Raw genomic sequence first — 65,322 nt, 5'->3', positions numbered from 1 at the left:
TTACATTTCTGAGGTGCCTTATCTTTTTATAAAGAGGAACGAAGTGAATTTTTGTTCATAACTAGAAGGTCGAAACACTTCAGGTTCAACGAAATGACGTAGGTGGATGACCACAGGAACTTCCCGTCTTTAAGCGGTTTGCGAATAATAACAACGCTCCGTAGCGAAGGAAACGAATTATAACAAACGCAATTGCTCACACCATTAGCCTGAAGAGTCATCTAAATATAGATGACAACACCAAGATTGTTTTTCACTCGACTTCCTCCGCGAGATAATTACGAGAAAAGGATATCATAGTGTTCCTCTCCTTCCTTCGCTCTCGGCCATCGGACATGTTTGCTATAAAACTGTCCTATGCTGTTCTGGAAACATGCATATGCTAAAGCCTCATAAGCACCAATAATCTATTGAAGAATGGCAGAGGATTTAATGACAGCTGTCATCTATATGTCATTTTTTTTCAAGGAAGATTTCTGTCCATGTCAAGAATGTCACCGGAAACTCAGTGGGGAAGCGGCTGATTTCGTTGCGTTCTTTTAACGGTGAAAAACAATTTAGCGAGCAGTGATTCGGAGTCACGGGTTTGGCAGATGATTTCTATTCTTCAGCCATCTACCCCTGATAAATCTGAAAAAATAACATGTTGAAAAGATGAAAAAAAAAATCAAGGGGAACAGAGAGAAAAAAGTAACTGCCGTATGGCTTCATGTTAGACAGCAGTACCCATTCAGCTATCACAAAGAAAAAAAAAGGGGATATCAATGCCCAGTATTATTCAGTATTGTGGCAAGTGCAATTAATGCTTTATTTCCTTTTGTCAATTTTAATCCATTTCTTACAGGAACCTGGTGGCTTGTGCATTAAGCCTATAAGGATTTAAGAATTCAGTATGGAATGGGTCAAGCTAGGTGGTAACCTTAAGGGGAAATTAAGGGCAATCAATTCTCCCCCATTCCCTTTGAGATTTCTAAGTAAGCAAATTCTTTATGTAACAAATGCTTTGCGCTTTTAGATAGTGAAATGTGAAGAAAAAAATTATTCATGAATGTTAATTTTTACTCCTCTTCGACTGTAGATGCATTATCACATGCTTTTAGATTACATTTCAAACTATTTTCTCTGTGTTCATACCAATCAAGAGCATCAGAAAGGATGGAAAGCTTTTTGACGAAAAATCCCTGAGAAAAGGGTACCCAGATATTATTTGTGAGGTCACATACTTCTCTTTAGGTAAAACACACAACAAGTAACTGAAATCACGTCAAACTGCATTTAAGTGTATGAAGGTTTCAGAGGTTGACATAGCAAGGAATACATTTTGGTACGCAACAACTCTTTTGCACTACAAAACAGTGGATAACACAACTCTTAATCTGTCCGCAAATCAACAAATATCAAGAGTAGCTTTATTTCTAATCTAGAAACGTCTCTCCTTCGTCCATTTAAACATTTCCTTTCATTCACCAAGTATACCAAGGGAAAACATAATCATGAAAAAAGGAAGAAAGGTTGATATAAAGAACTCAGAACAAAAATGGTTAGAATGATTGGATGCTGTTTTCTTGTTTATGCCTTTTCCATTTCAATCATAACATCCATAATGAAGATTGCTGAAACTGTTTGTCTGTTCGCGTGCTTGTTGTTGTTGTTGTTGTTTTTCATTTTCCATCTGTGAAGATGGCTGGATAGCCCATATTCAGCTACACTAAGCTGGTCTTCCATGGGGTCCAGTTGGATGTGGGGTGGGACCACTTCACCGGGTTAGACACCCTGCTCTTTGCGATGAATGAATGAAGCGGGATCTTTTACGTGCATGAGCTGTGACTCTCTCATACACGGGACCTCCATTTTGTGTCCTATCCGAGGGACAGAGTGTTTTGCCTCTTGCTAGAGGGGACGGTATGTTTACAAACAACATTGCTCAGTCCAGACTCGGGTTCGAACCCGGGCCGCGTGATCGTGAGGCAGACGCGCTACCGACTGAGCCAACTCACCGCCCTTGTCGCTGCCTCTATCTTTCTGTCTCTATGATTATTTACTTTCATTCATTTCATTCATTTTTTTCCCTTTCCAGCAGACACATACAACTATTTTACAGAAATTGAATACATGAATTTCGTCATCTCTGCCTGTTTCTTGATCTCTGCCTGTTTACATGCATCACTGGGTCTGTCTTTTGAGCGCCACTTTTCTCCTTTTTCTTTTGTGTTCATCTCTAAATAGGTCCGGCTGGTACATTATTATTATCATGTTCTTGTAACTCTCTCATTTTGCCGTCTTGTTGTCTGGCGGTCTCTATAACCGCACTATCCCTTAGTCACTCGTTCCCGCGTTATCTCCCCCTCCCTCCCTCTCTTTCCCCACACATGCACTGTCTCTCCCTCTATCTCTCTTTATTTCTATCCATCTATCCATCATCTATCTACATATCTACTCATCTATCTATCTATCTATCTATCTATCTGTCTATCTATCTAGCTATCTATCTATCTATCTGTCCATCTATCTATCTATCTATTTATCTATCTATCTACCTACCTACCTACCGACCTATAATAGCTACCTACAATGTACCTATCTATCTATCTATTTATCTATCTACCTCTCTGAAATAAATGGGGGGGGGGATAGAAACCTTTAACTCCACATTTATCCCGGATTATATGACAGCTGGATCATCCTAGTCATTGTGCACCTGTTGGATGCACCATGTCGATGTTAATCATCCATTTACTTCCAACTTTTGGTAGACAGATGTGCTAGCGATTGAATAGACAGAGAGCAGTTGACATGCAGTAAACTCTCTATTCTCCGAAATGCTAACACTTATATATCAATAGCACTCGACTTTCCAAGCTTACCAGAAGTAAATATCACTTTGAGTTTTGAGCATTGATACGTTGAGTTTCTCTTCAAGCAAGTATATAACTTCGCTGTATCCATTATTTTGCACACAGCCGCAATGAAAGATTGACCATCACATGCATCAAAACACAAGTTTAGAGAGTTGAATTTCAGGAATTGAACCAAACATTCGATTCCCCGTTCCTACCGGATGTAAAATAATGTTACATTATCCATAGCATTATCTACTCTGTTTCTGTTCTAGAAAGTTGGTATCGCAGGGATTCACGTGGTAATGACTTCGGACGTTAAGGTTCCCCAAAAGAAGCACGTTTAGAGAGTGAAACTCTTACATCAGAATCGCAGTTGCCCCTATATGAATTCGTCAGTCCCATAACAATTAAGACTCCATCCCTGGTGGATCTAGAGCTCACTCCACCGGAACAAAACACATCCTGAACATTTTTTTTTCTTCATACGTGGGTCTAATGCCTCTTCTTGTCGTTATTCTTAGAACGTATGCATATCGATCATTATTGTAGATTGTTAATAATTATTGGGGGGGGGGGGGTAGAATCAGCTGATACTGAATTCATATTATGATAACAGGCGCCCCTGCAAATTCAACCCAAATTCAGGTGAACGAACTTCGTTAACGAGGACTTACACAACAGATATTGCTCTTGATAGGCCTCTGATATTCAATAGTTTCGCAACGTGTGAGTTTGCCGGATACTTCAATAAACGGAGCTCAAGGACATTGAATGAAGTAGAGAGACAGTTTTCTTGAAGGGAGAAATATATTCGGCACACTTTTACAGGGAAAATCCTAAACGAGAGATTGCCATGTTTATTCATCGGCAGCAGCATCTGGCAGAGACAGTATGTGATTTATTATATCTTGTTTCCCTTCCATATTCCCCATCCATTACTTTGCCACTTCTTTTCCATCTACATTTTCCCCCTTCTTCTTCTTCTTCTTCTTCTTCTTCTTCTTCTTCTTCTTCTTCTTCTTCTCCTTCTAGTCATCCTTCTTCTCCTTCTTCCTTTTCTCTGGCCTCGTTCTCATTCTTTTCTTTTCCTTTTTTATTATTCTTCTTCTTTCGTTTTTTGCACTCTGTTTGTTAATCATAATTGAGTTTACTTAAAGCTATTTGAAACTTTCGTTACAAGAATTAGAAGATATACAAAAAAACAAATTGACTGATAGGAATATAAATAGATAGATAGATAGACAGACAGATAGACAGACAGATAGATAGATAGATAGACAGATATATAGATAGACAGACAGATAGACAGATAGATAGATAGATAGATAGATAGATAGATAGATAAATAAATAATTAAATAGATGTTGATGAATAGATAGAGAAAAAAACAGATGGATGAATTGAAGGATCACATTGATTGGCTGTTTTTCAAACACAGCTTTGACAAGGAAGGAAAAAGGTGAAGGTATAAGAACGCACAAGAAGAACGAACAGAAGTACAGACAAAACTCAAGAAAGATGAGGAGGTGTGACATGCATTGTTCCTTGTTAAAAGTTTTGCTTCGTCATCAAGCAGTATGGTAATCACCTCCCTGGTATAATACAAGGTTAGCCTCAGTCTTATTACGCTGGTTAATATCTCACGGGAGCGGTGTTCGCCACTTGTGACCTCAGTTGTGACGAAACAAACAGGTACTTCCCCTCTCATCCTCCCTAACGAGAAACAAAAGAAAAACAAGGACAAGAACAAGAACAAAAAACAAGAAAAAAAACAACAACAACAAAGCGAATCAACGTTTTCAAAAGGATGCACCTTTTTAATTACAAAGGACCAAGACAAACAATAGTACTTTAAGGTTTTATAATACCAGCCACTAGTGATTGTCACACTGTATTTTATAACAAACCTAAAAAGAGAAGAAAAATAAATAAGATTCGAGACAATAAGTCTACATTTTCAGTTTCTTAAAAGGTTGAATCATACAAGTATTGTAGACGTTTGTGTGCGTATAGGGTTCATTAAAGATCTACATGACAACGCACATTTACCGTCAAGTTTCTAACCTTCGGCAAACGATGATCTCCGAACTCATAGTCAAACAGAAAGAAAGGAGCTCTTTAACAGCAAAGTGTCATCAAAGTACAACGTGTTTCTTTTCCGCAATCAACGCAATGACGCAGTAGCGAAACCGAAGGACGCAATGATCGAAGCGCACCACACGTGTGCGCGTTCGTGTATCATCGAGCGGTGCGTGCAATTTTCCGAAGTCATCATCATACACATCACATATCAGATTACGACATTGAAGTTTTCACTTGTCTCCACTGCGGTCACTTCAAGATTTTGACGTTGAGAGTATGTCAGAAAACAAACAAACAAAACAAACCAATATGAAATGAATAACAAAATGAACAAATAAATTAAAATAAATCAAGATAAAGATAACACGCTATTTAAATGATGTCATGATTTGTGCGCGAGCGCATTCTTTCTAATTTACATTATTTTGATAAAAGTGCAATCATTTTCATTATATAATCATTAGTACTTCTACCCCCCCCTAAAAAAACCCCCACCAAAAACAAACATTTATTTCACTTTCAACAAAAGTTTGATCACAGTATAATATTTGCATGTATATACATGCACGAAATCAGTGCAGCTCATGAAAATATACTTGCATGGCGACTTTACTGAGTGAAAGGAAGATTGTTGTAAATGGAGGGGACTGCTAATTATGATAAAGCAAAAAGGTGTATGTCCAGTCAGAAACATCTGGGGAAAAGAGCTGTTCCTCAACCAAAGTTGCCAGAAGCAAAAAACACAAAGAAGAAATTCATTGTTTCCTTCAATAGTTCATCTTAAATTCAAAAGATGGGACTTCTTTTTGTTTCCTCTAATGAAATACTCGGACTATGGTGAAAGTGATCCTACTTTGTCGTAATTATAGACTAAGAAAAGATAAAAAATACTTTCATGACCACCCTTTATTTCTGCCTATTCGATATTGTTTCATATTTTATACGACCCATGCACGTGTTTTTGATGAATAGATTATGGGAAATGTTGATAATTGTACCGGGAGAAAGCTTCAGGGAAAATCCAAAATAATCACTATAAATGATGAACGAGAAGTTAAATTTTACAATTTGTTGTAACAACAACAACAACAACAACAACAACAACAACAACAACAACAACAGCAACAACAACAACAACAATGAAACACAGGAGCAACAAAAACACGACTCTGAATTGAAAAACAATAACTTAAATTCTTAGAGTTTGAAAGGAGAGCGCTAAAAAGATTCCTTGACCCACCTATTTTTATTTTTCTTCTCATTGTCCTCTTAGATTCAGAGGTCGTTTGGAAAGACACAACAAAAGAAGAAGAAGAAAGGTTAGGAGGCTCTAAGCGACGGATCATGATATCTCTCAGCTGTTAATGGTAGCAGACATTGAGATGACTTTTATAGTTCTGTATCTAAATTACACTCTGTGGTTCTTCTCTCTGCTGAGTAAACAGAACTGAAGACGCACCTGATTCTGTACATCCACTCTACTAGTGGTATCCTCCACACCAAATGGAAAAACCAACACAGACGTAAAAGACTACTGTGATTTTGATATATTACACGGCAGCCTAAGAGTTCCATGAGTGACAGACAAACAAACTGCCAAGAGAATGTTCCTTCCCCGATCTACTTTCAATTTAAAAAACAAACAAAAACACAAACAAACTCTGAAGACGTATACATCTGTTTGGACGTAAATCTACTATACGTGAGGTTTGACTGTCCGCCACATTTCCTGTATTTTATCAACAGGTTATCTAGAAGCATCTACGATTGAAACTTTCATAGAAACAAAAGCTGCCTCCGATAGAAACAAAAACAACCAAACACCACGTAACACCAGGGTCCCATTTCATAAAAAAGTTGATATGATAGCAACTCTTGCTGGAATGGCAATTGTCATGGTGACGACAAGAATCCAGCCTCCTGATTGGATGTTGCCATTGGTAGTTGCCATTTCAGCAAGAGTTGCTATCCTATAACTTATTTTATGAAATGGGGCCCATGATGTATCTATACTGCGATCCACTCTGCTGGCATTGAAAAAAACAACTACAAGGTTGCAAAACCATTATGTTGGCCTAAATAATTCTATCCACATGTACAGGGGATGGCGGATGCACGGAATATTGAGAAGAGTCAGGAAACGTCGGGATCGTGAGTCGAGAGGGAATTTCCCTCAGTAACAGTCCCATCCTGCGGGTGTATGAGCAATTTAGTTGTGCATGTGATATGGGAGGGCACGGCTGAATGGTTCGACTTTTTAGTAATTGGCTATTCGACAGTAAAATCGTTTCTCTTTAGAGGCACGGTGGAGTCAATGTTATCTACAAGGCTATAGAAATGACTAAAATCAGACACTGTTTATTCTCGTATTTCCCGTCTTTAATTTTTTTAACATATATGGCTTGAATCAGATGTTGAAATAATACGGAAAAAAGGGAAAAATTAAAATGACTCTCAATCCCATTGCCACTGAAAACTGTTTGTATGCACATAGTGCCAATGACACTCTGACCCTACAGCGCTGAAAGGGTTAAGTCATGCAGCTGGATTCTACCTGTCGCTATTATTAGAAGCAAGAAAGAGAAGAGATGCAGGACCGGAGATAGAGGTGGGGAGAGAAAGGGTCAGAGCCGTATGAGGCCGGAATTTTTGAATAACTGAGCAACACTTAAACTTTTGCTCTATACTCTGCACTCAATGATGTTTACTTATCTTAACCCACATTCCCGAAGCCACTTGTCTATTAAAGTTGCAAAATAAGTTCATTGCCAAGAAACCAATGTCGATCTGATTTGAAGTAGCTCACTTCTTATGAGCTTGGAAAAACATGCAGACATAATCAACTTAACTTTATTCCTCTATCCCATAAATGAACAAACTTTAGCAGTTATAACATTATGCTGATTGACTTTAATACCCTTTTCATCTTTCCAAGTGACGACCATTAATACTTTGTTCGAGTCAACTGCATTATGTTATATTCCAGCTTCATCACAGGCCTTCAATGTTTCATAAAGCAGTTTGCAGCGTAATGTATACAGTAGCTGTGTGGTACCAGATTGGCAACAACTAAGTTTGTAAAGGGAAATTCACTTGTGACTTTTGCAAATGTCCATGTTAGTCAGAAATGAGTGCAAATTTCACTATACTCATGAGGCCTAAACGACCACATCTAAACTTCATTTTTTAGCCAAGTTTACAAAAATGGCCGTTTGACCTTGTTTCTACCGTAGGTTAAATCATGAACACTGAATTACATGATTTTATTACATTATCGACATGTATGTGCTCTCGCTTTAGTTCCGTGGTATTTTGTCATCAAAACATTGCATACTAAACTCTGAAATCATAGATATGAGTCTTCATTCTGCATGCCTCTGATTTTAGTATAAGCTCCTTATAATTTTACACGTTATTCATATTTACTTTAAAATATTTGACTATTCCATATCAAATTGAATATTTTGTGTTGTGCCTCTCTCTCGAAATCAAATGGAATGTAATATTGTTAGAATTCTGGAACATGGAACAGTAGATTTAAAAAAAAATAGAAAAAAGAAAAGAAAATGTATCTGAATGATTTCACAGAAGGGAGCATTAATAACTTAAAAATAGGTTTCATGATATCGACGACATTTTCTACAGCGCATAAGATTCAATTTGTAATGAACAGTAATGCAGTACCAGCCCTCTGAAGCACATTCTCAATCACCCCCTGTTCCATTTCCCTAGTTCAGCGTGTAGGCATTCTCTCATTCTCTTATTCTCTTTCTCTTTTTTTTTTCTTTTCCTTTCTCTCTCCCCATTCTTTCCGTCTTTTTTGTCAAGTGTTGTCATGTCTTTTGTATTTCTCCTCTCTTGTTCCGTTCTGTCGTAAATTATAACTGTGATAAGTATTTGTAAATAAGTAATTCATAAGTTTGTTAATTTTTTGAGTGGTTCACAACATACAAGCTTGCTTTTTAGTGGACCTCTCAGTTCTTTCTTTTTCCTCAATTGAAGCATAACTTTGTACTTTTTTGCCAGTATGCATTCTTTTGTTTATTTGTATCATTTGTCTTTTACAAAGTCGAATGTTTATGTTTATGATGTAATTCCAAATATATTATGCGTTATGTTTTGTTGAAAAAAGAAGAATGAAAAATAAATGAATTGAATTGAATTGAAAAAAAAAAAAACAGTGCAACAAGTCTATTAATACATATGCCAAACATTATGTGCTAGGCATCGCTGGTGGTCCGGATAATAAGATAAACTATTTGCAACCTTCGAAAGCAACTTGCATGGTGGAATCTATACCATGAATTCAATTGTAACAGTATTGTTTGGTGCTCCCGAACTCAAACGATCAATGGGGGGGGGGGGGGGGGAGGCGGGGTGTAACTCCAAGTAATGACCAAATCGTTTTTCAAATAGACAAGTCACAATAATAACGCTGGTGATGAACAGAAAGATAATAATGGATAGCTAGATAAATGGATGGATAGATAGATATGGTAGATAGATAGATAGATAGATAGATAGATAGATAGATAGATAAATAGATAGATAGATAGATAGATGGGCAGATCGGTAGGTACGTAGATAGATGGATGGGTGAGAAGACTGCCCTCAAGAGGTTGAATTAGCCCTAGTTACTTTAATGAAATGTATCAAGAATACAATACATACTTGTAAGTTTATGCAAAGGTGAACTACAGGCCAGCGTCCGATTCTTGACATTGCATGCGTACATTAAGGTACGTTAACTGGTAAGGCGAAATGAAGAGAACCCAACTATTAATAGAAGTATAGAAAGAATCTAAACTGAGGGACATTATCATCCAAAATTTGAGCCTTTAGTCGTCATCGTCATTTGACATCCTGTAAGAAATCCTTGGGGGAAATGGAATGAGTGATATTTTATTCCCTCTCTCTCTCTTTCACAGGGCATAAAGTTCACATTTCCGCCAGATATATTCTTCTACATCAAGGCTTAGATATTTCTCCCCATTCCCCCTCCCCCGCGCCATCCAGCCCCCTCAATATTTGCACGAAAGGCATCGAATGAGAGAAAAGAAGATTCCTTTTTAGATCAAGCAGAATGGTGGAAGTCTACGGGAATGAGAGAGAGAGGGAGAGAGAGGAGGGGGGGGGGAGGAACAACGTTAAAAGGATGGTGTAGTATTGGTAGAGAAGAGAATTGGACTTTTTACTTTTTTTTGCCAAGTACCAAGAAACCACTTGTAGAATTGTGCAGACCATATCATTCTATGAGGAATTCAAACTTTATTTGATGAAAATAGGTTTTGGAGTGGCTGAGAAATCCAAAAACAAAGTAAAACAAAGCGATCGTAATAAAAGGTGGGTCCCATCTTTTATTAGGATATTTTCTGGATATCTCGGCCATTTCAAAACCAATTTTCATCAAATAAACAATGAATTCCTCTTGGAATTACATGTTCTTTCATATTTTATAAAAGCTTTCTCATTATTCCCCAAAATTATTAGCAACCTGAAGTTATGTCTCAACCAAAACTATAATGATCCCTTTAAGTTAAAGTCTCTAGAAACGCAAAATATGAAATGACGTCAACTGAGAACTTGATATGTAATCGGGGGTGGGGACGTCACGGACAAAGATATTACATTACCTATAATACCGGACCGGTGACGAACAAGTTTGGTGATAACAGAAATTCGTCCAATTGATTAACGTCTACTGTTGCTATTATCTTCAAATTGATATTGCATGCACTTATGAATACCTTTGAGCTAATTTGGAGTCGACTAACATGACGATTGTAACATAAAAAAGGTTTCCCTGAGAAGAAGCAAAATCTGAGCATGAGGTCTATACACTTGAATGTACGATAGTGAAACATTATTTCTAATTATGTTTGCCCTCCTTCTGTGTGTGCATGTATGTGTGTATTTGTTTGTTTGTTTGTTTGGTTGTTTGTTCGTCTTCGCTGCTGTGAACATTATGGCAAATGTATTTCTCCAGATCAAATTCGCGGGGGAAAACGCCTAGTTCGCACATGATAATGTGATTATCTTTGAAATCAGCAAGTCACTAAGATCTCGGAATACCATTTCCTGCAAATGCACTCCCTATGAGGCCCCGATACAGAGAGAGAATGGGAGTCAGGGGGAAACACGCAAATCCACAAAACCCCATTAGTATATGACGGGGGATATGGTTCCCCTGAAATTGGTTTAATTGGCATTCATATCAGTTTCTAACCCTTGGATTCTAACCTGGGCGTTTACCTCTAAATGTCAAGTAGAGTTTTTGTTGCTGTGTTTTCTTCTACATATTAACTCTTTTTGAACACTTAACTCTTCCCAATACTGAAACCTGCTGTGTAACAGTAAACGTAAGGTGGCAGTAAAAAAAAAAAAGAGATGCAATTTAATCAATTCGCATGATTATATACGAAACACATAATATACATTCATACGCGTGTATGTGTGGGTTTCTGTGAGTGTATGTGTGTTGTGTACCTGTATAACGTAAACACGCGCCCCACATGCATTATCAAGAGATATATGTAACTAAATGATATATATAATTATCTATTCAATTGACTGAAAATTGGGTACTTCTTTTCCGGTGATGTAGAGACAATTGGAGCAAATCGTGTGTTTTTTTTTTAACTATGGCTATATGATCGTAAAATGATAACAATAATGATGATAACAACATCACCAGTAATGATAATTAATAATCATGATTATTTATCATTATCATCAGTATCAATACCATTACTACTGATGATAATATTATTATCAATGTTATCATTTGGTCGGCAAGCATAATAATTGCATTCCATAGTTTGTACTATTTATGCAGTCTATGATAAATTCCCACCTTTAGACAAATCCAGATCTTTGGCGAAATTCCAAAATGGGGGATGAAAAATAGATAGATTCGGCCAAAACCGTTTTGGCAAGTGCGTATTGTATATTCTTCAAAATGGAAAACCAAACGAGCAATCAAAACTTTGCTCTTGAGAACGGAAACTTCTTCCAGCCGGTATGTATTCGTAGGTAATTTTTTTTAAAATCTTACTGCGTTAATTAAAATGGAAACCGTCCTGTGTTTGTCTACTTGTTTGTTTGTTTATTTGTAGTTTGCTTATTTGTTTGTTTGTTTGTTCTTTTTCTCCTTTCTATACTGTAATTCTTAAGAATACTTCTTAACTATCTGTATCCTTGTTATCAAGTCTTAGATTCTACGAAGACACAGAAGTTCAGCCTAGAACTTATACCATGAAAATATATACCCCCCCAAAAAAAAAGAAAAAAAAGAATCATTAAGTGGAATATTCTGTCAGAGTCAATAGCGTACATCTAATTCAATTACTAGACATTTTCAGTTGTACGGTGCCGATTGCAGCTTCATCTAGATTCCCCAATGACCTGGTGAGTGTAGAAAACCTCGGGTTTTTTCTTTCCTGTTTGTTGTTGTATTTTTTTTTTGTATTGAAAGCGCGACTGATATCATTTCCATCTTCTCGACCTTTTAAGAATAGAGTTTGTTTTTGTAGTTATTCTAAGGACGTCCAAATTCCGATGCAGATTTCATCAATAACATTCACGCTCATGTGAGGGAAGGAGAAGAGAAGAGATCTCTAAAATGGATCCCCTGGACTATTTCTGGCGCCAAGATAAGTGTGTGTGTGTCTGTGTGTGTGTCTGTCTGAGTCTGTGTGGTGCTGTTATGTGTGCGTGCTTGTGTGTGTGTGTGTATGCATGTGCATGTGTACGTGCGTGATCTTATCGGATGGCGTGACAAGGAACGTGCGAGTGGAAATCGTTGGATACGCTGCAATGCAATCAATCGTCATGGTTTGGTTCTGGAGAATGCGGGGGAAAGGCGTTATGTGTGTTTGAGTGTGTGTGTGTGGAGGGGGGGGGGGGGATAAAGGTGTGTAGGATAGCCAGCAGTCTCTCTTTATCTCTGTCCCCCTTTCTTTCACTGTAGAAAGTTTTAAAAAAAACCCAAGACGACTTTGTGAGATAGTGAATGAATTCCACAAATCGGCAAAAGTCATTTTCTCTTTAGTTATAAAGATAAACAGAATTTTTGATACGAGCATTCAGACACTTGTCAATGACCAGTCCAAGCAACTACCCTGTGAAGGATAACGCCGAAATACCCTATAGAGGGTAACGGGAGAACCGAGCGAGCTCGCCGAACTTGGCTCAGTGCCAAGAGAATCGCCTTCACGTGTAAAGTCTATGGGAACCGACAAAACCGCTTCGACATGAGTGTGTTTAAACACACACCGTGTATTTTGCTCCCCGCGGATTGCGCTCGTTTTCCCTTAGAGAGAAGATTATTAGTCTTTCCTTTCATAGACCCTTTTTAAGGATAATCCGCGGGGAGCAAAATTCACACGCTCTCTGTCATAGCACAACATGTTCGAAAATTTTGTCCCCTTAGCCTCATTCAATCCGGCCTGAATTTTTCAGGCTATCGCTACTGAAACAGAAAAACGCGCGCACACCGCGTGCCTCCGTGCAGTTAGCCCACGTGGAATGGTGATCGTATTGCTCTCTGGCTCGCCTTGCTTGCTTGGTTGCCACTTTCGTGGGCTAACGTTGGCTGCTGTACGAAGGAAGCTCGCTCATCTCACATTCGATATACTGTACATGTAATCACAACTGTAAATTTTGGAAACACATTATGTAGGATGAAATCAATGCTTACATCTTTATAGTATGATCTTCAAGGGACATTAAAAGATGGTATCAACGCAGTTTATCAGAAAAATCAAATGTGCATTGATTACGTCCCTGCGTCGATCTTGAGAAAGTGCTGTGACATTGCACTCTCGCTCGGCAGAGTGTCTGCTGTGGAAAATCACTGTGAAACACATACACATACCATCCAGGCCCTAATCAACCGGTGGGGGTGGGGGAGTAATGTTGTTTTTGTGTTTTTATCTTAATTCCTTAGTCGGGTTTCCTCGATACCAGTCAGCTAGCTGCCACTGAGACCATACACGGTTCAGTTTATCCCTGTGCACTAACTAGGCAGAATTATTCAAATCTCTTTCCACCTCCCTGATGGTATGGAATATACGCTGTCATGACTGCATCGATAACATTTTTTTGAAGACTAAGATGGCGTTTTGTGTTATATCTACTTGGGACTGTGATAGTGTCATAACTGAAAATACAGCTGTAGTTCCAGTTGAGGAGATGTGTGATACCATCGCGTCTTTACAGTTCGGCGAGTGTACCGGCCACGGGCAGGTAGGAGAACGAAATCCATTCAGTTGCCAAAACTGGGTTTTGAAATTGCGTTTGATCGTCTATAGAAGATGTTCTTACTCTTATATTATAGATGCGTATATATTAATATGTCCACACTGCAGATGGCTGCTTTCTCAGTCACAGAGCGGTACGTTTTGATACTGGATGTGACTATTAAATACAGATTTAATAATTGATACATCATGAACATGATTTGAAAAGAAAAAAAATGGTTATACGTTATTCTCAAGATACAAGTCACAAATGTATCTTGAAACTCGAAATCAACACGTTCTGAATGATGCCAGTTTTCGTTTTGTTTTTGCTTTTGATGTTGTTGACACCCTTGTTGTTTTTTCCGTGAGTGCTTGTGCTTGTATGCGTACGTGAGTGTGTGTGTGTGTGGGGGGGGGGGGGGGACTGTGTATTTTGCTTATTTTTCGTGGTATCATCATGCAACGACTATGTGCACTTAGTGTGGTTTTCGTTTTGTGCAAATTGTTGAAACCATCTTAGCGCGGGTTATTACAATACTTGGTGGATGTGAAGACTGTGTGTGGTATCTCCCCGGCTGGTATGTGACGCTGCGACTTGTCCGGCCTGCATGTGGGTGTACAAGGCCACCCAGCTCACTGCAAGCGTGCAGCGCTCGCACGAGCCAGCAAAATCCGCAGAATTTCCAGTCATAAATCGGAACGACCGGCAATGAGAATAGAGATAACGATCGCAACGCTTCGTTGAGCCGCTGAATAGCCCTGAGAGGGTATTTCAGGTTTATCCCTCACAGGGTACTTGCTTGGACTGATGACTGACTCAAATAAGACTATAACCATGAAAACCCGAAAGTTTTGAAATAAAAAATGTTATACAGACGCAGATATTGGTTGAAAGTATTTTGTGTATTCATCTATTTATGCACATTATCACCTAAGTCTGTACGAGGAATATTCCTGAAGAGAAGAGCATTTCGAATGAGCATGGAGAGCTATGTACCTCCATAGTCCAAGTATATAAGAACAGTGCATGAAACCACAGAATTATGTTCGTTGCAGTGTACTTCATTAGCACAAACATCACAAATAGTTCGCGTGGTTAAACCTCTCTACAACCATCTGACATTGCGTCTCCAGGCTATCTTAAAATAGGCATCTTGGTCACGTGACAATGACGTCATAATTATTGCGAAGATTTTTGTATAAAACGTCAGTCTTATCACATTTTGTTTAAACCGGCAATCAACAATCAAACCTTCAATAAAGTTGCAGAACATTATTTTTCGATTTGATGTCCTCGTATTCTCTACACGCTGAACTTTTTCAATGACTTTAATTTGTCCAACTGTATTTTTGAAAGCCTAGAAACACTAAAAAAAAAATGGTAACGTATACGATCTGAAGAAAAGTCTTCTTGGAAGATTACGTAATCAAGGTAAGAGAAGACTTGGCATGATATACACAGAGATTATATAGGTCCAATCAAAGCATATTACTAAATATTTATCGTCAAACATAGACTCTTGCAGATCTTCAAATTGTTTCCTGGTTGTAGACTTTGGAATACGGACGGCAGTTTAAGTATCAAACTTTGAATTTTGTAGCAGACATTGTATGTATTGTTGCCTAATAACCTTATAAAGTTTAAGATTATGACGGATCACATTTTGACGAATGAAAACTGTCTTCGTGCCACGACGCAGGTAAATATACATCAAGTTGATATCGTCGTGCCCTCCATGGAAAATCGCGAGTTTCATTGTGTTATTTGTTCTTGTTCTTACTTGCAAAGTAATAAATAAAACTTGTACCGCATGTAATGTCAGAGTCACACAATAAACATTGGTAAAAAGGAGCTAGAATTTTAAGCATCTCATAATAAGAAATGGTGGAAGGTTTGTCTAATAATTAAGCACAATATCGCCGCTGGAAAGAACACAGTGTCCCACAGTGTGAGAAACAAAGTGTGAAACACAGTGTGAAATCTCCTCACACTGTTAAATTCGAGCATTTTAACGGTGTGAACACAATGTGAGTCATCAATTCACAGTGTGAAACAAAGCATTACTACGTGAACTCTCTATGAAAACCACATCACAGTGTGATATCATGTTCACACTGTTAAATTCGAGCGTTTTTCAAAAAGTCGACTATGTGAACACACTGTGGGACACTGTGTTCTTTCTTTCCAGTAGGAATGTCACATCTTACACTGACTTGTCACATCTTGGTCAAATAATTACAGCTCTGTTGTTTTTCTACTGTCATTTTCATGTACGCTTCTCATTTTATTCAGGTAAATTATCCTTTCAGGTACGTCTAAAGTGTATTCTGTGGTTATCCCCTGCTTGCCCGTCTGTCGTCGCAGACAGGAGACACTTGCCCCCGTAAACTTCCTGCCAATAACAGGCTCACGGTCTGCTCGCTTTTTTTTTTTTTTTTTTGCTTGTTATAACGCGTGGTCGGTCAACAGTGTGTTGTACGAGGGCTTGCAGTGATAAGAGTCTCTCTGATGTGAGTCCGTTACAGATTTTGTTGCGACTGTTCAGCAACGGAGAGACGATTAAGCTCTCACCCCCCCCCCCCATAAAATCAAGAATGCATGAGAAAAATATGAATTGTAAAGAATTGTTGAATTGTTGTACAGAGGGATATAAACTAACGAAAACTCATACCTTAGTCTTCAACCCTCTGCTTAATAATCTCTTGCTTTCATCAAATTAAATATGCCTGATTATAAAAACGACCTAAATAGAAACTTGGCTATCGTATTTGGAGACCCATTACGAAGTCATGCAAAGAGAGACAATCAGTCAAATGACTGTTTTACACTTTAATTTGTATATATATATATATATATATATATATATATATATATATATGTATATACTGTATATAATATATGTGTGTGTGTGTGTGTGTCATGAAATGTAGTTCTGTATTCGCCACAAAGACTAACCTCTCTTTAATAGTTAATAAATGCCTGCTGTCACTTCATTTGATGAGATTTTTAGGAATGAACTTTGGGTTTAAAGTAATGAATGAGTTTAATAAGGAAATCCCTAAAGTTTCTTGTTCTGAAGTAGCCTAATGAATAATCGAGAGATATTTAGAAGGCGTAAACTTTGATCATATTATTATGTTTCTGCATGATTATACCAATTAAGTGTGAGGAACCGTTAATTTCGGCATTTTCATATCTTTAGTGCATGATTTTGTTTTGCTTTGTGAGTATGTTTGTGTGTGTGTGTATGTGTGTGTGTGTATGTGTGTTTGTGAAATGTCTGTCTGTCTCTCTGTCTGTATGTATCGATGAGCCGTTTGCGTTTCTCGCTTGCATATGATATCCCAAGCCCCCCTTCCGTTTCCCGAATAAATGGGCCACAATAATTGGAGTCGGAAGTTCCACTCATTTCTGATAAATGGGCATTGGAGTGGATCAGTGATGATCGAACAATATGACAAGTCTACGTTTCACTTGTCAATGCATGTGCAGAGATAACACGTGCGGTTACTCAGGCTATGAAATATCAAATCGCTCTCACCCCATTAACACCTCACCCTCTCCCCCCCCCCCACCAAAAAACAAAAAACAAAAAACAAAACAAAATCCAAAATGATATATATGTAGTTTCCTGTTCATCATCGCATATTCTATTCATGGCTCCATTACCGCACCACCTAAGTATGATACTGATTATGATAATAATAATGATGATGATGATTATGATAATAATAATAATGATAATAATAATAATGATGATAATGATAATTATTATTATTTTTATTTTTATTATTATTATCATTATTATTATTATTATTATTGTTATTATCGTTGCTATTATTTTATTATTATTATTATTATTATTATTATTATTATCATTATTATTATTATTATTATTATTATCATAGCAAAAGTTATGATTATAATCAGTAAGATGTTGGCAATATAGAGCAAAGAATCTATTCAGGATGACGAGTCCAATTTCCAATTATCCCTTATTTAGTTCTCTCCCAGCTCGCTTAGATTTTAGGATTTTCATCCAAAGTGCAAAATATCCTTCCTCTGTGGTTATGATACACGGCACACCCGATTCCCTCAATCTTTATAGGCTAAAATAGACAATTGGTTTCCTATTGGTATTGGTAGCAGAGACTCAAACCCCCTGTAACGCAAACTGGAAACTCTGATTGCGCAAACAAACGCACAATGAGCGAGTAGCGCACAGTCACGAGCTTGAAAAGCAATTCGATATAACCTGCGGCCGGGGTCCAGCTTTAAAGGCATTATTTACCATTTGCAGATGAAACAAAAACCCAGCTTTAGTGCTTCGAAACGGTTGTAAAATGTGAGTTAGGGATAGAAACAACCAGGGTAAAAAAAAAGTTAATCAGTATAATCAATAGCATTGTTAACGAGTCGTTAACCATCGCCCCGACACTGTACAGGCATGTTAACCTGGAAACGTTGAACTGCACATTACTTGAATATGAGACCATTCTGAAGTAAATAATTTTCACACAACAATAGATATATAATGTATTCTTAAATGAATCCCACAAAAAATTGGAACAATCATCCCGCAGCATTCTCAATGATTCCCACTGATCAGTTACTAGCCATCTCCTTTAAGCGGGAGACACACAGCTATAGAGTGGGAGAAATTAAAACTCAAGAGATAGAGGGGCAGATTTTGAGAAATTTAATGGTCTCGAAGCGGGAGATCTCCCGCCGAAGGTCGTTTAATGAAGACACTTCCTGGGCTCCCATATCTCCCCCTTCCTCCCACCCTCGACCCGGCGTGAATTCACCTTAAGAGTTAAAAAAGGGGTGTCCTGATGAGCATCCATCAAGGAAACTCTTCGACAACTTGATATCAAAATTAGGAATCTCCCCGTAAAAATGTGTCACAGGGTCCTGCATCTTTTCGGGACAGAAACTAGGACATCTTGTAACAGTCAAATGGTAGTCCCTGTTCAAGTTGATCTTGATTTGAGAAAAAAAAACCACAGAAAGCAAAATCAAATCATATTAAATGTTTTTTTTTTCGACTCGAACAGAAGTAAGAAATTTAGGTTACGGGGTTCAGAGCTTACTTCTGTCTTTGCAAAATAGTGATAGCATGTCACATCCACATCCATGCAAATTAGATTACAGTTAACGTTATAAACCACGGTATCATCATGGCACTATTGACCATAGGAAATATACATATCATATATCATATTGTTAAATTATTTCTGATTCTAATAACTTAATGCGGGGGATTTAATGTCGTCTTAGAATCATCTGAGGATGGAAATTTAGCGAAACTTTCCGAGCAAGCCAATGGGGGAGATTTGTGAGGTCATTAAATCATCACCTGACTTAAAATACTTTAAAAATCATCACCTGACTTAAAATACTTAAAGCATTATATACAATTATGGAACCTTTATCATTCTTAAGAATTTTAATATCTAATCTTTCTTTTGTTTCATTAAAACAACAACATAATATCTTATTCTTTAATATATTCATCACAGTCACACCGACAATACAATAAACACATAGCAGGAAACAAACAAAAAAAGAAAGCACACTTGACATTTTCATTTCCATTTGTTTAATTTATCAAGATGAATATATACAAGGGTTCAACATATACAAGTAGGTTTATTTATACAAAATAGAATATCATTTAAGCTAGACATATCAAAGCAAGTAGAAAACTCTTCATTGGAAATGAATATAAAAATATGAATACATCATCGCATCGCCAGTATGTTTTTAAATTTAGTGTGATCTCTTTTTGAAGCATAGAAAATAGATTAAATGCTGTACATGTCGTCTTATAAAATGTAACTTTTGTTTAAACAAGAAACCATGATATAACCCGAATAAACAAAAACGTATAGAGAGTCATATAACAGAGACAAATGAAAAAAAAAATCAATCATTATACGCACGATACAGATACACACGACTTAAAAACTTGTCACTTGCCGTCATGGAATACGATCTACGTAAATTTAGATAATTAAACAATGTATTTTTGTTTAATGAAACAGCATCTTGGGAATGGCCATGCTTTTGAAATAAGCGGGAAAGACAAATCTAATTCTCATTCTACATTTACATTGTCCACTTTTTCAGCATCATGGGTACTGTTTTCAAATAATGAAATAGATTGCTGTAAATCGTAAGCAAGACTCAACAAAACAAAAAAAAAAAAAAAGAGGACACACTCACTTGTAACAAAACATTTTAGCTATGAAGAACAACCAACACCAATCAACAACCAAAACAACAACATGCACATATCATGATAAGTTCAAGTATTTGATGCTGTTTTCATATTTCTTATGCACTTATCTTAGGAAGGATGAATGTATTTTCGTTCTCAGTTGATCCTGGAAATTCAGAGATGCTCAAACACATCACCCCTTAAAGGTTGACCTTAAAATTGCATTATGAGCTGAGTGATACCCAGGGTCACATTTTACACGCACAAAATGGCTCCATACTCATGATATAATAATACTGTATCTAAAAAGTTATCTGCCTTCCCGGAAATAAAAATTGACATGTCTGCGGTGGAAGGAGAGAGAGATACAAAATGTATTTTATATCATTTTTTTTTTCATGGCAACGATACGACTCTGTTGAGTCTCCATGATTAAATGATAATGAATGCCCAATAGAGAAACGACAGGGTGAATTCTCTTCGTTGTCATGGTAACCAGTGGTTATGATTGAGCCTCTAAAGATGTTTGAAGCAAAAAACAAACAAACAAACGAAAACAGCAGTAACAAAAAATATACGAATACGTAAGAAACGATTAATAGAATGACATCCTCTGTTATAATATACATGTACTCCTCTCTCTCTCTCTTTCTTTTTGGTGGGGGGGGGGGGGTGGGGTTCTTTCATGACTTTTTAATCGACATGGTGTCATGAATATCATCATCATTCTCTTATTTTCATTCCTTTTCCTTTTGGTTGTCGTCGTCGTCGTCCTCCTCCTCCTCCTCCTTCTAGTCTACATTGTGGATCAAAAAGAAAATAAAGTATTCCTGGCCGGTGACTAGCCATAACTTGAATCCCTGAATACCTGTCAGGTATGACTAAAAAGCAGGAGCCAACGTGCTTAATCCTACCCAGTATTATACCGCAGAGTTAATCCTCTCAGTGCGTGCGTTGGAAAGATTTCTAACGAAACTTCGGACCAAATTTCCCTCCATCTTGAGTATTTTGAGGAATGCTCCGCATCAGTTCTTAATCATCCCGCCCAACAATGACAAAAAGAGATTCCACAAATATTAATACTCTTCGAGTTCAGGCACCCCAGCACACGTTATCAAGGTGCCACATTTAGATCCCTGACCACGTAGTGACGAAGAAGACGTACAAGGCTTTTACGAATTAAACCTACCCCACACTTCTCTGTCGTTACTCCAGGGGCGTGCGATGAAAACAGCGTTACAAAGACAAAGGTATGGTGTGCTCTATCATAGCATATCCACGAGTCTATCACATAACATTCATGTGAGACGTGCATGTCAATCTGAGACGGGTATAGAAACTGATATCATTACTTAGGTATCAACTCACGTAATGTCACTCTTGACCTTAGAGGGAGATACAAACAGGAAGACAACTTATTCATTTAATTGTGAGCCATATCTTGGCTTCTTTCTGCATCTATTAGAGGCCTATTACAAAAGAAACAACATATTCCCCTGTGAGAACGTGTTCTTGCGGCTTTGTCATCACACCTATCCATTCATTATGCAGTGTGGACAGGGGTTATCACAGCCTACGTTATTTCAATTGCGTCATTGGTAGGTGAGTAATTTCCTCGTCGATGTGGCATTATAAATTGTCATTGATACATCTATCATCCTCATGATCGTGTTTCCGAATTTGGAACAAACGTTTAAACTGCTTGACCCTGTGACCGGCATGACCAGTGCCAAACCGCCATCCACACTTCACGGAAGATCGGGTTATTAAAACAAATCAAGGTCTTTTCCTTGCCCAAAGGGATTAAAAAAATTATCTCCGCTCTTGAAAAGAAACTTTTTACTCAACTAATTATGCACAAAATAGATCTTTGCCCTTACGAAACACAGACAGAATTAATCAGGATGTCTACACTTGTTGGAGTTTACCGGGGTCATAATTGAATCGGACAGGCTATGGAAGACGATCATTACCCTTGACAGTTATTTTTGTAAACATTGCGGCCAATGGCCCACCATAACACAGGAAATTTAAAACAAATGTTGGACGATAACGCAACCTCTTTGGTATAAGTATCTCTGACCATGATTTATCTATACTGATGTGTGCGTCCTTTGTGTTATTTTAGTTTTTCACTGGCCTTCCTGATACTGCAATAGGAGTTCAGAGCTTCTATCATAGAGATGAGTTTAAAGAATAAATTTGGAGTGTGTCATGGACATTATGTGCAATGGATGTTCGATAAGCACAATCAATGAGATGTTGCATTTGTATTAATAACAGGCTTATGGCTTTCACTATTGGGTATCATCCTTGTAAGGCAATAACGTCACCATCTCATCTAAATTGAGTATAGAGATTGTGATCGATATCCCCGTCCGTGAAGGCATGTGGAATTCTAAGTTACCTTAATTCTATATTTATTTCACCCGCTTAATTTAGTGAAACTTTCACAGCTCTGTTTGTTAGCCATGCCTCACTTATTCCACTCGACTTAACATGGGGTGGATAAAGGATTTCCGCACATTGGCGATATTCGAGTTTTCTGTGCTACCGTGCCCAATTTGGCTTAATTTTTTTCTCGCAGACGGTGACACTAAAGAGTACCTCCTTTGTGAGACATGCTGACTGTATAGACTTCTCAGTACTCCATGCGTTGTTACATGGAAAGATTGGTCAGACAATTTTCGACCTGTTTATTATTAGCTTTGTGCTTTGAGGAAGCCTTTCCACACCTGTCACTCTCCACACCCTGCTTGTTTTTTCGTGCGGAGAGCGGCGGGGTGATGGTGCGGTGACTCCGTGGTGCTCAGCTGCTTTGTCATCGTGAGTCGCAATAGCGTTATTGGTCGAAAATTGGGTGATGAAATCCTCTCGTTCCATTAACAGAGACCGTAATCAGCACCTACCCCCCCCCCCCCCCCCCGCGATCAGACATAGTTAGAAATGTACATGATAATACATCGCGGTAATATCGTAAAATTTGTTACAAGCATCAAATTCGATGAAGTTGAATTTGTTAGTAAAGTAGTCTATTTATCCAATACTATATTCAACCGTAAGGAAGACTGAAGGTAAGTAGCAGCAGAACGACATTGGAGCCAAAGTAGTCATGATATAACGTGATCTTTTACTGTATCTGAATTAGCAAGGGGGGGGGGGGTCGTTGAAATGTGACGAGAAAAGTCCATCACAGTATCAGTACCTTAGGTAGGTGAAAGGATTCACGCTTCTCACATCCGACAATGACACAGAGGCTTCCTAATGTTATATAAGCCACTGTACATCACCGCTGGCCGAGCTGTCAGTCTCGATTTCCTTCAAATGAGGGTTTCCAAAAGCGGAACATGTCAGGGTAGAAAAATCCTTGCCACTTTTATCAGTGCAGCGGTGATTGTGCCCCATTTCTATGTCGATCACGTCATAATTCCATCCGGGAGAATAAATTCGCGTTAATGGAGCGGTTTACTTCGCGCCCTAGCTGCCCCGCGACGAAATACCGTCTGCGCTGCCTCGTTCGTATTTAGGTACAACTGAGTTCTATTAACCTACAATTTGCGTGTTCGTTGATAACGACTCTTATCTCACGTAAAAATGAGAGACATACGCTCAGCTTTCCTTGTGCCATCAAAAATGAGCAGGCTCAGACATAAATCGCGCACAGGCGGGATTAAAACCTTTTACTCTTCTGATGAAAAGATTATCAGGCAAAATATAACTTTAATGTGCGATAAATGTGTACGACGGGTTAATTTAACTTCACGTCTTTTTACTATTATTCAGTGACGAACAAAAATTCTAAATTAGCGAAGTCTGATATAGGCTATCGCGGCGGCAACAATCTCGAGCCATTTCCTAACTGCTATGTAATGATAAGAACACTTTAATACTTTTTTATTAGGTGTAATGTTTACCAAGTAGAAACAGAAAATAAATGAGATAATAAACAAATCTGTCTGTCTCTCTAACACCCTATATAACTATACCATTTCACATTGCATTTTATGAGCATACTTGAGAAAGCAATACTTTGATATACACTTGACAAAATAGTTATAAAAAAATCGTATTCCTTTTACCGCGTACAACAATGTGACAGGAGACAAGAGATAGCGTGTAGCCTGAAAAAGTTTTCGTTTTTATCTTTTTAATAAAACATTTCTGTGACCAAAAAAAAAAAAAAAAAATGCTTGGATTATATTTTCGTCATCACAGATCCAGCCATGTAAATGTTGGCAAAAATCTAAGTGCATGCCCCCACAACCAAAAAGTGGGATCAGGCTGTAAATAAAAACATCTCTATTGTCCCCTTTCCTTGTATTTGCAGCAATCGCATTAACCTCAATAGGACATTTCCAGAACTGGCCTCTTACTGTTCACACACCACTAAAGAGAAGTTTGTCTCCTGGATAGAGCCTTAAAGACAGCCAATCCCTTTTACATGCAAATTTTTGAAAAATTGGTGAGAACACTTAGGTATTGAAGAAAACATTATTTGGAAACCTCCTGTAAATTTTGAACTCAAGAGGGTCTTTATTTGTTTAGTAAATTGACCGTTAAGATTTGAATATTTTTTTCGTACTACGAAAAAATTTCAAATCTAAACTACTAGTCTAGCTTTACAGACCTGTGTGATGCAGTTAGTTGCACGTGTAGTTCATGTATGTGGTGTATTGTTATTTGCTATCGACAACAAAGTAAGAGAAGCTAGTGAATTCTTCATTTCTAGCTGACAGCTTTCATATGCATATCTTTTGTTCGAAGTATAAGTATAATTATTACAACCACAGGAGGATTAATGTATGCAGCTGTGCCTAGTACACAGAATACGTTACGGTGAGCGTTTGGTGCATTATTTGAATTTTAACGGATAACAACCTTCTAATATCACACAAATGTTATAGATTTACAATAGTCTTGTCATTCTGGTAGAATACATCATGTTCTGCGATATTTGGGAAGGAATGCAAAAGGGAAGGGCTATCTTTAAAGTTCATGTCTGACGAGATATATTAGAGTTGGAACAGGCTAGCTGCCCTTCGCACGTCGGTGTTATTTTGCATTCTGTGGTCCCGTCATCGTCAACCTGTACTGTTCTCCAAATACAATATTCAGATCAAACTCTAACCACTTCTTCTCGAAACAAATCGTCGTTTCCACAACTAAAACTGGGTTGCAACTGATTGACAAATCTGTTGCAACATCGACGTAAATAAGCACAGAATTTATCAGTATTTTATAGTAGCCATGATAAAAGAAATCATGGGCGTACGTACTCGAGCAGGATTCGAACCTACGACCTCCTGATCTCAAGACAGGCGTCATTCCCACTAGACCACCGAGCTTTCTAATCCTAATAACATGCAGCGGGTACTGCGTACTACTATTATTTACGTCGATGTAGGGCAATTTGTCAATCAGTTGCAATGAAAATATCTCGACGGAAGAATTTCATGAATTTGAATAAAATGAGGTTCTCATTTTTCATCACATGCGTAGTACAAGTAATTTGATATCTAAATTAGATCTTCTAGTAAAAAATGATTATATTCATGTTCCTATAGAGGTAATACCTAGTAATGTTGATGTCGCACTAAAAAAGAAAAAAAGAATAGGACAGTGTCGTTTCATTGGTAAGTAAGCTCGACACTCTTGTTACCACCTTAAAAAGTGATTCACTCATTAAGGCGGCAAGCTTTTGTAGCTTGGATATCGAGGGGCCAACCAACCTGCTGCTAATCTTTGAGTGATATCTTTGTTTTTATTTTCCAACGAAATAATTCGGATGTAAGGGTGAGACCGAGATGACCGACTCATTGTCATCGGGCATAACGTCCTACCAGCGTGACGATGAGCGAACTTACACGGGGTAACACCTGTCTGTCTGCGTAACTATCGCGAGCGGCGCTGTTTGCTTGGGTGCAATTAATTCTACCGGATAGTGCACTCGTAGACGGTTGTGCTACCGACTCCCTTCTAAGGTCAAGCAGAGTTTGCACGACTGTTCCCGCAAATCTCATCAACAACAACGGCAATATGATATGATCATGATATTTCTAAAATCTTTGTAAAATTGCCATACACCGGTAGGTCTGTCTTTGGATAATGGAAAGAAGTAATGACATGATAGATCTTGAACAGATTGTTCTCTTAACTTCCTTCAAGTTTTTAGGTCTTTATGACCACCTGGGTGAGGAAGGAACAAATTACGGATTGACGTTATGTTTTTGCTTCCTCGCTGACTTGACACTTTCAACTCTAGTCGATTGTTATTTTCCTTGATTCCCATATCAAAATACTTTATCCAGCCTATCATTCTCCCTTGTCAATTCAACAGAGAATTAAAAGCTGTATCTATCTAATACGAAAATTGATATGTATATCGACGCCAGACCTTTCTACATGAGTTGTCATGGGCCAAATTCTAGGGAATACATTGCTTTTATATTGTACAGCAGAAATTATTTTCACTACGTCTTCAAACGGAATGTTGATAACGTGACAAGGCGGAAGTTCAAGAAAACGAATAACAACATCTCATCCTTAATAAGTTTAGGCTATTTCCCCCTACTTTACCGTTTTTGTTTTTGTTTTATATTTTCTTCGGGGAGGGAGGGGGCGAAGTTGCCGTGGTTAGTGAACCTACGGAACTTAACCTTGACTTGTTATTCAAATTTATGAAGTTCTTCCGTCGTGATGTTTTCATTGCAACTGATTGACAAATTGCCCTACATCGACGTAAATCATGGCTACTACTAAAACACTGATTAATTCAGTGCTTATTTACGTCGATGTAGGGCAATTTGTCAATCAGTTGCAATTAACCTTGACTTGTTTTTGAATTGTTATGATTTACATCCTTTCTGAGATGAAACTAATCATATCAATTAATCGAGTATTTCCTGTTTTGTCCTCCCAGGGGATCGGTTCTTTGTTCTACCCAAATTGGATGTGTTTAAACACGAAATCTAATTATCTTGATACTCGTGGCCACATGGAACAAGAACTAATAACAAGATGACATCAATGATCGTTCATAATTGCCCTATATTGGTTATATTCTTGTCTCAAAATCATTGCCTATGAAGAAGATACGACGGTTAAAGTGGGTCCAAATATAGCTCAAGCAATGTTTCCCATTACGTCTGTATATTTTGATGTTTAGGCCTATGCTGTTAACAATACGCATGATTTAATTATACAGTCATGCCTGACTTGGTTGGGTTGCTGGACTCGGTCCCCGCACAGTCATACTTAATGGCGAATTCAGAAGAGTTTAATTTTGCAGCAAGTTATTGCTTTTAACGCATTGGAAAAAAATTGAATCATTCTTGGAGAACTACAAATCAAAATCACACCGATGTGCGATCAAAATGGATATGACCTCGATTACCCTATTGCCGAGTTGAAGTGTGAATGAGGTGGAAAGCGCTTCTTAAGAGTAATTTTACTTCAAAGGAGGAGTTAAGTCTTCCTTGTTTAAGGGGCCCCTTTCTCAAGACCACAATGAAGACATTTTGTAATACATGCTGTATCACGAAATGCAAAACACAGAACATGACAAAGTCTCCAAACTCTTGAATAATAAAGAGATATACGAAATTGTTTGCAACGGTTGGCAAAATACGAAGCCTTTGCCATTCTGTACCAGGGACTTTAGACAATGTGTACAGCGCTATGGGATTTTCTGTGAAAACTGACCCTCAAGGCACACAAAGCCCTATCACGATACAAAGCCGTTATGTACGAGTTCTGTACATACTGTCTTCCCAAATCTATTAAAGAGGAAAACAGTGAGAAGGGGGGGGGGGTGGCAGAAAAGAAAGGCAAAGTATTTCTATTAGTTTTGTTGTTACTTTTCGTTTTACATGGTTTTTACACAGTTCCTTGGATTTCTACATTCTTGGTCATTATTGGTAATAAATTTGATGTCAATGATCGTTGAGTAACAAAGAAGAAAAAACAAAATAAACGCAACAAATCAAAACAAAATGAACAAATGAGTGATGACTGACGAACTGAAGACTTTCATTCCAACACAATCAACTCAATGTCACACCACTAGCAAGATCACGTTCAAATGTTATCCTTCTGAAGGGCAGGGGTAAATGCAAGGAAAACCGGGAAGGATACCTCTAACATCGCCTTAATTACAGCAATCTTTCATGCGACTTTCACTTTCTGGCGTGTAATGGTTTTCATCTAATTGTCAGGAATCACGACGTTGCACATTAGGCTTCCGAAGAGTTTTCACTCCTCGGATATCCGAACGTCGTGAACTCGTCCGTACTGGTATCGCTTTCTTGCTCGTCCTTTACTGATTCCGAGACAGTGGGTACACTTCTTTTCTCCATACGATCTTCCCTCCGCTGCCCTTTCATCTCGAACGACAACGTAATATCCACGGTTGGTACCTCCTTCTTCGTCAACCTCGGTGCACTGTTACCCTTATCGCTCGTCATCATATCAGCGTCCTTTGGCACGATCGCGACTTCGCTTCCGTGGGAGGCGTTCGAAGCCTCCTTCTTAGGTGCGATAACCAATGGCATAGGCGGGGCAGCTTTTTCGACATCCGTATCATTGGTGTCATCCTGATCCTTGTTTCGTTTCGAGGCGAAGCAAACCGGACCGGTGACGAGGAGCAAGACGACGAGGAGCACTGTGAGAATGACCTCGGCGATCATAACGAAGATGAATATGAAATCCGATGAAGAAAGATCACTCGGGGCAATGGCGGTTCGGTTGATGTTTTGTCCGATGAGGTCAATGTCGTAGTGGTAATCGTGGTAACTTGGACTATCTACGAAAGGATCTCCGCCCTCCATCACGACATCCGTGTCACCAGCAGTGCCGTCGGTATCACCAGTACCGCCTTCAAAATGTGATCTCGAATATACGGAGGACGACGAAGATGACGAAGATGAAACTGACGATGAGGAGGAGATTGGAGACAAAATATTACTCGGTTCTGTGACGAGTGATGACGGAATCAGCTGGAAGTTGATGGTGAGGTTTCCAACCCTGGCAACAGGTTCATTGGTTTCGTTAGTCTGGGTTTGGTTGGTGTCCGGAGTCAAGAGGAATTCCGTGTTTCCGGCGCTGTACATTGGATACGCTCTCGGCACCCCTGAATTCACCGTGAGACTATCATTTAACCCTTGGATGGGAGTTTCAGTCGCTGGAGAATTTGTGGTAGATTGATTGGATGACGCTCTGGAATTATTCGCCGTCGACGACGTTGAAGAACCAACCAGAGAAACAGGGCCAAAGGGTACAACTTCGGGGATTTTCGGCTCCCACAAGAGGTCTGAATCAGGGTGTCGCACTCGGAGGTAAAGTTCTCGTTTGGAAGTTCCTGCAGTCATCGGCGGGATGAAACAGGAGACCTTCAGACCGTGGTCCTCCGGCAGAATTCGATGTATGATAAGCTCATCTCCATGGTGCGACAGGCGAAACCGCGAAGGTGAAATGGTAGGGACGATATTCCAGGTGAAGGCCCGAAGTCCTGGATCAGCTGCCTTTGGCGTCCTTGTTGGGCAGACAAATCGGACTTCCTGGCCTACATCAACAGCCGCTATTGCACGTCTCGATAGGATTAGGTTAGAGTATGGCTTCACATGCAATGGCTTGAGATGACATTGGTCCTGGACGGTGATCCATCTCGTACCATTGTGATGGTCATACTCCACTGAACAGGTGTACACATCGCCTTGATCTCGAGTTGTCACTTTAAACACGTGAAGCAAATCGGGAGAAGGCTTCCCAGCTCCAAACTGGATGCCATCAAAGCGCGTCCGCGACACCACCATATTCTCGTTCCTAGTCCAGTTCATGCTGATCCTGGTATCTCGTGGGCCGGCACCATCCAGCTTGCATCCAAGCCGCAGGTGGACGCCGGAGTGGAGGTGACTAGCGTGAGGGTCTGCGATGCACTTTAACGTGGGTTTAGGGGTTGGTTTAATCACTGTCACGGTGGCCGTTTGTGAGCGGCGCCATCGCCGATAGTTGAGCTCGCCAAACTCGACGACGGTACATATGTACTCGCCTGCATCATTCTCTGTGATGTTGTTGATAAGGAGATCGAACTGGAGGTTGCCCTCGTTGTGCTCCCCCACGACTGACAGCTTGCCTGGCTCCGAAGAGAACGACTGCGTCCCGCTGGTGAGGAAAGATGATGTTGGATTCAGCTTCATCCACGCCACAGCCTGGTTGCCCGCGAGGTGGGACACAGAGCACGTGAGGCGGGCCGTCTCACCAACGAACGCAGTAAAGTTGAAAGGCTCCTTATTGAACTGCGGGAGTTCTCTGTTAAATCCATTTTGTTGCTGTGAGTTGACACTGGCCGAACAGATTACAAGCAATAAGAGCACGCTGCCTTCAAAATACATCTTGAGTAGAGCAATCCAAGCTTTGTACTCGCAATATTATCCACTCTCTTGCCTCGAAGATCCAGAGCAAACCACAAACATAGCCACGGGAGTTCCCGGGAGCGTTGTGTTGATGAACGTTCGTCGCTCGTGTGCTACCTCTTCTATCTGCGGACTGCCGAGCTAGTGACACGAACAGTCAGTTGCTCGCCCGCTCTGCTAGAACTGACGGCTGCACGCGAATGGTTTTGGGAGAGATCGGCGTATACTCACCACTCATAGTTCGAGCCTGATATAGCTTTGCGATGACGTCATAGCAGGGCACCGGGTTGAACTTTCCTCACATCAGAATCATAATCGTACTTTCAACAGTTAACACTGCACTGCTGAATGTTATAATAATTGTGATTATGATCACCGTCTCTCAGAGATATCTCATAGCCCTATACTTTGACCACCTGTAACAGAGCAGACTTCACTCTCATTTATGTTATTATATATATTTATATTATATATATATATATATATATATATATATTCATATATACCTGTCTTCATATGTCTTGCCGAAAACTCATACACCATGGCTTCGTCATTCTTTTGTACATGTAATATGAACAGCATGCTTGATAGTTTGGAAAGAAATACAAGCCGTTGACACACATTTTTGACGGAGACATTTTTATATCAATATTTGTTTTCTCCTTAACTGGACTGACTCGTGCAATTGACAAATTTTCAATCGCTTTGCAATAATAATTCATTAGCAATAACAGCTGGATTTCGTTTTGGTATCATTCTCCCGTGGCATGGCTCTGTTACCATTAACACTGAACTCTACTCTACACATGCTTGCTTTTGTGTTTTTTAAGCATGTCATCTCTATAGCTATTTTGGTTTAAATGTTACGATGTATCATCACCAAAATAAACTGACATTCTAAATTTGGACTCGATGGCTCTAGGCGAATATCTTTAGTTTATATCATCCATTTTTCTTAAAGAACAAACAAGCAAAAAAAAAAAACCTCAGCAAAGTGTGGAACAGAGATATTTATTAAGAGAGTTGCACTGAGCATGTACAGCCTCGTAACAGGAAGCAAGTGAACGTAGTGGATTTTCCAACTGAAAAGAAATAGGACTTACTCCCGTTGAATGTGTGTCATTATTCGCCACTTGCGTGCTCCGTAAACGTGCGCTCAACTATATATGTGGCGGCTGGAGACGATTTCCCGCTCGGCGATAATTGCTAACTTCCCGTACACATCAGACTTAATTGGGAGCCTTAACTAAAAGGTGTTCATTACCCGTAACTAAATCAAGTATGGAAGTATTTCATCGATTGCCCATTTCGTATTTCATTCATGGGTGTTGGATATGGTATACATCCCCCCCCCCTCATTGCAACAGGTTATGTTTTGCTGCATTTCTTTGCAAGATCTATTACAGCGTATCTTGTAATCTCGCCAGGTTCCGAAGAATGCCCAACCCTTCTCGAGTGATTAAACAATTCGGTCACATTTGGCCCTTAACCCTCTGCGTGCCACATTAATTACCTGCTCATACACTGCAAAAAGTCCGGTGTTAAATAGTGAACTCCGAGCTGGTGTTAAATTTTCGGTGCTCATTTATGGTGTTAAATTAACACCTCCGGGTGTCATTTCCAAATATAAAACTGTTTTTTGAAGAGTTTCTTAGTAACTGCACTTCTTGTTATAGACGATCAAGAATTTTACATTAAAATACTAGATTTTTGAAAAAATGTGAAAATAAATTTACACCAAAGTAACACCAGCTGGTGTGGTCTCTTATTGAAGCTGGACGGGTGTTAAACCATTGATATTAACACCAACAAATATCAAATCAACACCATGTGGTGTCATTTTTGAATTAACACCAGTACAGTGTCAAAATAACACCAGGTACAGTGTCAAATTAACACCACGAAGTGTCAGGTGAACACTTTTCAACACCATCACAGTGCATTTTTAACACCTGTGGGTGTGGTCCTCTATTGAAGTTTGATCGGTGTTAGATTTAACACCCGTGGTGTTAAATCTAACACCGATGTTTTTACAGTGTAAGTTTGTGTGTGAAATTAGTGTACATTATACTCATTGGCACAGAAAGAGTTAAACACGCACGCTCGGAGAGAAGAAAATAAGTACAAAGAAGGTTATAGAAACAATTTAAGGAGAGAGAAAGTGACACAGGCAGACAGACAGAGAGACAGACGAAACTGAAGAGGAGTATACATGCGTACAAGAATTTAATGTGAGGCTTAATCAATAATCAATTATCTTCTATAAATAATTAATTATCTTCTTCAATTTAGCTGAATGCAGTAGTCCACTTCTTTTGTCTACAACTGGAAATTTAGAGAGCGTCTGCATGAAGTTAGGATGTCACAAGATATTTGCAATAGCTGACGGAAATATATTCATCAGGCTTTACAGTGGTCCACATTGGTTAAACTAATAAGTACAATGTAGTTAATGATGCAAAGTAAGCAAATAGTAAGTTATGATTCGGTTTTATCTAAAATACTTATAATTCTGTATTCCATCTTTGAGTTATCGAAAAAAAAATGACTTCTCAAAGAAAAGTGACCATTTGATTATGAAAGCCCAGATTACGGAGATGTTTTGTTATCCGTGTACCAAAGCGCAGTGATCAATCATTTATGTTGCCAGCAAAAAAGTTAAAGGGGATGGCTAGTAACTGATCAGTGGGAATCAGTGGGAATGCTTGGGGGTGATTGTTCCAATCCTAGTGGGATGCACTTAAGAGTACATTATATATCTATTGTAATGTGAAAATTATTTGCTTCAGAACGGTCTCATATTCAAGTAATGTGCAGTTTAATTACCCGTCACTGTATACAGGCATGGTAACCTGGAAACATTAACATAATTAAACTGCACATTACTTGAATATGAGATCATTCTGAAGCAAATAATTTTCACACAACAATAGATACATAATGTACTCTTAAATGAATCCAACAAGGATTGGAACAATCATCCCCCAGCATTTCCACTGATCAGTTACAAGCCATCCCCTTTAAAGTGATAAGACTGAAATTGAGTAAAAATTTCGCAAAGTTAAAGGAAAATGTATTCATTCTTGACGACTGACTTCAGTGAGAAAGATAGCTACCAAATATTCATATCAGTCATGTTAGAGCAGACATGTTATGTTGCTTCATCTTTTTCAATACAATAGTCAAGACTGATTATTTGAAGAGTTTGTTCGCAAAAACCGATAAGTCCATTTTTTAAGATTTTGAAGTACGGTCTCTGTCATAAAGTACAAAATAATACCTTTTAAATGATATATTGGTCACTACATATAAAGGTACATTTTTGAAGTTATGGTCAAAAGAAGCAAAAATTTTCTTATAATTTTCTCTTTTTTTTTCTTGGCATTTAATCTCAAATATCTCCATTTGGCAAATACGGACTTACCGGTTTTTGCAAACAAACTCTTCATTTCTATCAAACACCATCATTTACTCTATGAGCATGAATAATCAATATTGCCTATTTGTAAAGTATTTGCAAGAAAAATGTGGGACGTAACAGAAGTCACTTTGCATTCATTGATTGATGGGTCCCACAAGGAGCACAAGTTGTGATGGTCAACTCATTTACAGTTTACGAAAGTACAGAATTGCCATCTCAGATTAAACAACAAAGGATCGGAGCATTGACAATCGGTATGCTGTTACTTTGCTCTGGTTTGCCTTTCGAAGACACACAGACAGGCAGAAAGCTGGGTTTTATCTTCTGCTAGCATCTTTGGCACCAGACGAGAATGAAAACATATAGGGTAACGCTCCACGTGTTTCCCCTTCCAACGTGCTTGTGTTGTGATGACATTAAAACGAGGAAGGACATGGCCGCTATCTCGGCTGGAAAGTTGTGATTTTTAGCAACCTGCGAGAAGGGGTGGGGTAAGGTGATTGAGCGTGCAAGTTTTTATTTATTAATTTCTGGCAGAGGTCGTTGTAAGAAAAGGGACCCTCTGCAAAAAATGGTGGACCATCCTATAGCTCACCTGAAATCGTAGTCGTAAATACTATCACTTTGATGATTTAGGATCTTATAGTTGTAATTTGTGGAAGACACTTCTTGCAGCATAAAGTATATCAACAAACCATCAACTCTTGTCTCTTGGCGATTCACAGTCCTTTCAGTAGGGACCTACCAGACATTAATCTTAGATCGATACTTCCAGCAGAAGCCATAGCCACATAACACCGAAAAACGTTGACCAATCAGGAATATAATGACAGTTGTCCATTGCTGTCTCATTGATGGCAAAACATTGCCCAGTGGTTCATTTATTCGTATCTATCATTGAGCGGTCATTATCCAAACAATATTCATGATCATACACCTTGTCAATAAACAGGAGAAATGATTTCTATTTCATGTCTGTATTTATGTTTCAGTTTCGGTTTCTATGCCACTTTGAAAATTCCTTTCGGGAGGGGAGGGGAGGGGAGGGGAGGGTCTTCAACAGCAAAAGCTGAAAGAATGATTAAAGCCAAAGACTTGAAGCTTGGTTTAATACTTGCAGTAAAACACAGGACATAGATCAATCAACTATAATATCTTGGGAATTCAATAAATTTTAACGAATGTATACCTATTTCTATGTAGGAATACATATTACCAGTATGGTACAGGTAGTCAGCCGACATAACAGGCAACTCAATTGGTCTTTGGCCATGGTAATCATCCAAGCGGTTCTTCCTTTTCAGGACATTGTTTTGTCATTAATATCAAATCTTCTACTCATAAGAATGGATTTCATGATTCCACGGTCTAAGATATTGTTATACCTATTATCAGCGTTATGACCTTGTAGGTCCTGCCCAAATGTATGTGTGCACCAATCAAAACAGGTGGTGTCTTAGATACATGTACCTCGGCGCTTTAGTTTTCTATGCGTTGGCAAAAGGGATGGAATTCTAGCAAATATACCAATAGTCAAATGAAAACCATGACCATGAAGTGGAGAGAAAAGAGAAGAGAAGAAAAGAGAGACAGGGAGAAGAAAACAATCTAGAGAATTTCACTTTATCATTTCCATTTTTGGCTGACATGGAGGCGTCTATAGTCCTACAGCGAGTCACGGTGGGCCCTGAATAGTCCAAGTATGAGTTGAAATCGACTCTAGCAGTGATGTCAATGTAAAATCGTGGGCCGGTGACTAACCCTGCATTGACTTATGTTTCAGTCAATTACATCTCCACATATAAGACAGGGCTCTGGTATGGTACGAGGTGTCAGATACCAAGCGAATTATATCTGAAATCCGCGGGATTTGCGAATTAGCGTTATTGTCCTGTATTCGCGAGAAATGTCGGCGGGAAGGGGAGAATTACCCGGGCCCGCCTCCGTAAGCCATCCACTCACGACCGGCATCTCCGTGGCTCCACAAGTCACAGGTGCAGACGGGAAGAATTATCTCTCGTGTGTTGCTACGGCGAAAGCAGTCAATTTATAGCATAATTGCAATCTGTCTGATTTCCACGACCTGCAAAGTATCCATTTTTAAAGGTGAAAATCCTCTTATGCGACGAACCTGTAGGAGCCGTCCCCAAAAGACGAATCTTTATTTACTGAACCTCACTTCAACATGACACAAGACAATGTCTACTTCAGTCATATGCATTGAAGAAATAAGGTGAAATGGGTTAAGGCTCTGGGTTCTGACCCAGGGGGTCCCGAATTCGAATCCCATACCCGTTGCTCACGCACTTAAGTTGACAACATGTTAATCCATGGTGTTCTTCTTCTCGTACAAATTTTAGGGTTGCAGTTCGTTATTCCGAAGGTTCGTTATTCTGAAGGTTCGTTTTTCCATGCTCCGTTTTTTTAATCAATTTTTCGGATTAAACGTTGATGAACATTTGAAATAACGAACCTTATTTTTTTTTTATTATTATCATTATTAACGAACCTTCGGAATTAACGCCGCAAACGTTGGGATTAGCGAACCCTATTTAATTTACGGATAAAGAACATCTAGCTGTACGGAATTTGTATGGTATGAAATCATGAACCTTCGGAATAACGAACATCACCCAATATTAGTATACCTCGCCTTCATCTCTCGAACATAGTATTTTAAACATACAAAAGCTTTGTACATGGTACACCTATACAAGGCCTACTCATATGTATTGAAAATTATAAAAATGAGAAAAAGGGCTGGGTATACAAGCAATTACTTTTATATCAAGTATGCTGTTTTACATGCAGTTTAAGTTTTCCCACATATCACTTCTATTTCTACTCCTTCATCATATTCATTATTTTCTTCTCCTTTTTTCTTTCTAATTTTCATCTTATCTCTTAACTTTTTCATTTATGATTTTCCTTATCCTCTTCTCACTTTCCTAAACTTTTTCTTTCTTCTGTCGTTCTTTATATTGTATTTCCCCCCTTCATTTCATCAAAATCATCACATTCCCCTTCTTTTTCTTGCTGTTTTATTTTTTGTCTTTTCTCAGCTCTTCTCCCTTATCGGGAGATCTTGAAGTTGAAGATCATGTCATCTGCTTTGCACTTCCATTTGCCCCAAGTTTGCAAAGACCTTGACTATCTGCTAGCCAGGCAGCTCCGACACCAGCCGCGGGGAAGCCAGGCCGGATTTCGAAGGAAGCGGGGACGCCGACGAAGAAGATATACTATGCCTTAGACTTGTTTACGGAAATGTGGATATTGCACGGACACGCTCTGAAATGGGAGGATATTGAAATTTCTCTCTTCCTTAATGGTTTATCTGTAATCACATTAAAAAAACGTCAGTTCCCGAGGGATGGCTGTTTTGGAGTTTGTTGCGCACAGACTTGCGATTCTCTCTCTAAAATAACAGTGCAATCGTGAGTGAGCCAGAAACATGTGATGTTAACTCAATGCGATAACGATAAGAAAAGACATGTGTTATGTTAAGAGAATATTAATCAAATGAGACAGTTGTTTTGAATTACCCATAAATTTGTTTTGAAATGATTATCGCTAAGTAGACCGTAACAGAAGGCGGCTCCCTTGAGTCGCACGGGAATGTTCGTCTCTCTGTGTTGATGTTGTTTTTTGTATTTACTTTGATAGGTAGTGTAATTTCAGATAAACAAAAAATCAGAAATGTTTCATCTTAATCGAAGTTGAAATTAAAAAGTAATGGAATTCTACTTTTCCACATGTGTGCAGGAAATAATGATATTAGTCGTAACAGCACACGCAGCTTAAAAAAAGAAGAAACGATGACGTCATCACATTACAACTCTCCTATTGGTTCAGCCACAAACATGTTTATATAGTTTACAATCATGTTTTGATTGGTACAAAGAAAATGTTTTTCTTAATGATGCCATGTGAGATGTGATATACGGAAATCTAATTTAAAGCCAACTTAAATCCGGTGCGGGATAGACCGTTTCGGTAATGTATTCAAGTTCTATGCATGTTTTGCTCACAAAAGTTGCCCAACAACCTCAGCACTTGCCGGAGTCTTGCCCTACCCAGTAACAACTGAGTGAATAGCTGCCTTTGGAACAGAGCTTTAGATCAGTCTGCGAAGCGAACGCCAAGACGACGGAGGCCTCCGGGTTGAACAATGAAAAGAGCTGCCTCACGCATGTGCAAAACACGATTTTTAGCCTAGTATCGTCGTCTTTAGCGTTCGCGACGCAGATCTAAAGCTCGCTAATGTGAGGGAGCAGGTGAATGAAAATGCTTCGTTATGAGGCTACAGGAAAAGAAACACCCATGACTTATAATACATTGCAGATAGGGTGTATTGCACTTAAATCCCGTTTGAGTAAATTAGTTTCAAATCTCATGCATAAATTCATTATTAAGACCTGTCTTGACAATAGCTTAGCTCAGGCTTGCCTCAGGCTTTCCGGACATAATATGTACAACCAATGCATGCATACAATAATAATATTGTATTTTTTAATTTGGTATTGTTTGTTTGTTGTTTGCCAGTTTCTTCTTTGTTGTCATGTTTGAACAGATTGTATATGCATGTACATATCTATCTTTTCATTTTTGAAGCGCCGTGAGCACTGAAAGGTGGACCTGTGCTCTACACAAGACTATTAACCACTATTATTATTATCATTATTATTAAAGAGTATTATGTACAGGTGGATTGAATACAGCGCACGGCGTTTCCTGGTCCTAACACTAACAGGGGAAAGAACCATAAATATAATGCATGCTATGCTTCAAGTAAACAGGTCTATTGATTCGGACTGAGGTATTCTCCAATTAAATAGCTGATCCACGCGACCTACGTGTTGTTCTTTTTTAATCCATTCCTAGTGGCCATGCTTTGTTCTTTTTCACAGGTGTTGCAGGTGAAATCACCTGTGCCAAGTCGCATTCCAGCAGATATTGATTGTGCTATGTACATGTATTGTCTGTACGTGACGTTTGGTGCGGGTTTTACCAGGTAGTGCGTCTCGGCAGGTGGAATATTCTACAGTTTACACATCACACATAACCAGTCAAATGAATTTGTGACTGGCAACTTTTAGGACATTTTGTCTTTGGGTCTGCCACCGGACAACAATGATGATAATTGCATTAGCAGGATGTATTAAGATGGTTGGTGGGCCGTTCTTCATCCACGTCGGCTTTGCCTATGGAGTGACATTTCTATTAATGATTTGATTCTTAACATAATATCATTACTCCACTGATGATCTACAAATGAACATTTTCAAAAGAGAATAAGGCTCTATCGAAGTTGCTAACTCACTGCCCAACTCTTGATAAGAGCGTATTTGTATTCTTGTCACTATATAGAAACTCATAATCATAGACGTAGGGTGAGGCGATAATAAGCCAGATCGTTGTGCCAGTTTGCACATGAGCGGAAAAAAGGTAATTTGTACCAGCAGGGATTATAGTTTTTAAATTCACTGAGATTAGCATCTGTGATGTAATGATTATTCGAGTAATTCTCATGAATGATGCTTGCCAACACGGTGACACATTTGCTCCTGCGACAATGACTCCGGCCTTTGTTTTTCCAAGGACTTAGGATTAGGGTTGTGATAGGGTCTTAGTTTTAGTTTTCAATTCAATTCAATTCAATTCAATTCAATTCAATTCAATTCAATTCAATTCAATTCAATTCAATTCAATTCAATTCAATTCAATTCAATTCAATTCAATTCAATTCAAAGTTTATTTCAGTTTTCGACAAAACATATATGTTTCATTTCCTTTGGTAACAGAGAATAAGGTAAACAGAACATTGAGTAATGAAAAGACTGTACAATAATTGAGGCCCTTATAGTAATTATACATTGTAGTAAAAAAGAAACAGAAGTGGTCGAAATGAAGTACATGTATAACCTTGCTTAAAGTGCAAAAAATTGAGAGACCCACTAAAAAGACAGAACTTGTAGAATGTGGACCCCTCTGGAAAAGAACATCGATGGAAAGATTAATTGAAGCACCGTAAATAAAAAAAAAAAAGAGGAAGAAGTCTGGAAGCCCACCGAAAATTAGATTCGCAGATAAATACACTTACTTTCACAGTTTGAGGTGAGGATTAGGATTAGGATTAGGGTTAGGGGTAATATTTGTGGGTAGAATTTGGATTTGGCTTAGCGTGCAGATATTCCATGGGAGCAATTGTCGTAGGAGCAATTGTAATGGAACCGCCAACACATGCGCCTGACAACAGGCCTGGTATTTGGCAAAGTTAACACACACACACACACACACACAATGTCAATGCATTCAATGCAGAATAACGAAAAGGATGCTTACCTAGTGCCATTGATAATGACGGACCATTCTGGTGGGGGTGGGGGGGGGGGGAAGGTTTTTCACGAAAAATTCAAGTCGAACTTGAAATCTAAAAATTATGATATGCTGTGCTCAAATTTTTAATGAAAGCTGAACATTTTGAAGACTTTTTTTCATGTAGCCATTGTTTACAAGATAAAATGAATAACAATGAAATTATTCTGTAAACATAAATGATTATTTGTAGTGGTGATTAGGCTAATGAAATTGAACAGGGAAACCAGTGCATACCATAACTTCTAGTCAATCTTAAATTAAGTTCGACTTCGTGAAACAACCCCTGGTCTATGCAAGGTTTATTATATTTTGAACATGGACTCCACGAGTTCAGCTTTTCTACGTCGGGCAAGCTTATGCATTATGACACATTTTTGAAAAACGAGTGATGTGCCTAACCAACCTAGAAGAAAAAAAGGTCACGTGTGTCAATGTGAACGTGAGCTATGAACAAACTAGCTTACACTTGTATATCATCTATATTATCATCTTTTTATGCCGTCTGCGTAAGTCAATGTGACAGATATTGCTGTTTCGGGAAACATTATAAACTGTTAAATTTCCCAACTTTTGTTTTTCGGTTCGATTGCAATAACACTTGCATATGTTGTTTGTTTGTTTGTTTGTTTGTTTTTTTGTTTATTCTTCCAATCTGATTTGAATTGAGCACGGAATTGGACAAAAGAGTTCGGTGTTTAGTTATCGATCTGCCTTTCGTGTTGACTGGGATCGTCAGAATGGCCAGAAAGACGAATGACACGCACACACTTATTGCATGCATCTTGGAACTCACCTGTTCTTCTTGAAAGGCTTCATTTGCCTCGACCCAACAGACTGACAGAAAGTGATATTTTTAGAAATTGGAGATCCCTTCTGTTTAGCAAGCACATTTTGGCTGGCAGACTTTGAAATTATACGCGTGTAAACAAACCACATCCGCCTCTTGGGTCTATTTTCGTCTAGCGAGACAAAGTGACATTTTCACATTAAATGTTTCTGCAACCTTTTGCTGCCATAAGAATGTCAGTTGGCAACCATTGGAGGGCTGTTTGAGGGCCTTATAAACAGGCCGAGAATGGTACATTGTTTCCTCAATGGTTATTCATGTTCTTAATGATATTTAAGACCAGAAACGGAAGACGCTGATTGTTACAAATGATACAAAAGCCATGCATTAGCAGCCGTGTATACGCGGTTACATTGCCCGGAATATCTTCCTGTCTCGGTGGCTTTCACGTCTTTTGTGCCTTTGCGCCATTGTAACCTTTTTAAAGCGAGCCAATTTAACCCCTATACAGAGAGATATACAGACCGACAGACACACACATACAAACACAAACACACTCACATACCTTTTCTGCGATGAAATCATAGTCTATGATGTCGATACTGAGGAAACTTAACGTAAAAGTTGTCCATATGATTATGCATCGTTTAAAAAGTACACCCATTTCTATGGCCAAAATTTCACAACATCCAAAGGGAGGGTATCAAATACATCATTAACCTGTTAAATGCACCAGCATTTTGTGAAAGTATGACATGAATTGCTTGAATACATAATATCACCGCAACCCAGACACAATGACTTAATATATGCAAGTTTTCTTAATACCGTTCTGTCATCTTTTGGTGAAATATTTTGGGCTCTATTGTATATGCCCGCCTTGGATGCATTATTTTCAACAAGAATTATGGCAATGAACTGTGATCTTTGGAACTTCAACGTGATTTGAGTAGGACAATTAGAACCTGTCAGACTATAGTTTCCGGCTACTTCGGATGACATATGGTTGTGTCTCAATTACATTTGTTCTGTCCCCTGAATATTGTGTGTCTGTCTTGCCCATTTGCGGCACAGCGGTCCAATATTAAACGCCCCTTCTTCAGTCTGTGCGCCATGAGTGTTCCGGTTTGTCGCTCTCGGATTTCCGGCCAGTGTGTCAGATTCGGCCGCGACTTCTGTCTTCATCTCTTTGTGACGTCTGCTGGTGACTTGCTGCATCCAATTTTAGACCTTAAAAATGGGTGCCACAAAATTAGGAAAAGAATTGAAAGAAGACAGCGTTTTTTTGAAGAGATATAGAGAAAGAGAAAATAAGAGAAAGGGGGGGGGGGCAGAAAAGTAGGAAGTAGGAGCTTCGAGATGAGTGACCTTCGTGATCCTTTTTCCTCTTTATTGTTCCTCTGCTGTCAAGATCGTCTTCCTCTGTGAAGACACTCTGGTGATGAATTTATAAACCACGATAAGTAGGTCATCCTCATTCTTCCTCCCCCCTCTCCTGTCCCTCTTTTCCTCTTTCGTTCTCTTCTTCTCTCACTCCTCTTCTCTCCCCTTCCATTTCCTTCTTCCTTTCTTCCTCTGCACCGATATAATTACTTTAGTCACCATCCTAGTAGATCAACCTCATCCTTTCTTCCTATTATCTCTTCTCTGCCTTCTTGTTTTCTCCCTGATTGCAATGTTACAAGGACATACCTCGCTAGTAGATATATCTCGCTAGTAGATACATCTCTCTAGTAGATATATCTCGCTAGTAGATATATCTCGCTAGTAAATATATCTCGCTAATAGATATACCTCGCTAATAGATATATCTCGCTATACTTCGCTAGTAGATATACCTCGTTAGTAGATATATCTCGCTAGTAGATATACCTCGCTAGTAGATATATCTCACTAGTAAATATATCTCGTAGTAGATATATCTCGCTAGTAGATATATCTCGCTAGTAGATATATCTCGCTAGTAGATATATCTCGCTAGTAGATATACCTCGCTAGTAGATATATCTCGCTAGTAGATATACCTCGCTAGTAGATATATCTCGCAACTAAATATATCTCGCTAGTAGATATACCTCGCTAGTAGATTATATCTCGCTAGTAAATATATCTCGCTAGTAGATATATCTCGCTAGTAGCTATATCTCGCTAGTAGATATACCTCGCTAGTAGATATATCTCGCTAGTAGATATATCTCGCTAGTAGATATATCTCGCTAGTAGATCGCTAGTAGATATATCTCGCTAGTAGATATATCTCGCTAGTAGATATATCTCGCTGGTAGATATATCTCGCTAGTAGATATATCTCGCTAGAAGATACATCTCGCTAGTAGATATATCTCACTAGTAGATATATCTCACTAGTAGATATATCTCGCTAGTAGGTACATCTCGCTAGTAGATGCATCTCGCTTTTCTATCTCCCTCCTGTCTCTCTCTCTCTCTCTCTCACTCACTCTCTCCCTTCTCTTTTCCATTCTTCTTCTTTCTCCCTCTCACACAGACACAGCTTCCTCTCGCTATCACATACAACATAACATGACACTCTTGTGTCGGAAATGATTCCTTTAATATATGAGTCATATATTGTAGTCTACGTTGAATGGTTTGGCTATTTATACTCGATTTCTCCCTAACAATTTTTCCTTTTTTTTTTTCGAAGAGTAGCCGAGAAGTCATATCATTATCTCTTCCAAAAAAAAAAAATACTTCACATTATGAATTGTTGCTATTCATAGAATAGCCCAATTTTTGTAACTCTCCGAGTCAAAAGAGAATGTTAAAATGCGTCTACGAGGCCGTTAAAACATGACGTGCCGCCATAACATACGAGGATATTAACATGAAAAAAAAAAATATCCTGTAAAGTTCTATCTCGAGTTTCACGTATTATGTGATGCGCCATTTTCACTTCATCCTACATAACATAATATGCCTAAACGGCAGACTCCAATTGAACCCAAGTTCTTGAAGGAATTTAACCTCATTGCACATCCATGTTCCTCTCTTCTTTCGCCTCTCGCCTAACATTCTTTTACGCTCAGTGCATTGCTCCAGGATGCCCTCGGAATAATGTTGAAGGATGGCGATTACCACGACAGAAACCACGCCCTCTTACGTTCAACGGTGACACACGGATGACGCACGTCGATGACGGAACACCGACTGCGCCTGTGTGCTGGTGTCTGTTGACAGGGCGTAATAAAAGTAACCCTCTACGGACCCTTATCTCTACACGCCATTGGCAATACATATGAACAGGATATCAACGGCAAGGACAGGGTTAACACACAGGAACATTCATTATTTTTATGGTGAAAAAAAAATCAATCATAAGAGCGTGGGATAGGTTGAGCAGTGTGACAGTCGGACCTGACTGTTAGATTGAAAATATCATATCTTGGACATGTCTTTATGTGAATTAATTCAAATATCAATTGTCGTGGTAGTAATGAGATAATGTACTCTCCCATAGTCCTCACTGATTTTTAGATTAAAAAAATGAGGAAATTCCTGGAATACGATATTCTTTTGAAGATCTTTACTTCCTATGCAATTAGAGACTGGTAGAAGGATACAGTCATTCATTCATACATACATCACGCTCTAAGTCAGTATTGCATGAAAATACAGTCCCCTTGAAAAACAATGGGCATTGTGACGTCAGTTACATCTATCTACGTCACGCGATGATGATGATATCATTGACATGACTATTATAGTAGTCATCACTGCTTTTGTTACTTGCTTTCGCTGGAATGTTCACCTCGCAACCGCCTTTCTCCTCTCGATTCTGCTCCAAAGGCATTTTTTTTTTCAGATGCAAACAATGATGTTTCAGACTTAAAATATGATGACTTGTTGTTAGCTGGCACTCTGTCTAATAGAAAGTCAAACTACAGATATTTCGGCAAGAAGTGTAGGATCTATGACATTTATTGCAACCATTGTTTATAGCGTATAAAATATAATTGTACTGAAAATAGATTTATTCATTTTCATTTGCAAATGACATTGGTTGGGATACCTCAAGTTTACTAAGCCAAAGACGGAATGCGTAGGTCTACGGGCTCGTGTACGAGGAATAATACAGGCAAGCCAAAAGATATACAGATTGGTGCAAGGTATTCTGATGACTTTACAAGACGTCATTACCTGAATAGGCAATACATCATCTGTTCTTGCTGGCGAGGATAAGCATGGAGGGAATTTGATCAAAAATTGATTCTCGCCGTTCCGATACATACCTCCATTCACAGTAAACTGTACATTCAATGGAGTAATCGAGACGTCTTTCTGGGAGAGTCTCTCCCCTCCCGTCCACCCCGCCCCGCTGCCCTACCCTAGAAGGTAGATTCCTATCAGACTATTATCTCGATTGAGGTGAAAAAGAAGAGAAAAAATGTCTCTTCTGCCACTGATACACCCGGACGGGATTATAATCCCTCTCAACACTCTCAGCGTTCTGGATTATAAGCCACGTGACTAACATGGATTAGGAATTGAATCACGTTTAGCCTATCTTGATCAATGTGTAATCCCTCTCCCGGGAGCTAAGCCCATGTTTGATATTGGGTACAAGTAATCCTAACTGAGGATAAGCCACTATAGACATGTATGAAGGTATTATTGAGAACTAAGCAAAGGTATCAGAATCCGATATCAGTGTTTACAATTACATTATTTCCAATAACATGAACGGAAACTTATTTGATGTCTACAGAAATAGTAATCTCAGATTCAATGTCTCGTGAGAATTCATGATAGTGACATCGCAAGCACGAAATATGGAAAGTAGCTTTTTGATAATTTTCTCTGAGAAATATTCAAATGGCCTAGATATTTCTCAATACTTGAAGAGTTTGTTCGCAAAACCGATAAGTCCATATTTGCCAAATGGAGATATTTGCGATTAAAGGTCGAGAAAAATAAAGAGAATAATAAGAACATTTTTAATTCTTTTGACAATAACTTCAAAAATGTACCTTTATATGTAGTGACCAATATAGCATTTACAAGGTATTATTTTGTACTTTATGACAGAGACCGTATCGCTTACTTCAAAATCTTCAAAAATGGACTTATCGGTTTTTGCGAACAAACTCTTCACTTGCCTGAGATCTTATATCTGGCCGGTTATTTATGTTTATCTGTGTTCGTTGAAAGTAAAGTATATTCTTTCTCGATAAACGTAGTGAGAAAATAATGTGGTTCAATGTAGTATTCATTGCTGACGCATTTAATCGAAGGTGTGAATTTTTAACAATTGTATTCATCATGTTTTACTGAACTTTGCATCTTTTAGTCGGAGAGATGAAGCAAAATGAAAGAGAAGGGTCAAAAGTGAAGCTGTCAATGTTGCACCAGATATATTGGTGTTAAAGTTTCGCTGTAAATGTGAAAAATTATCCTTGTGTTTTTGACAATAATAGGGGAAAAAGCAAATGTGACGTATACTGCATTAAGTTTGATTATTCTTATCTTCCTGTAGCCAGCCCTCATTAATGACATTCAATTTCACAACGTTAGCTGCACAGAAACATTTTATCAACCTATATGTATATAGAAATTTAGAAAGTCTGCTCGAATTTCCTGCAATAACTCCTTCTACAGTTCTTGTTTCCCCCTCAGTCTCATTCATACTCGTCATTTCTTATTCTTTTATTGATATTGCCACTAAGTGACATTCATCATTAAATTGCGGTATGAAGCAATAAAGATTAATGCTGTCTTCATTTATATTAAAACAGACGGTCGGGTTAAAGCTTTTGAGCTGAAATCTCTTTTTCACACTCACACATAGTTATGCAATCTCTCAATTTCCAGGGAACCTGACTAATCTCAGGTCTTATACCTACATGACAGACTTTACCGAACAGACGCCAAGCAGCTTGCTGTCGACAGAAGACGAGCACCAGTGGTTTCGAGACGAGGGCTTAAGGGATTAAGTGCATTTTTTTAAAGTGACGTACAATGTCACGTGATTTGTAGTCACCGATGAATTGAACGGGACATTCCACATACGTGAACTTTCCGCCCCTTCCAAAAAGGAGAAAAAGATGAAAACTACTGGGATGAAAAAAAAAGAAGAGCGAAAAGATATAAGTAAATAATAATGGTGATGATGAAGATGATGATGATGATGATAATAATAATAATAATAATAATAATTATTATTATTATGATATTGATCATAATGATGATGATGATGATGATGATGATGTTTATCACTATTATTATTATTATTATTATTATAGTTATTATTATTATTATTATTATTATTATTATTATTATTATTATTATTATTATTATCATTATTATTATTATTATTTCGTCCATGACGTTTTGTATTGGAATGCACTCGCGTATATGCATTATGATAATTAGAAGCATCTTGAGAATTCAACCCGTGCCTTTGTCATGGTTACTGTTCATGACAAGAATATTTGAAATGAAATGTGGTATCATTCTAGGTATGAAGTATGATGGTATGGATAATGATTTTTGTTATTTCCTAAAGGAACCATTCAAATGACGTGGCTAAATAGAAAGCTCTCTTTATGTTTCAAGGAATACTTGTCCAGTTCTTCGTGACCACAAGGAGATTACCAAAATAATTACATAACCCTTTAGGAAAATAACAAAATTAGGCGTCCACACAATAGGCGCAGACGCAGCGAGTATCCGAATCGGTAACCTTTTTTTTTTTTTTTTTTTTTTTTTTTTTTTGCGCCTATACGGCAATTGCTCACTACAGGTCTATATTCACCACGCAAGGTATATAGGGTTCCCAGTTATGCATTAGGGTTGTGATAGAGTTTTAGCTTTAGTTTGAGGTGAAGATTAGACTTAGCGTATGTTTGTGAGTAGAACTTATGTTTGGCTTAGCCTGAACATATTTCATGAGATGTCGCAGAAGCAACCATCTGCATCAAAGTTTGGCAAAGTCCTTTTTTTTCTTTATGCTTTCCTTTATATCTCTCTATCTCTCTTCCTTCCCTTCTCTTTTCTTTCTATCTCTCTATCTCTCCGTCTTCCCTTCTCTCTTTGTTTTCTAAAACAGAGACATTTACGCTATTTTTAATACACCACACGATGAAAACTTCATTTCTCTCAGAAAAAAAAACCCCGCATAAGAGAGTGATCGTGACATCTCGACCATTAGAAGTGTTTATGTGTAGCACAGATTTGTCCGAATAATATATGTTGATTTCGTGTTTCTTTCTGTCTTTCTCTCTCCCTATATCTATCTCTCCCTCATTTTTTAAGATTTCAAATAGAAAGAAAAGCACACGAAGTGATTTATGCAAAATGTATAATATAAAATTTAGATGAAAATATAATATTGTATATGTGACCGTGCATCACAAAACGAACAAAAAGTCGCACCCCTTGATTTTACGTGAGGACTCAAAAAAGGTGAAACGGGTCAACTACGTCAATATTGAGTTTTTCATATTTTCTTTAAGAACTACCCTTCTTCTACATTATTCTTAAGTTTGGGATCATAAAATGAACAGGAAAGTGCATTCTCAGCAGTTTGTCAATAACTCTTTTTTGTAGAGTAGTGAGATCAGGTATGTCATCGAGGCCCCTTTTAATTCCTTGATAACCCTTTGTACACTCTTCACTTTCAAGTCTGATAACTTTTGAAGGAATAAGGCAACTGCTTTGAAAGTTGGCATTATTTTCGGAATGTGTTAATAAAACATGCTTAAATTCAACTGAATCTGATAATCCCTTCATTGTCGTTGCCCCAGTGGTTTACATCCTGTTTTTTGTCCCATTCATCGCACAGCTAGCACGGTTTGGTAAAGATTACACGCTGGAATAGACAGATAGACCCTATACTTCAGAGCCTCTTTTCTCAGTTCTTACTTTCCAGAGTGTGTGCTTTCTTTCAAATATTTGGATAGGTATAGGAGAGTCCATTTCAGTTAAGCTATACATCATTTGAAAGCTGAGAGTCTGCTCTTTCAGAATCTGCCCTTAACTAAAATTCCATGTCTGGCGACTTTTTGTTTGTTTTGTGATGCAGGGTCACATATACAACATGTATGTTTGACATTGTACATAAAGTGTATTATATACAAGTTACTTGGTGTTTGCTGCATATGAAGATAATACGATATACTAAGGAATGCTCTTTTAAAGAAGATATTTTCAGTGGATGAAGGGGTCATAATGCGGTCCGTTAGCTTCACAACTCCCTGCTAATAAGGGTTGCATTTCACTTCTTAGGGACACTCCCAGACGGGATCGTTTGAGAGTATCGAAACGTGATCCCGAAATACGAGTTACGTAGAGAGGGAGGAGGTGTGTAACAGATCATGTGTGATATATTTGAGAGCTGCATACGCGATAGTAGCGCTGTAGTGATACATACTGCAAATAGCGCACGGGCGAAATAAACAGGAAGAAGACGATAAACATCGGCTAAAATTTGCTTTAAGTTGGCCGAATCCTTGGGTGAGGATGAGACTTCTGGAACGAAGAGAAATCCATGGAATCAAAGAAAAGCCAGTGACGGTGGTAACTCTCAAAGTTGGATTATACATGTATTTCCGATAACACTTTGTCCAGCTACCGTTATTTAGCGGAGAATATGTGAGAGTCCAAAGTACCTGTCAAAGAAATACTTAGTAGATTGTTGGTGTTTGGACACACTGGTAGATTTTCAACAATACACAGTAACTGACAGTGCAGCATCAAAAATTTTTAAAAGCTCCGTGCTGCCTTGTTATTTTACCCACTTGCACATGATGTAAGAGTCCGATTATTTCAATGTAAGGGTATACTGTCTACATGACCTGTACTTAATTCTGGCGAAACGCAGAGAAATATCCTCAAACTCAGTTATTCCGATGTGCATTGTAGAATGAGTTAAACAACAAGTTGGCTGGCGGTCTTGCCGAACCCAAAGCGGCCGTTTGAAGTGTATAGTCATAGTAGTATGGGCGCCCTCTTTTGTTTAAACCATTGCAATATCCTGTGCATAGATTACTCTTTAGTCCAGGGCCCCGTTTTATATAAAGCTATTCGTAAAGTTACGAATGACTTACGAGCGACTGGTGATCAGTTCTTGTGCTGAATTATTGAAATGAGTATTGATGTGCTATATAAGTATAGCACATGAGAACTGATCACCAGTCGTTGTTGTTCGTAACTTTACAAACAGCTTTATGAAACAGCGCCCAGGACTTTTATTTCTCCCTCCCCCTTGGTGTGTGCATGTATCGCTTTTGTTTTGGTATGTTATATACCTCATGTCTTGCATGCAGAAAAATGTTGAATAGAGAAGTGTCACTGAACGTTTGGTTTTTCCTTACTCCAAGGAATCATATCTTCAAAAATATTTCTTATGTAAAGTATATATATATATATATATATATATATATATATATACGATGTATGATCAAAAATAGAACAGAAATCAAACTCATGCTTTTCAAACCAATTTTTTTTGGGCATATATCATATACATACATATACCAACAGTTTATTTCGGCACACAGATTTTCGAGCGATTCGCTCTTTCTCAAGTGTTGATACTGAGAGAATAACAAAAAAACAATTGTTATTGTTCTCTCAGTATCAACACTTGAGAAAGCGAAATCGCTCGAATATTTGTGTGGCGAAATAATTTGGTGGTGAATACAGCATGAACTCTTGTTTGTTTTGTTTTTGATGATATCATCACGCCAACACGTGGACAACTTACTCAATATAATTATGTATCATATAATTATACACACAGTGCGTATAAAAAAAACAAAGGAACCTAATTTTGGAGGGCTACTTTTTCATACTCGTCAGCTACGGAGAGCGCAATGTTGTTGTAAGGAAAGAAGAATTCTTCCTCTTCCCATTGATACCTAATTATGTCGACAAATATCATTCATGACTGCGCACATGAACTTAAAAGACAATGACAAATTGCACTTTTTTCCAAGTTTGAGCGTTCATGAAGGAACATCGAGTGTCTCACTAAAATGGATGAGATCTGTCAATGAAAGCTCTTAAATTAACAGGCCAGCTTGCACAAATGCAGGTTTGTGTTCAGGGTTTTTATCTAACCTGTTATGGTCCATTACCTTCAACATGGCCACATTGTCGACGACTTTGTCTCTCCCCCAAAGGCTACCCCATTATCCACTTTTCTCTCTTCATATTCAAGATATGGTTTGTCGCTGCGAGCTACGTGCTGCATATGAACAGAGAAAATGTGAGGGTTGGCCTTTCTGGGAGTGTCAAAGTTATCGGACAGGGGTTAGTGGCCATGTTAAAGGTTATGGACCATAAGATGTTATAAAGAAAAAAAATAAACACAAACAAAAGCCTGTGTTTGTGCAGGCTGGCCTATTTATTCCACCACTTCCATAGACAGATCTCATCCAACTTTGGAAAAAGTGCAATTTGTCATTCTTGTCTTTAAAGTTCATGTGCTCAGTCATGCATGACATCTGTCAACATAATTAGGTACCAATAGAAAGAGAAAGAGGATTTCTTTTCTCAGAACTAACATTGTGCTTTCTATCGCTGACAATTATGAAATAGTAGCCCTCCATAGTTGTTGTTTTTTATACGCACTGTACTAGTATTTTCTTGCTTCGTATGAAGCTGATGAATAGCCTTACAAATAAAAGTCTTGTCCTTTTCTCGACACTGTACATTTTGTATATCATGCTTAGTTTGTGCTTCGCACTAATCCATCTCTAAAAGTTGCAACAACTTGTAATTCAGAGATGAATACCGTCCTTACCTTTATATAAACCAGGAAGATGTTTTTTTTTTTTTTTTTTTTTTTCAGGCCACGTTGGCATATGCCATACTGAAAACTTTGTCATTATACTGGCCAACGGCAATGTCTACTGATACGGTATGTCTAAAATATCAGTTGTGAAACGGTGGTTTGAATCGTTTATCGGAGGCGTTTGCAAGAATTATCGAAAATTTCTGTAAACGTGGAAGGTACAAAAGCAAAAGGATTTAATTCAAATGGTTGCATAGATAATAACGACACGATAGCAAGATTAAACAAACTTTATACACGTACCTAACAAATAAAATACCAAACCGCATGCTCCATGCAGTGGTAAAACAACGAAAAAAAAACAACACACAACAACATTTCACTTCCAATATTCGGCAGTACACTACATCATAATCTTACCTCAATTTAATAAGTAATGGTTCATTATACACTGCAGCAAATGAATGAATGAAAGGATACCGAGGGCATAAACCACATGTTCATACTCCGGACCCGTTTTTATACATGTATAACAAAGAAAACCATGAAAATAAGGGACAAAAAACAACCAACATTCACAGTTTAGTTCTTAATTTTTTCAAGTATAATGGGGAATGCATTCAGCAAATTTACAGTACTTATCAGATATGAGGCAAGCGCAATGCAGGCACTAATGTGTACACATTACACGTTGCAACCAGTGAATCCACCTGTCCATGAATAAGACATCACTTTACGAGGCACCTGCAATAACATCTTCCATTACCAGCAAGCTCTCTGAGATGAACTCCAGCATTATTACGCTGAATAGATACATATCACACATCATTTCATTTAATGGACGTTAATAGATGACATCCGGTTGAATAGTTGCGATATTGCAAGTGAATATCTTTTGTTAATAAGAACATACAGTGGAAGAACAAAATGATACGATACAAGCCCACGACCCTGTAATCAAAGCACAGGACTGGTGTTAACGCGTCTGTAGGCCTATATGTTTGAAATAGCGACGAACGGAGCAAGTGGCATGCATATTTTCTTGTATACAATTTTTATTGCAGAATGTTTACCACAAGGACGTGAAACGAACTCAGTTCTCTTGAAAATTATTGTAAATATTGTAAGGCTATATGAAGTAAAGTCAAATTAAACTGATTAACACCATAACAACCGTAAGAACATGTTACAGCAACAATATCGATGTCAGGACAAGTAAAACGCTACGTCACTACGAAAGCAAAAGGACATTAAGACTAAGAAATGAATAGCTATTCAATCAATCTAAATATGATTTGGACGACAAGCGATTATGTTTAAGGTGGTTTTCGCAATGCATAGTTATCACGTATTCGTATATTTAAAGTTTTGTGAGCTCTTGTTTCAGAAACCACTGTTATCATAAGCACGAATAAATGTTGGCGCAATAATTTCGGGTAGCCGCCGCAAAATTTAGCAAGATTTTATTCGCCCTGCTTTACCTTTTCTCTTTTTTTTTGTCACGATAAATAATTGATGGGTCCTACACAAAAGTCCTAAGACAAAGTGACCATAAACTTGATGCTTCTGAATTAAAAAACGACATCTTTTAGTCTATGTTGATTTTTCACCCGCTTACAAATTTACTTCATCGTAGTACCTGTATCATTTCTTTTTCATAGAATGAAGAGTACTGGATTACAAAGTATTCAATGAATGTATTAAGTAGTTGCTATTTTTTCCGTATAAATAGCATTTGTTTTGATGCAAATAAAGTCAAATAAGTAATGGATATCATACTCGTAAATGTACAGCTTATAATCAGCTTCTACTGTTCTACAAAGTGAGTGTTGTGGATCGAAGTTATGGTTTTCTGGTCAAAAGTAGACGATGAACGGCCACAAAGTTAGTAAACTATGGATAGATCGTCTATATTTAATTCGCCATTACCTTGAGTTGTCAATTTCCGATGAAAAACAGATACTTTTCAAACAGACGTCTATAATGACAACAGCAAACTTGACGTATAGACGCTGCATCTAAAATGACTCGCTCACTTCAAAGTGCATCAGCTTACGGCCACAATCTGTTCTTCTGCTTGTTAGTACACTACAGTTTAAGAACACGCTAAATACTATCTAACTGACTTTCTTTCCGTCCAGAGCTAACATTATTTACCTATACATATGCATGTGTAACGATTGACACATGTCATACAGGGCCTACTAACCAGAAAGGTTAATAGTTTACACAATGAGTGCATGTTAGCATCAACATTAATCACAGTCGCAGGAAGAGCATTGCAGTTCAACGTTGTAGGGGTTTTTTATTCGTCAACTAGGCAAGTCACAATGTGTGTATGCGTGTGTGTGTGGGGGGGGGGGGGGAGGGGGGGGGGGCTGACACTAGAACGGCATCAGGTGCCAGTTGAATTTTGTCACACACCCCTCAAGAAGGTTATCATCTCACTTGCTGTTGAGTTCATTCATCAGATGGTGCAAATATGGCGTTTTCTTGTAACAGTACAGGGTCTCATTAGCCTCGATGACGAGCGTTCCCGATGACGGGACGGCAAGAGACGGTGTGAGGACAGGCTTCTCGAAATCCAGCTTGATGATCTCCTCGGGTGTCGCCTCCGGTCCGATCGAAATCTCGTGGACTCCAACCATGCCGCAGCGAGAATCGTGGTGCAGACAGTAAAGCGAGTCTTTGACTCGATCCGCCGCGATACATGTGACGTTCTTATTGCCAAAGTTGGTGGAAAACAGGATTCTACCCGAGCCATCCACGAACCGCACCCGCTTGCCGCCGTCGTTGGTCAGTACAGCAATGGGTCCAGACGGCATGGCAGCCAAGCCGCGGATTTTGAGCTCGTTTTCCAGGGTGACCACTCCTATCGGTCTCCCCTCATTTGGGTCAAAGACGTGTACGGTGGAACCATTGGACTGCGCTGCCAAGATCAGGCCACCCCTGTCTACAGCGACGTAGTGAAATTTCTTGGCTTGGTCTTCAAGGGCCCTGAGATAGCGCCATTCACCAGGCACTGCTTGATGGAATAGTTCCAGAGTGTCGTTGGTGGTACCGGCGACAAATTTCCCGCCGGAAAGATGTGTGGTTGTTGTCAATACAGACGTCCCGGATATTTTCGTCACCTTCTGCATTTTCTTATCTTTGATGTTTGATGTGTAGACAGAACTCCCATCATGTTCAAACACTATTTCATCTGGTCCCGTACAGCCAAGTAACGTCACAGGCTGATATAAGTCCCGATTCTTCAGCAGCCACCTGTCTTCCACGCCCTCTAGTTTCCCAATGTCGCATCCTTGCCCTCGTTTGAATTGTAATTTCTCCACCTCTCGTGCTATCTCAGTTATGTTCCCACTGTTGACCAATTCCTCGTCGAGATTTTCCGTCAGCGACCTCACTGCTTCCTGAAAATCATTCGGCAACCTTTTTCCACCTACAGTGACATGATGTTGAACTCTCACGTGCGCATCGTTGATGGCGCTCGACTCTTTACCAAGCCTGGATTTCAATCTGTTCACATACTCATCAATTCTCCGTTGAGCTCCGGCAATCTCGCAAGCCAGAATCTGTGTGTTATCATGAATTATCTTCCAAGAGTCGTTGGCATCCTTAAAAGCCTGCTCCAGCTTTGATCTCCTCATGAGATTGATCTTCATGATCTCCTTGTCGGCTTCGAGGTTGATTCTGCCGACGAGCTCGCGGTGCTTGTCCGCCACCTGCTTCCTTTCCTCCCCCTCGGCCGCGGCGATTCTTCCGGTGATCCCTGTCAGGTGGGCGTGGATCTTGGCTGCACTCTGGTTGACTTCTTCCTCCACTTGTCTGAGTTTGTGTATCTTCGCAACTCCTCGATTTATCAAATTAGAATTCATGATGTCTTTCCGTCGGCCAGTTGTAATATCCAAGATTACGACTCCTTTTCTTCCTAGCACAATCTGTGGAAATTAATTGATTGGTTGCTTTACGCCTACAAGATGGACTTCCTTTTCTAGTTGCCAGACAGTTTTCCTCCGAGAGCTATATAGGGACGGTCCAATTTTGTCAGGACATATTTTTCACACGCAGTGCTCATCATCCAAACAGGAGATGATTAATATGGTGAGCTGTCTTCGTCATCTACAAACACAAGCAGAATAGAAAATAGTTAATAATATAGTAGTCACAATAACACTGGAACATCGAATATATTCATGTTATACCCACAGAAAGCATAACATAATGGTGGGCAATGCAGAAAAATGAACAACTTTTGAGAGTATACATTTACAGGTACATTAAACTTGTAGTTTCCCCATAATAAAAACAGTTTGTATAATAAGGGGTATATGAAATAACACTGGTTAGAATAGAATACGGGAAGCACGTCCCGGGATCTATAATGCATTCAATTCCGGAAATGGTCTTAAAGAATCTGTGTTGTCGGTCTCAATACAATCCCATATTCATAACCAAAGCATTACGGGATAAAGAAAAAAGGTACAGTACTGAGATCAATAGTAAGATCTATCACGAACTCGTTACAATAATAAATTTAGGAATACTGTATTTGATATCACATAAATGTATGCATTTTTTTTTTATGGGAAAGAGAAGTAGTATGCATATCAAAACGATAGAAATACGGAAAGACTACATTTTGGCCATAAAAGATTACTACAGGGTATAAATAAACTGTTTAAAGACAAATAGGTAATCTGGATTAGTGACCCATATCGTGTCAAAGAAAACCGAAGAGCAAATTTAATTTAGATGACTGAAAGCAGCAATTCATATAATGGACCACATCAATGACAGTTTGGGCTAAATCGGACAATCCGTGCAAAAGATATGAATTCTTAAAAGTCCAGGTGCCGTCATCACTAGATATAGGGAGACTACAAGTACACTTCATGACATCATTACGGATAGCAATACAGCGTGTAAAGAAAATATACGAAGAATTCAGCAACTTTTCATTTTTCATAAAAAGTCCTTATACCATCGACTTGCTACTGATACATGTTAAGGCACTAAGGGTGATATTATTCTCGCTGCTTCCTGAAAGAGGTCATCATCATCATCTCGTATCATCACACAACCATTTCCCAATGTCTAGTGCATGCAAGAGCCACGTCATTCGCCACTGCCAGATCCCTCTCGGTACAAGGTTGAAAGAGGTGAATACCAAGTGCTTCATTGTGATGGAAGAGTGAGAAAAAGTTCTAAATATTTCTAATTATTCTCTTCACATGGTTGTCCATAATGACGTAGTTGAAGTGTACTAGTTTAATTATCCGGAAAACTAGTATAGTCCTATAGTTCAGCTGGAATGCAATGCTCCAAACGTAGCTACAGCAACAATGAATTCAGTCATGTGTGATGACACATGATACGCCTACATCAATAGATATGCACAATTATACTGTGTAGACCTACTGATTGAGAGAAAACAAACAACTGACATTCTTTCGGAGGCAAGTAAACATGGACGTGACAGGCGAAGGCTGAAAAGGAATTTACCAAAAATTCATTTTGAGTATTCAGTGAACACAGAATATACATATCAGTGAGGTTTGGGAAAATCAGACAATCTGTTTGAATGTTTTGTTTCCGTTATAATATAATCAGATATCTATTCGCCGTCCAAGCTGAATACAGGAAGACGCACAAGATATATGACATTAGGGCAGCAATTATCAAAATATACTAGGGAATTAAAGACAGTTACATTTTTCCCGCATTGATGAAAGAGCACTGACTTTTTAAAGTCTTCTAGAGGGCATGGGAAATGATATAAATTTGTGGAAGGAATGCGTATGACAAAATAAAACGTGTAAAATATGAACTCCACTGTCTATTACTCACATCTTCATTTATTTTTCGAGTACTGATCGCTGTTGTGATCACTTAAATTCTACACCTGAAGCCATTCTGGTGCACTCAGCAGGAGTTTTCATAATCCGTCAATCTACGCGTATAGTTCTAATTCCACAAGTAAAGCATTTAACCTTTTGTATCACATGATTTCTCGAAACTGGTAGGCCTAAATGAAGCTAAGGTGGTCCCAATGAGCCCAGTATGTTGCCAGACGTTTCATCTGGAATATTTGTTACCAGTAATGCAATTGTCACATAAAGAGAAATGAAACGTGCAAACAGACAGGAAGTGGGGAAGAGAAGAAACGGGACCCATTTGATAATGGGACTACCCAAACAGCGTGTTGCTATGTCCTACGTCAGTTAGTTACCTGGAATTGCGACGAATTGATTTGAAAATACTTTGCCGATTAGCACTCTGAAATCAGCCGAGTGTACACCTGTTTAAACGAAGTAACAAGGACATATAAATCTAAATATTTAAAGACTGAGAAGTGATATAAATACGAGATAATTTTGAAGCAATTTAACACATTCATTCAGATAATGCGCAACCTGGGTACGTCGGCTTTCAAACCCTTGAAAGTTAATTCAGTATTGAGGGAATGTATTCAAGAAATATTCATGGCTGCTCGAAAGAATTTGGTAAGATTGATCAGGTATTATTTAAGAGTTCCCTTGATGAGGTATGCCAGTTTACATACAATAATTGCGAATGAATGTCATACCAAGTACATAAAGGAGGTATAGAAAAGCTCAAGAAGTACGCGAACGCGGACACATGTCAAGCAGTTAACTACCTTCCAATGCTGATCAACACCATTTGCGGAATCATTCTTATCCCAGAAGATATGAAACTCTGGAATGATCTCCCTCAGCATACCGTGGACATAAATCCAGCGCGACCCTTCAATCTGCATCCCCCAAATTAACCCAAATTGTGTGATTTTATTACCCAAACTCTATCCTCGTCGAACCCCACTTCAAACTTCCTGGTACAGATCCCAGGGGACCGTTCGGAAGTGACGAACACAAAGTACACGGTAGGTTAAAAAAAATAGAGTTCCAGCTGGCTTTAATAGATATTCGAACAGCTGCCAGTTTCCTGTTGATGTACAAAGAATTTCGCAGGTGCAATCTGAAGATTCATGTTAAATATCCTTACATAAATATTGGGTAAATTTTACTTGACTATTTTATATCAAATAAAACGATCGAAACGTGATTAACCTAATACAATTTAAAAATCTTGTTGGCATGAAACACAAAAGTCATTCCCATCATAAACATGTGTGAAAGTGTAAGATTTTGTGGAAATGTTTGAAATTGTACTTTTGGTCCCTGCAAATTTTATCACTACTTCATCCCTTCATATAGGGCCTATGAAAGGGAAAAGTGTGGGTGTGTTTCAGTGAATCCCACAAGAAGTTCAAGTTCAAGTTCAAGTTCAATTTTAAAGATGAGAATTGATGTCCTGAGGAAAAACATTGCACGGACGTCCGAGAAGGCAGTCACTACGAAACTATCACTACACTTACTGGCCTACTTTCCAAATTCCACCGTCCTGTGTCATGGACATAAACTCCTACCCTCCATCATTCACTCACATCTCCAACATTGTTGGAGATGTGAGTGAATGATGGCAACGAGCAATACCCATCAAAGCTCGACTGCTCAGCGGGCCATACCCAACCATGAAGCTTCATGACCCAACCAACTCTCGCCTATCTACATACATAGGCCTAAGAGGCAAAACCAGCCCAGAATGCTTGAAACAGTGACCCACCTGGCGGGTGAATGCTCACTGTACAAAACCTTCAGAGACAGCTTCCTCACGAAGTGGCCAAAGCGACGGGAAATGCATCTCACCAAAACTGCAACAACCAAATTCATTCTTTCTTGATCTTGCTGCAACTCCACCACTATTCCCTCAGACTAGAGAAACCCTTCTCTGTTTTATAATCTATCACTGAGCTTTCTTCTTGACATACATACCAAACCCGCACCTGTATACAAAGTATAAAGTATTATTAATTGTAATCCTGTAACCTTGCCTACTAGTACTATTCATTCACAAATCTCACGTCTTAAACAGCTCTGCAACGTACAGGCAGTTCTCCTCACTGGCAATGACTGGAGGAATTCAAACAAAGAAGAAAAGTAACACGATTAGAATTTGATTTATATCAATCTTTACAGTCCTTACCATGCTCTGTACATGATTGTCACATGTACAAGAATCAACTTCACCTTATCAGTCCGATGAAAAGGAAATTGCATCTCCGTTTCCGTACCCCTGTGGCTTACTTCGTTGGATGCTAGTTTAACACTACACGTAAAATGGCGTTGTTCTGGTGGTCCCGAGCGAATGTGTTGGGGTTCTCCCCGCATGCGGATTGCGAAATCGCGAGCGGTGCGTCATGCGTCATGTCACATAAGCCGTTGACGTGTATTGGACTGTGTTCCCGAGACAATAACAGAAACCGTGGCATTCATGGCTGTTAATCACGTCTGCATACCTTGCCCCTATCCAAACCAGGGAGGTGCATGAGAACCCGATCCCTCGTAGTGCAGAGTGCATACATTCTCGGAAGTGGGGTCATCTAAAAATAAGAACTGCTGACAGTGCTGATTATTCATACATTCTTCGACGTCTGTGTTTTAACATGCGCTGGTATGTGTGTGCACGTGCATAAGTGTTTACATGGATATCATGATAATGATAATAATAATAATAACAATCATATACATATGTTTATATATATATTATGATTACAGTTATTATTGATATATATATATATATATATATATATATATACATAGGCATATATACATATATATATATATATACATGTATATATATATATTCATATGTTATATAATATGTATAGGCCTATATACATTATGTGATAATGTGTGTATGGTACACTTACACTCGAAAGCTGGTGTAAGAGATGGCTTATTGTTCAGATCAAATCAGTTCAGTTCAGTTTTTATTTCTGCATTTCAAAATCAATACAAATCAACAAATCAATAAAAATACTTACATAGTCATTTACACAGCTAATATTCGTAACGTTTGGATCTTACATACATTTTCTTTCTTTTTTTTCAAGAACGAATATCATATATGAAAGGAAGCAATAGGAAATGATAAAAATGAAATGCAGGGGACCATCATCATAAGCTAAGCTTGACGAGGAAGATGGCCCCAGGTAAAGAGATACATAAAGAAAATCTTGCCACTCACTGAGTGGGGGGTAATTGTGCAAAGGGCACAACGAAGAGATACATAAAGAAAATCTTGCCACTCACTGAGTGGGAAGTAATTGTGCGAAGGACGTGCGGTGCAGTGCGGTGTGCATTGTGTTGGGATGAATCTTGGTTTGTACGTTGAGTGTTATTTTGTGTATCAGTGTGATGAGGTGAATGTTACTTCAGTTATGGCCGTGAACTCATTGTTTAGGGTATTTGTTGACCAGGTGGTATGAATATTTATGTGTCAGAAGTATATTGTTTAGGGAATTGCGATGAAATATTTTGTTGAGAAGTATATTGAAGTATATTGTTTAGGGAGAAGTATATTGTCAGAAGTATATTGTTTAGGGAATTGCGATGAAATATTTTGTTGAGAAATGACCAGAAAACTTTTCTATCAGAATGCGTTGGAAAAATGAAAATATGAACTGGTATCGTTATGTATTCCCGAAAAACATCTAAAGAACTATGACGGAATTCCAATACACACCCCTCTACGTTTTACTGCAATTTTTATACGCTCTAATTGATCAATACCAAAAGAACGCAATAAGGTCTTAATGAATATGTATATTTGCTTTATTCATCTATTAACCTTAAATTAATTATTTTCTTCAATTTTATAACTAATAATGATCACAATAATTATGACTAATAATGATCACAATACAAATATTACAACTTATAAGTAACCCCATCATAATTGGAGCTGGAGTGATACGATATTATTATTGCAACTTTTAGTTGTGTGATTTCGTTTAACAATAGTGTCAGTAACTTTAATTGAATGTATAGGTGCTATGTTTGTGTTGTTTACATATAGACACTAGTGTGTGTGTGTGCGTGTGTGTGTGTGAGTATGTGTGTGTGTGTGTGTGTGTGTGAGTGTGTGTGTGTGTGTTGTGTGTATGTGTGTGTGTGTGTGTGTGTGTATGCTATTAACGAGAGAGTTCTAGAAATAGTGCAGCTCCGAAACCAGCGCGTCACGTGATAATATAAACATCGATGTGACAAGATCAATGAGGGGATGTCAGATTATAGACCTCACGCTGATAACAATATACCGTAGGAAAGTATGTAAAAAAAAAAGAAATACAGGATATTTAGCGTTCAAAGACAGTCGGCAATTCAAAAGATCATAGTATATCATGCTTCAGAAAGGACTGGTGACGGATATTAGTATTTGTGTGTGTTTGGGTGTGTTGTATGTTCGCGAGTACGCGAGTACAACCGCACTCTGAATAAGCGGACTACAATAATCGTTATGTGAGGTACACTGTATTAATATAGTGCTGTACATCCATTGATAACAAACACTTGATGCAAGAAGTGTAGATTCCAAAGGTCATTTAAGTACATATACATGGTAAATGCAATTGAGATATCTCATTTGTTACCCGACAGAACATTGTTTTTTTTTTCTTACAACACCACGAATGCTTATCGGAAGATTTTTTTCGGTGTGTATGTGTTTGATTTGACCTTTGTATATAATATAAAATTCATGTACAACTGAGACCCAGTGACACGAAAAATATAATATTTGTTTCGCAAGCATGCCGTACTTAATTGCAGCAGACCTCAAAACTGTTTTTCAGCATGGTATCTGATGATTCTGTGCTATACATTTCATGTATTCAGGCAAACTCAGATTATAATTATTATAATATATGCGGTAGGATCGAATCTATGTTATAAACAAGACAGGACAATATTAGATAGACAAAAGAAAAGAAGGTGATAAAAAAATGAGAGGAATCAGTTGGATATTGCGCTTTGACGTCACCAAATATGCAAAGTACTGTATCAGAGGCTCCCTATCCATCTCAAAGTTTCCCATGCGCCTCACTCGCAGAGAAATATTTGCTGTTGCACTCAGACCACGGCTCGGACCAAGTCCAAGTGGTCCAAGTAGTGTCAGAGATGTATAAAAGAAATGTGAATAGTTCTTACATTCCGTGAAAAATTAGGCGCAGTCTATTCAAGGAGGTAAAGTGGAGTTGAAATAGGCTTCTCATCACCTTTTATTAAAATCCTGTCCCATAGCAATCGTGACCAGTCACAATTCGTACTGTAGTGCATGACAACTGGACTGAAACAACAACATAAATCGAAAATCTTGCTAGCAGGTGCTTTACCTATCACAAATATCAAACTTTCAACGAACAATAGAATGTGCATAGTAACTACAATACTTTAACACCTGTTGACGCTAAAAATAACAATTGATAGGTATATATGCCTGCATTTTTTCGACTTCTATTATTTCGCGTGTCGAGGGGTGCTTGAAATAGCGCCAAAACAATAGAAAGGAATGCAAGAAAGCTGACGCTCGCCAGAGTTGAAACATATTTTACTGATTTGATCTTCATGCCGAAACTTGCCGCGACTTTGACAAGAGCGTTCAAAGTCCACACATGCACACACAAATCCGCCCATACACACACACACACACACACACACACACACACACACACACACACACACATACACACATCCCCGCACCCACTCACACAAATACACAATACAATCGAATACTATGTAAAGGGGTGAGCATACTTGTTTGGCAATATTTTTTTCTTGCTATCTCGCAGTTTATTAAATCAACTCTTTTTGTCAATTATATATCTGGGCCCTGTGTTTTAATTTGAGATTAAACATAAGCTGATAAATCATACATAGGAGTCTGAATACTCAATGCTGACTGTTTGATACCTTACATAGGTTTGATTTCTGACTTGTGTTTGATTGTATCTTTAATGTAACGGGGGGGGGGGGTTCACGAAGTCGAACTTGATTTAAGACTGAATAAAAATTATGTTATGCCACTGGTTTCCCTGTTCAATTTCATTAGCCTAATCACCACTCACTTCACATTGTCATTAATGTTCACAAAATTAATGTTCCCAGTTTCCCGCACTCTTTGTAGTTGTAAGCTTTTCAACCCCCTTATTTCCCCCTTTCCCTCAGAGGTACCCACATGATACAAGCATAGTCTTTTGAGTGGGTACCTCCACATTTTTTCGCAGAGTGTATAAGAGTGTATGTATCTTTTTTTTTGTACTGACCATGTAGACATGAACATGTTGCTAATCCTGTCTGGTTATATTTTCAACGACTCGCATGCAAATGTATAATATTGTTTCTTGTACATTCTGTTGAAAAAAAAAGAAGTGAAAAACGAATTTGAATTTGAATTTGAATTAGAATTTGAATTCCATTGTTATTTATTCTATCTTGTATCATCATAGCTACATGAAAAAAAAGTATCCAAAATCTTCATTTTTATTAAAAATTTGAGCAACATTGACGACATACACAGAGCATAACAAAATTTTTAGTCAATCTTAAATTTTAAGCTCGACTCAAATTCTTTGTGAAACACTCCCAGGGACCCCGTATATATAGATTATTTATATTTCTAGTGAAAATCGACATTCAGAGGTCATAAAGCAATTTATCCATTCCGTCTCAAATAATCTTACACTAATACATTCAATTCAATTGTGTTTTTATTTCCATTAAACAGAAAGATGATACAAATAGAAGTATAGTTACTTTAAAGAAATCATATTTTATTAACAATTTGCAAACAATGCAAATCATAAAGGTTTGATACAATATGATATGAATTAAATAACGAATGAATAGAAACAATGCACATTTTGCAATGGTCTACATAAAAAAGTAACTGTATTGACGGAAAGGAGTAGTGTCTATAGTCTACTGAAAATGGAAAAGAGGAGCTTATACAACGTTGATCACTAAAACAGACACCTTGGTGAAGTAGATATTTCCATTCCCATCCGTATTTAATGTGTACTTTGCATAAAGTATATACTTGGAAAAAACAACAACAACAATTATGCTGTTATTCATTATCACATATATTTTGTTAAATTACGTTTTTGAAACTATGTATCACACACTGTGTTCTGCTGATGCATTGTATACAATTTCCCTGTTTATTTGATGGAAATGAAAATAAATTTGAGCCTTTGAACCTTTGAAGATAGAGCTCTGTTAGATTTTTAAACACAAGGTTCACCTTTTGAGCAGAATGCCCC

General features: G+C 38.4%; 1 protein-coding gene and 1 non-coding gene across 2 annotated transcripts; both read right to left on the bottom strand.

The window, feature by feature from the left end:
• Positions 1 to 25,659: 25,659 nt before the first annotated feature.
• Trnas-uga (transfer RNA serine (anticodon UGA)) lies at positions 25,660 to 25,732 on the bottom strand. Its single transcript has one exon. It is a non-coding gene; the product is annotated as a tRNA-Ser (tRNA).
• A 2,887-nt stretch (positions 25,733 to 28,619) lies between these two features.
• On the bottom strand, positions 28,620 to 30,776 carry LOC139726867 (uncharacterized). The gene has a single exon (XM_071637860.1). The coding sequence runs from the start codon at positions 30,774 to 30,776 to the stop codon at positions 28,620 to 28,622; it is 2,157 nt and encodes a 718-aa protein (XP_071493961.1).
• Between the last annotated feature and the right edge of the window lie 34,546 nt (positions 30,777 to 65,322).

The sequence above is a fragment of the Diadema antillarum genome, unplaced genomic scaffold, assembly GCF_040938485.1.
Source record: "Diadema antillarum isolate AM-2024a unplaced genomic scaffold, OU_Dant_1.0 seq00000103_RagTag, whole genome shotgun sequence".
In the NCBI taxonomy this organism is placed as follows: domain Eukaryota; kingdom Metazoa; phylum Echinodermata; class Echinoidea; order Diadematoida; family Diadematidae; genus Diadema; species Diadema antillarum.
Note: the sequence above shows the minus strand (reverse complement) of the source record. Positions and strands in the feature narration are given on the sequence as shown.

Coding starts and splice junctions, on each gene's coding strand:
- LOC139726867 (XM_071637860.1), bottom strand. CDS start 30,776: ATGTATTTTGAAGGCAGCGTGCTCTTATTGCTTGTAATCTGTTCGGCC.